General features: G+C 39.9%; 1 protein-coding gene across 1 annotated transcript; it reads right to left on the bottom strand.

The window, feature by feature from the left end:
* Window positions 1-26,547: 26,547 nt before the first annotated feature.
* LOC124358466 lies at window positions 26,548-47,647 on the bottom strand. The gene is given in 7 exon segments (XM_046810762.1): window positions 26,548-26,722; window positions 31,645-31,923; window positions 40,167-40,377; window positions 40,745-40,991; window positions 45,675-45,763; window positions 45,951-46,910; window positions 47,341-47,647. Coding segments are annotated over 7 exon segments (2,268 nt in total).
* Window positions 47,648-72,089: the final 24,442 nt, after the last annotated feature.

The raw sequence follows: 72,089 nt of genomic DNA, 5'->3' as shown, positions 1-72,089 counted from the left end.
TCCAAAGCTTACAATAAAACGTACCTCTCTACTGTCCTAAAAATGTTACAGTTTTTAACAAATGACTGCGTATTCTGCTTTTGTGTAATGAGGCACTGACATTTTTGCAGTGGTGATGTCGTACTTTGAAGTATTGTTTACAAATAGCTTTTTTAACTAATATAAGGCGATTTACCCCAGGATCTTGTTCAAAACAATGCCCTCCTGGGAACAGATTTACACCGATACACTTTCGTAACTCTGAACTTACCATTCTGTCCTCTACTTTTTTCACAGTTGTCACGTCGCCTTTATTAATACGCAACTTTACTTCTGTTTCGCATAACAAACAAAGTTTCACAACACCTTCAGAAGGCTGTAAAAGTCCTCCTCGGTTTTTACAACTTATCAAACTGTTGCGGTATTGCGTTTCCTCATTAGGCTGTAACAGCTGTAGGCACCCGCTACAGGCTATTTTATTTCTTAACGTTCTTAGTATAAAACCAGAAAGGTACTCCACAATATGCGTCGTTACATTTGAAGTGTTTCCTACAATATCATAGAAATAGTCGAGATCTTCATCTTCCTTCTCATGTTCTAAAACCTGCCAGACATCAGCGAACACAGTCTGAGCGCTCGCCACTAGGGTGAATCATCCCAAGGTCGCCGCCATTGTTGTAGCGTCGCGCGCCAGAGTCGACTTCAACGGCCAACCCCACTGCTCCATCTATTGGTCTTATGTGATCGCTGGCTGTACGCTACACACAGATAAAAGTTTTTAATTTGCCTTTTTAGGCTGAATATTGTTGATCAACAAAAAACAATCTTGTTGTCATTTAATTTATTAATGAGCATCTTAACATGAGCCTTTCGAAATTTGTATTTTGGTTTAAAGTAAAATACCATAACAAGTAAATTTTCCAATTTATGTGTTTATCAACGCCTAATAACATACGAAATGTTTTAACAAACAATTAAAAACAGGAGTGTGTATATTGAAATACTCTATGCGTGCACCCACAAACAGTTTAATAATAGGTACAATACGGTACAATCAGAGGAATATATAAAGAATTAGGTAATGTCTTGTAATAATATGGATAGCATAAAAATCAGGAGTTTTGAAAAATAACAGAATTATTATGTAAAAATAATTTACATATAAACATGAAAAAGATCATTTACGCCTTTTCTAGAGCCTGCTAAGCAAATGTTAGTAAATATATTAAGTTAACAGAAAATGTTTAATCCAATATTCACATTATGTAAAATTTGAATGGCAATGCAATTTAGCTTGCAGCCAGTAATGTTGTGGTTGCAAATAAAACCCTCGATGTGTCAGAAACATATTGTTTATTAAAATACAATGTTACAATTACAAAAATATGAACACTTGGCCAAATTATGAACAATTCAGCACTTGACTTCCATCCTGAACCTCGCCATTGCCTTGAAAACGGAAAACATTTTCTTTATATTGAAAATCAAATTTCAATTTTTAGTAATTCTTTTAAAACGGCCTCGAAGAGTGTTTCTATATACAAAACACAATTTACATTATTCGTTGAGCGCTAGCTTCGAAATCTAAACGGAACTAATTCATTCTCGAATGTCAAAACATACCTTTTAAAGATTCTTCAGTTTCTTCAATTTGTCATTCATTTTATCCCCATCTGTGTGTAGTCTCTTTAAAAGAGTTTTATCCCGTAAATAATTTGTTTTCCACTTGACGCACTTAAACAGTTTGCATTTTATCAGTAAATCCATCATAAACATTTTATGTGGCTTACATTCTTCCCACCAGTTGGGATAAGCCTTCTCAGTTTCATTGAATAAACAATCTGTCAACCGGGCTCTAATGTTTTCTAAAGAGCATATGTTTGGGAAGAACTTGACGAAGACATGAATTTGGGTTTTGACTACATTATAAAAGGTATTTGACGGTTTCGTTAATTTGGCCAGTTCTCCATCATGCCTCGTAAAACTCTTAAAAATATATTAATTGCTCTCTGTCCAGCTCACAAGTTTCCGATTTGTCAAGCAATAATTCACAAGTAGTGCAAGAATATTTATCTAGGCACCTTTTTCCTAACCATCCAGCTACATAACAAATTACGTTGTCCTCTAATGCCGTTAACTTGAGGGAAGTGATTGAGTCCTCATCTGACATAACTGCTGAGTTGTTTCCTGTTGATATATTTGTGTTATTTGTAGTACTGTTGTCTTGGTGGGATTCAATTGTCATTGTGCTGGTTTCATCAGAGTTGACATTTTCGGTAATGTTAAGTGTGTTTTCTCCATGAGGCTCACAATTTGCGGAAGAAGGTGGGTCCATTAATCGCACTGATAATGAATGCTGAAGATTCCTCCTGAATTCTTTGGCCGAAGGGTTGGAATAGTAGCACGACCGTCTTCTCAAAACACCAAACAGATTTTCTAACGAGTCTTGATTCAATCTCCCAGTCAAGAGAAAACTCTCCTCGTCAGCAAATTGTTCTTTGTACAGGGATAACACTCCTTGTATGGTTTGTCTCAAGCCGTCAAAACACGGCGGTTTTGTTCTTCCAACAACCGACCATGATGAAATATATGTTATTGTTATCTTCTAGACATTTAATAACATTCGTATTTTCTTTCTTCAAAGGCCGTTTTAAAGGTGTTTTATCATACAAATTGTTACTATTCAAGCAATCTGTGATGTCATTGACTTTTCCCAAAAAATCAGCTGTGTTCACACATGTTTCATTTTTTAGTAGACCAAGATGATGGGCAGCTTTCATTCCCCTTGACACCGACGCACTAAATACTTGTGGAGCAAGCTTGACGTTCATTTTTTTGGAAAGGTTGCGGATTTAGGTGTCTTTCTGTGATTTTAGGAGCTGCTCTACAGTCAGACATAGAGTGTTTGTCAACTTCGTGGAACTCACGAATAGCCTTCCACGATATAACCTGTTCATTTACGACGAAATCGTGCTTTAAAAGGTTGTTCCTGACACATTTCAATAAGTGAGGAAAATCAAACAAACAAAATATCTTTTCGTTGCCAAAATGGTAAAATGGAGTGTCTTTGGAAACTCCCAACAGTTTCATTGCAGCAGCATTCGTTGAACCAAGATCTGATACAATTACCTTTAACGATAAAGATGCATTGATGATTCTTTCTACGGCAACATCAAGCAGCAAGGCCAATGAAGATGCTTTTATCGAGTTGTGAGTTATTACATACGCCACTGGGCATTTCCATGAATATTTGAGCCCTCTAATCATGAAAACAAGAGCATGAGTGGCAATTTTGTCACTTCTGCCAAGGGGACCAAGGTCTTCAAATCCCTCGACGATATCAAATTTCGAATTATACTCCAAAGACCTCTTAATGCTTATCTCGTCACACATAAGTACACATTGTTTTTCTTCCGCATTCATGAGAGATGCCTTCAGTTTCAGTTTATCAAAAACTTCCCTGGTAAACCCCTGGCTTTATATTGTGAATATTTACCCAATATTGAATGAGTCGAATACATGGAAGTTTAAATCCTCGGTCAAGCATAAACCTATACAAAGTTGGGGATTTGTAATACATCGACAGAGACCAATTTCTCTCCTCTTCGCTCCATTTTTGCCTCTTCTGGTGTCTAATTTGCATTTCAACAAATGTCAAAGGGTCTCCACTTAACAGTTTTGGCAAATACAGCAAAACAGCATCTTCATCTACTCTACAGGATTCCTTTGATTTTCTCTTCTTTTTTATGAAAAACGATAGCCTACTTCTGTTTCTTTTTAGCTTTGTATTTTTTCTGCGCACAGTGTACATGAGCCTTTTTTTCTTGGAGTTGGGCTTAATTGGATATTGGTGGTTCCTTCGTCTTTATCCTGTGATATTTCGACATCTTGTAGTGGTTGGAAATCTCTCAAAAAGTCGCTGAAGGTTTCCTCTGAAGTGATTTTCTTGCTGGGTGATCGAGCATAAGAGTTGCTTTCCTACTCAGAGCTGATTGAATTTGGTTCCCTTTCCCAGTGTTTTTCAGGGATAGCCAAAGCCAAAGGGTTATTATGCAATAACCTTTTTCTTGTTGAATTTGTGAAGGCTGAATGTCGAAAATGGTTGGAACATAAATATCTGGACCTTAATTGATTGTCATCAAGGTCAGAAAACCCATCTCTTCCGCTGTTCAAAATCCATGTAAGGCATCTAAAAAAGAAACGAGGTGAAAAGCTAGTGCCAAATTATGATCTCAATATACCTAAATGTTGTGCAATATTTGATAGCATGTGTTCCTAAAAGAGCAATAAGCTTATTATCACACTTTCAAATAATCAACACAGTTTGTTTATTAAGTGTGCGTATACATGTTATACACATTACTGTTTTAAAAAAAAATCCAGACATATTTCTAACAATAAAAAATCCAGTAACAAAAATATAATTTGAGAAACCAAACAAAATGCAGCTGGTATAACACTACATTTTTTAGAACCTTACAATGCATGTAAGTAGTAACGTACTATTTACAATGCAATGCAGTTTTACGACAAAATTACCAAAAAGTTTAAAAAACAAGACAATTTGAATTAATTTAAAAGAAAACTTAGATACATTCTTTAAGATAAATATAATTACAGTGTTTAAGAATTTTTGGGAGGTAAAATAATACGTTAATGCAATCATTTAGTTTATTACCTACTTATTAGTATTAAAAACGGAATGAATGAGATATCAAAAAAACACCTAAAAGCAACTGTTAATATAAATTACATGAGAATTCTAAAATACTTTTTTGTTTTGCTCTAGAGTACATGGTAACTGAGATATAAACAATTCTTATAGTTTTTTTGTTTATAAACAACACTTTTTGTTAAACACAAATCTTAATGTATCTACAATATAGTATCATAGATAAGCAGGCGTACTTCAGGCTTAACAAAAGTTTTAACTATAGATAAGTTAAGGGAGCTTATATACATTTATTAACGAAATACTCCTAACGAATTAAGAGAAATCTAAGATTTATGAATTTCCGGTTATTCACCGTTGTGAAGCTCGAATACCTGCTAGTATTGTATAAGACCATACAGATTTGTATGGAATCTACCTAATATTAATATAGTCTATAGACCTGACATACCTTTCTTTATCTTTTGTTGGGAATCTGAAAAATGACAGGTTCTTATTCGTAGTGGAGTTGTTGTTACAACCGATATACGAACACTTGTTACTGTTCCTCGTTGACATTGCCACAGGAATGAAGAAAATTATTTCCCAATGTTCATATTAACACATAACTAGTTTTTTAAAGAACGCACTAAACAGTCCACACACTATTTTACTTATACATTAATACAATATAATTAATTCATAAAAAGATTCAACGAATTAAGTGAAGTATTAAAACTATGCAAAGGAATAAGCGCTGGATTTCAGTAATAGATCACGTGTCACTCACAAGCTGCTCTAGAACGGGGGTGGAGGGAGGGCGTGTTTGTCGCTATAGGGCAGACATTGAAACAAGCGCTCCTAGCGGCGGACGCGCTAAGCTCGTTTTGGCGGGAAACCAACTTGGCAAACTATTCTCCATAAGCTTTGCGCTTCTTATAAGGTTTGTATTCATTGCTAATTGTTCATGTTGTATATGGTTTTATAAAACAACTTATACCTTTATCAAATTTAAGCAAATTACAAATTATTCTATTTTTCAAACAACACTCTTAAAATTATGATCAGTCCGTCAAAGGCTACCACGCCTCAGGACTACCCGGCGCCTCCACCAAAACTTGTCACGCACCCCTCAGTAGAATGGTGACTCGGGGGGGGGGGGTAGCAAGGGATGCTAAATAAAAGAATATATACATGATTACTTTTCACTTACCCATTTATTTAGTTGTACGATGCCCTCTCCGTAACTTCTCTAACCAAAACATAACTTTACAAACTTTCGAACACATTAATATAGTCACTCCCGGCTGACCGACATCGCTATCCAAACCATGGCCGTTGGTGTCCCGCCGCGCCGCCTCCTGGGTGGCGTCGTCGTCACCTCCGTCTCGTCCCGTCGCCGCTCTCGGTCCGTCTGCGTCTCCTGTCCCACGAGCTCCTCCCGTTTGTGTTCAATGTAGAGGTGTGCCAAGTAGCTCCGAGAGCGGAAGAAGCCAAACTAGCTCCGGCTCCGTTTGCGGAGCTAGCTCTTTAAACAGCTCCAGCTCCGGCAACCGCTCCGGCGCGATGTGCGGCATCTGTCTGCTCCCTTGTAGATTGGAGCTTATTGCTTGGTTATGTTATAAACAGCAAATACTACTGTAAACAAATATGCTAAGGTGCTGACAGTTTTAATTACTACTTACTTTTTTATAATACGTATTATGAAAATCTAATTTTTGGGTAAGAAGACTACACGTACATTTTATTTATATTTATTTTCACACTGTAGTAATAAAACATAAAAAATAGTACGGTAACAGAAAATATAAAATAATATACAAATTATTTACACAAGTATTCATGATTTGCATTTAGATACACAAGTTGAGTCACTTTCATGGATTTGATACGTGATCTTCGGTCACTTATTATTATTCCCGTTCGGGAAAAAATTTCTTTCACAAGGTACTGACGTACCCACAAACCCCATGTTTATTTTAACGAGTCTGCTGAGATTTATTTGGGTAGACTGCCTCGTGAATCCTCCACCAGGACCAGAGGATCGCCTTCTCTGGGAAGTGGTGGTTCAGCGATGTACCTGTCGATTTCGGCGGTAGCACAATCGTTGGGAGTTCCGGGAGTCTGCCTTTGTACAGATTTTATTACAGAATCAAACATAGAAAATACTGAACATTCTTCTTCTTCAAATTGTGATGGACCAGATTGGTTGGTCAAAGTCAAAGATGGTGTACCAGGAGGGGATTGTTCCATTGCGGTGGCAGAAGTGAGTGCGGAAATCATAGCTGCAACGACCGTAATCACATGATTCTTAGCAAACTGTTGACATTTGTCGTCAGAAAATGCATACAATTTGAACCTTGGGTCCAAAAAAGGTATTAAGTACTACTAACTTGTTGTACTCAATGTCATGGTATCTGGCTGATAAACCCCATGAGCAGGTTCTGTACTACCTGTATTGCATCAGGGTGCAAATTTAGTGTACATAGTTTGCTGCAAACATTTTGCAGCCCAAGCGTCAAAACAATTATTTGACTTCCAGTGAAGTAGGATTCCCCACTCATCTTTGCTGTGACCTCTTCAAATGGTTTTAGGACTTTGCAAAGGTCACTGCAAAGTTTCCATTCATTAGAAATTAAAGATGGCAAGTCTTTGTCCAGCAATGCCAAAGTGCTTATTACAGCCTCTTTTAACTGAACAAATCTACAAAGCATGTAATATGTGCTGTTCCATCTCGTACTTACATCTTGAAGTAAGCGTTTAGGGTCTTTAACGCCATTGTTGATTTGGTATTTTAATAGTTTTTTCAGTGGCTGCGTTGCTTCTCTTAAAAAATGAGACAATCTTTTTGCATTTGGTGATTACTGTATCTACCTTTGATATGGCATCTTGAACCACTAGGTTAAGAGTATGTGCATAGCACGGCCAATGACTCCACATTAAAACATTTTTTTATGGCTCCAACGACATTGGAGGCATTGTCTGTTACAACAACTAAGATTTTGTCTGAGATTTTATAGAAATTCGTTATTTTCTTGATTTCTTCGGCTAAATGGCTAGAAGTATGTGAGCCCTCCATTAAAATACAGTCTAAGAGAACTGATTTCAACACAAAATCATTGGTAATGAAATGCCCTGTAACAGCTATATACGATTCATTGATCGTAGATGTCCATGCATCTGTCGTTAAACAGATGTTTTCCACATTTTTCATTAAACTCAGCTACTTGAAGCTTACATTTGTCGTACGTGGTGGGTATTAGGTTTTTTGAAACCACTTTTCCTTGATGGAATTTCAAAAGAAGGGTTTAAAGCTGTAACGAATTTCCCGAAAACCAGAGTCCTCCACAATAGAAAACGGTTGGAAATTCTTTGTAAAATAGCTTTAGAAACGCAGCTTCTACCTTTTTCTTTTGGTTGTTATTCATTTTTTTTTGTATAAAACTCGATAGAGTGGTTTGTTTAGCACTTCCCTTTGGCTTATCTAATTGATTAGAAGGCAACTCACCAGGTTGAGGTTCATTTTCAGTTGCAAAGTTACTAAATGAAGCGGCTGAATCGGTAGGTCCAGTGTTGGTTGTAACATTCACATCACGATCACTTACACTTGTTGATTTTGAACTTATAACACTCAAAGTAATTCCGACATGTTTTCTCTCAAATATGCCTCTTCAATTGTACGTTGATGTACGGTAGCACATAACCAAGCCACAATGTTCACATCTACAGTTTTTAAGGTTAGCATCAATAACTGTAAAAATGAGACCAAATTGAACTTGTCTTAGATTTCTGTACTTTTGATGCCATGTTAATTAACTGCACAAAAACCAATCAATACTAGTCATACTCGTTAAACCGCACAAAAATATCACTTTTTCACTGTATGTCTACGTTAGAACTCCTACTGAAACTGAAAACTGGTTTGTTTTGGTTTGTCAACAAGTTGTAGGCCACAGCTGATAGCTCCACAGACGCTCCGAGAGAGTAATTATATGAATATATAAGGTTAGAGCTGGAGCTGTTTTCGAGAGTCACGGAGCGCTGCTCCGCTCCGCTCCAGCAGCGGAGCGCTGATTTGAAACAGCTCCAGCTCCAAAGGCACACCTCTAGTTCAATGGGGTGATCGTGACAGGCGGAGAGAAAGAGTGGGGGCAGAGCCGAGCAGTACCGATAAATCCCGAACATTCCTGACAAACCCTGTACATGCGGCTGATAGCGACCTCAGTTCGGAACGGTTCTGATTTCTATTATCTTACGAATTAATGAGTTGTTTTATATCCGAACATATCTGCAAAACATAGAAATTATATCGAATTAATTATATTAATATTGAACTTTCTTTATAACTCCAAAGATACTTTACAAAATGTGAGATGGTGCACAACGAATAAAATGTCATAATCTAGAATAGAATAGAAAAATTATTTATTTTCTTGAAAATATGTACAATAGTAAAATTATATAAACATCATTTATACCTTAAGCACAAACACAAACATTGCTCCTTAGTTGTAGACACAATTGACATGAGAATAAAAATAAAACAATGTTACTTTTTATTAAAGAAATATGAACATGTCTTTTTTTATTTTAATACAGCTAGGGTACATCAATAAACAAAATTCAAGAAAACAAAATAGGACCTCAAAAGGCAAGGAACTGCCTGTGTAGAGGCTCCAACTTTCTTAGAAAAACAAAAGAAAACAACACTCAAGCAAATGAAATTAACAAATAAATTCAAATACGATAAATCTACCCATTTAAACTAAGCTTTAATAAAACAAATTTGAATAAAAAACACATTATATAATTTTCAAAGTCTAAAGCTAATTCAGTATACATAAAATGCCATAAATATAAATTATAACCATATCCAGTTATCTTTTTGTGATATTGGAATATATTCAAATTAATAGGACAAAAGCAACATATTATAATGTGGAGTCCTTAATTTGTAGTAAATAAATTAATAATTACTTAACCAAAAACATAATTATAGAAATATGACAAAATCAATGACAACTACCTGACTTAAATACCTAACATAGCACGTGACATAATTAATAAATACAAAATTATCCTAATTATATTATATTACTGTACAGATTTATGATACAATTATACAAATTTATACAATTTATTGAAGTCTGCCATTGTCACTCAGAAGGCTTAAGTCCAGGCAAATCTCCAACTTTTTCTCCTCTGTGAGGCTTCTCTGCGAGGATAAAACAGACCAGTTTAGTTCATATATTTACTCTTAAATAACGAATGATCGACTTGCTTACCTACATTGTAGTCACTAATGACTACTAGACCACTTTAGGTGGTCAACTATAAAAACACGTTTTGATTAACATTTAATTTTTTGTATGCCATGCACTCTTAGATTTTTGGTAGAATTGTCTACCATAGTTAGACAATCTTTGTAGAAACTTATCGAAAAGTTTAACAATAAAAGCGAATGATACAAAATATTTTTAATAGTATAATCGGCAAACTAAATTGGCATTATTCGCCCGTCTCTGTCGCTCGAAGCCTTGATTAAGAAGTATCTATAATCGAGGCTCGAAGCAAGGGGAGTGTGCGAAAGGGCTTTTATTGTATTTCTCAAGCCTTACTTGTTTGTGCATTGACTCTTCATACCAGGCGCAAGCTTTGTGTTGTCTGTCTGTCAGCTGCTGTAGATAAAATATAAAATCAAATAAACACGAAATTGAACTAAGAGCTTGCGTCGACAACGAATATGATTTCAGCTTAACACATTCAAGTTGAAATTTGCCCCGAATGTTTTTACCACTGTGGGTGTTACAAGCCCCAACACCCCTTTATTTGGACTAAATTTAAGATAATTTTGTTAGTAATTTTTGTAGATTCAAAATTTGTCTATAGATTATTAATATCATTCCATAATTTACTAAAATCAACTATTCCACAAACATGATATACATTTCTCTGTAAAATGTTTTCGCTCCCTGAAATTTGCTGAAATTGGCTATAGCCATTTAAGCCTATATGTCCATCCAGCTATATGCCTAAACTACAAAATAAACCAGCTAAATGAAAATGTGGTTCCTGTTATTGTAACTCTAGTGGTTACTCTGTGGTTATTTAAAACTCTGGTATTTATACGTTTTAATCTGAAAGCAATTTCATCTTTACAGTACCCATTACAAAATCAATTTCTCCAACTTACCTTTGGAAGTTATTGGCCGTAGATTAACATTACATTTAATGAGAAACACTTCAAATTATTTAGTTTAAATATATATATATATATATATATAAATATATGATAAACTAGTGATAAGTCAAGCCAGCGTTTCTACGCCAGGTGCAGGGTTGCAGTATTGGTTGACTCATATCTCCTTTCTGTGGCATGTCCTTTGATATCTTATCGTATTTTCTTTTGAGAACTTTAGTATTTGAAACACTTTGTTAAGTATTCATATTTTAATAACCTCAAATTATTACTATCAAGTTTTAACTTATAGCAATAGCAATATATTTCTCTGTCTGTTTGTTGGATATATCGAGAATGAGAAATAAGCTATAGACTTGAAATTGTGCATGCAACTTCGACCAAGCCTGATAAGTGTCATTTTGTGTCGTCTGGCGTACGCGATTATAATGCTGATCTGATCTATAGTACATGGAAATTATCGAATAATTTCTAACTAATAGTAATGTAACCTACAAATTATAGTTATTTGATTAAGGCAGTTGGAAAATGCAATGAACCAAATATAATGTTACGAAACAATTTTATTGGTTTACATTTTAATACGAAAGATGCAATTAAAAAACTCAACATAATTGTTGATTTTGTGTTTGGAGACCCTGAAGATAAATTCTTTAACTACTATGCTAAGTAGGGCTCTTTTTAATCCTCCTGGATGTTTAATCCACCCTCGAATGTTTTATAGCTACGCCACTGAATGTAACGAAGTTACTTTGTTACATTAGACTTCCTTACGTCTTTTTTGGTATTTCGATACTCCGTTGTATTGGTTTATTTGTATGTAGACAAGAGTAATTGCCTGCCATTAATTACGTTGTAAAATCACGGTTCAATGAAATAAATTTAATTGCGCTGCATCCTGCAGCATCCAGCTTTGAAAATGTAATATATATATTACATTTATACATATACATACATTTACATATTACACCACCAGGCTCTATTAAATTCAGAGGAGTACAGAGCGAGAACGCGCGGACTGCTTATTCCACTATTCTAATACGCGGGCTATCTCTAGTTGGCAGGAGGGGCCCCTCCATCCCCACTTTTTCTCTCCGCCTGTCACGATCACCCCATTGAACACAAACGGGAGGAGCTCGTCTCCTGTCCCCTGTCCACTCAGTCTCCTCCCCACTCCATACCATCGACCCTTTAAGATAATGAAATATGTACTAATAAAATGTGATCGTAGCGGTGGAGTATCATGTTCCCGATGCTACACGGAAAACTTCAAACTTCAGATTTTGGAAACAAGGAGTTCATGAGTTCCAAACCATCTGTACAGCAAAATGTCCTAGACTGGAAGTCAATCAGAAGAAAGTTGATGATGTAACGAGTCTTTTCAAATTTTTCAAAGAAGAAGATGTAGATTACATCAAATATCAATTGCTGACTTTGCAGGAAACTGATTAATAGGATATTTGTAGATAAAAGTGTATTTTTACTATTATTTTCTGTTTTTAGACTAATGTAAATATTAAATAATCCTGTAACAATAAAAACTCTTTTTGGTTTTAATATCCAATGAGTTTTATTCACAAAAACCTGTTCTATTCAACAACTCATATAAAGCTTTTATATCAAGCAATGTATTGTCAAAATAAAGTAAGTTACTCTTGGATTTGCAGTAACGACTTTCGTCATGATGGATACTAGCCAAGTGTTCACCCATCAAACCAACGACGTCGTCTGAAATATTTCTTGGCCTATTTAAGTGTTTGCCTCTTTTTTTCTTCAAAAGATTGTCCAAGTAACACCTTTTGCTTGATCGCACGTAGCCGTTTAATTGAAATTTTAAATAAATCTCAAATCAACTTTCGACACACTTTACATGTGTTACCTCTTATAGACCCCAATGTGGTCTCCTGACTTTTTTTGGGTTAACCCAGATATGCCTGAATTAATCTTTTTTAGTTTTTGTTTGTTTGACTGTTTATTTAGGTTTGTTATAAGCTATAATAACTAGTTATGACATTTAACTCGTAATAATTGGCACTAACATTTAAAAAAGTGGTGTCCTACATATAGGTCAGTAGGCAAATGTACCATGGTTACGAGCATTGATAAAAACACATACACACTTTCGATATTTATTGTTACATTATCTAGAAATTGTACAATTAAACATTTTTAGGCATTAAGAAAGTTCTAGACTTTAGTATGATACACAATAAAACATTTTACATGAAGTCCAACATCACATTTATGGCATCGAGTTGTGCATTTTGCATGACAGTGTCCACACCGTGGTTGCTTGTCCTGGGGGATAACATAATGGTCCAGACGATCAAATATTGAGTCGACTTTACTTTGTTTTGATGGTCTGCCTGATTTTGAACTAGTTCCCTTTCCGTAACTTTCAAGGATATTGCAAGTAATTCTGCGTCTAAATGCCAAGTGGTCAAGTTTACCTCCACAATTTCGATGAAGTTGCCATGCTTTCTGTTCGGCACTATCAATACAATCAGAAATCAAGGGAAAGTACCACTTTTCCCCCCTAATTTGAATTCTGTATAGACTCATATTTTGATCACTTCTGTCAACACCTCCCATTTTCTTATTATACTGGTTGATTAGAAATGGCTGTGGGATGTTGACATGTTTTTTTCTTTTCGAGAAAATCGTTTTACCTGAACTTTTGGTTCTATGCCGGAAACATTTGAACCAACAGTTACGACACTGTTATCATTCCATCGAGCAACAATGAGTTTTTTGTTAGGTTCAGTTTTGTATTGTAGTGTGCCCCTTTCTTTCTTTTTAATTGTTTTAGCATCTTCTAAAGGACAGTCACCTATTCTGTCTTCTCTCATTGTCCCTGTTGCTCTAATGTTTCTTTTTTTCAACTCTTGTAACAAAGGCAAATTTGTAAAGAAATTGTCAAAGAATAAAAAGTAAGAGAAATCACCATTCTTTCGAAGTACATCACAATAGTTTAGCACAACAGAAGCACCTAATCCAAACTGTTTGTATGCAGGGTCAATTGTTTGAGACTTGCCTTGATAAGGATCTTTCCAAACCACATACCCCTGTGTGGATGCACCAACCCATATTTTATAGCCATAATGTATAGGCTTTCCTCGAATAAACTGTTTTAGGCTATGCCTACCAAAGTATGGTACCATTGACTCGTCAATAGAGTGGTGCTCAACATGAGGAGCGTTTTCAAAAAATGACTCGTTTAGCATATCAAATAATGGCCTAACTTTGGCATACTTATCTACCTTATCAAGGTTGTCATTGTCACAAACATGTAAATTGGTCAAAATAAATTCAAACCTATCTCTAGAAATAGATTTAGCAACTAGTTTATTGTTGTGAGTGTCATTACAGCTTTCCCAATACATTCTCCTTCGGGGTAGTTGAACGTAATGACTCAACCAAAGTACCCCGATAAAAGTTTTCAGTTCATCCTCAAGACACATTCCCAAGTCTGTTACGTAATGCAGCATACCTGTTGGTTTTATCGACAAGAAGAGATATAATTTCTTCATTGAATAGTAAAAAAAAACTGTTCCATAGGACTCAAGTCATTGTAAACGTCATATCTTTTAGACCAGGAAGTCTCATCAGGCTTCAAATCGACATCACACCAATCATAGGTGGTTTTAGTTATTTTTTTTTGGCGTTTGTTTTCCCTCGAGTACTAGCGTGCACATTTTTTGTGATGGGCCTGGATCAAGTCTAGTCTGTTTTTCAGGGGGCTCGTCTACTTCGCAATCGATGTCAGTAGGCCTACTACTGTGTGGTTCGTCCGATATCGAATCTAGGCCTATGCTAGTCTGAGATACTTCTGCTGGTGCAATTAGTTGTTTACCTGGGAGATTGTGAATAGTAGTTATATCCTCCTCACCAGAATCCTCATCTGTAAAGGCGGGTTTACACGCTACGATAAATTGCTGTGATGTGGTTGCACACCGCATTTATTAATTAAATTACACCGATTTATTGTGTCGATATATTCATTGTAGATCTCGGTTTCGGACATGGAGGAAGTATTGTTGTGGTCAGTGTATGCAGTGTGTATAGCGATTAAATTTCGAAAGACGCGAAACCCTAGAAGAAAGTGGAGCCGCCAGTGGTTATTGCAGAAAAGGACATTTTTCCTTGCCACCGGAAGAAGCTTGAATGATATGGAATTTTCTACTGCAATATCGAAACCTGCTCTCTGCAACATTATACCTGAAACCTTGTGAGGCTGCAAAGTATTGAAAAAACACATACAGGTACGTCATTTATCAATTTTTATTTACCTTCAAAAATTTAATACAATAGATAGACTATAAACATGTGTAATACAATGTCAAGTGAATAGTTAAGTAATAGAATAGATTATTGAACACATGATATTGTATTGCTACTCCAAAAAAATTGTAAAAAATGTTGAAGCATTGTTTTCCATTGATTGGTTAGGATATACTGTTGGACTAATAGTGTTCATCGAGTAAGTGGGTTGTTGAGTTTCGAACTGTGGTGATTGTGGTTGTTGAGTATTGGGTTGTAGGGAGTTGGCTTGTTCAGGTTTGTTTTGAGACTTCGGCATTATTATGTTAGTAGGTTGGCAGCATCAGGTTTCAGAGTTTCGGGGTATCGTGTATGACAGTTTTGGAGTGGAGTGTTAGGCCGTTGAGTCTTAGAAGGACGAGAACTGTGGTGTTGAGGGTAGGGGGTCTGAGAATAAAATATTTGATCTGACTGTTGAGGGAAGTATGGTGGGTTTGGGAGTGGTGGGTACAATTGTTGAGGATTAAATTGTTGTGATGGACTAATCATTACTTTGTAATCTTTTGTGAGTGTTTCTAGCTCTCCCTCATAAATCACGTCATTCATGAGTTTTCGTGCGGATACCGACTGGTTTCCTTTAAGCGAACGTAGCTTATGGGCTACATACTTTCCAAAAGCATCAAATTCATCATCAGGACGAATCGCTTTCAGCTGCTGCCCCGCTAGTTGAAGCACCTCATCAGTAGAAGTTAGGTTCTTTTTCCGTTTTTGGCGTGGTACATTTGGTGCTGGTGTCACACTTCTCGATGATGCACTTGCTCTATCATCACCTGACGTTGCCAAAGCCGATGTTGCAATGACTTCCCGTTGATGGTTGAAGTTGTCTAGATTAATATACACAGGATCATCCTGAAATGTAAAACATATTTTTATAAAAATTTTCTTGATACATAAATAATGGAAGACTATTAATAAATTAGTGAAACAAAATCAAATAAACATATTTTTATTTCCAATCTCTATCCATTAAAATTTGTATCCAATAAAATCTAAAAACTGTAGCAGATTTAGACATAATTAATAGTCTATTTATACAAAAAAAGTTTTTTACAGATTCCAAAAACAACAAATGAGTGGTTAAAAATTGCTTCAGCTTTTGAAGAAATGTGGCAATTTTCTCATTGTTTGGGTGCGATAGACGGGAAACATGTACAGATCGTTCCACCACAAGATAGCGGATCTCATTATTACAACTACAAAGAGACACACAGCATAGTTTTGATGGCTGTAGCAAATGCTAATTGTGAATTTATATATTGTGATGTAGGAACAAACTGTAGAATATCTGATGGAGGTACGCTAAATAACACTATTTTCTACGAAAAACTAATAAATAAGCAATTGAATATACCGGAGCCGGTTTCTTTTGATCTTAATTTGGAATATGTTTTTGTTGGGGATGATGCCTTTGCACTACGTCCTGATCTTACTAAGCCTTACAATCGGGATTCACTTAATAATGGGAGAAGAGTATGCAACTATGGCATATCGAGGGTACGACGAGTTATTGAGAACACTTTTGGAATTTTAACATCACGCTTTCGAATATTTAACACTGCAATTAATTTAAAGATTGAAACGATTGTATCAATAGTTCTTGCGTGCTGTGCTTTGTAGAACCTTTTGCGTAAAAACTCAGTCACGTACACTCGTTTTGAATGTTTTGATAAAGAATATATTATCAATGGTACTGTTCAGATAGGTGCCAGGTGTAATCCTGATGTATTACACGACCTCGAACGACGTTCTGGAGGTCGAGTTTACAAGAAGCAAAGATAGTCCGAGAATAGTTCTGTACGTATTTTAACGGGGAGGGATCAGTTCCTTAGCAAGAAAAAGGTGCATTGAATGTTTGAAATTAACAGTTAATAGTAAAATGCATTATGTTGTAGTAGTTATAACAATTATTTACTTTACTAGGCAACATACTGTTAATTTGAATAATGTATATGAATAATTCATTGATACTTGTTGTATTTATTAACAAACTATTAATTTATTTATGAAATTTGAATGTTTATGCAATAATTTGGTAACATAACTAGTATTTCTGCTGTTAATAAAAATTAAGTCAACTTACTTCTTGTTGTGTTTCTTCCTCATCATCCTCATGATCATCCATTGTACTCCTGGTGGGTCTTGCAGAGTCCTGGTCGTCCAAAAATTGCAGAAGGTCAAAGTACCACAAACTAGGTTTGTATATATCATCTGCACCCGCCCCGGATTTCGACGATCTTTTATCTTTTGCCAATTCTTTTTTATACACCGTACGTAATCCACCTATTTTTTTCACAACAATGTTCGTCTGCCAATGGACCAAACTCCTTGTATTTTTTTACGAGTTCTACGTATGCAAGGTCTGTTTTATTTCTGTCGGAGTATTCTTTGCTCTTAACGAGCGACAAGAAGGGAAAACTCCGATATAGTTCGATATAAATTCACTAAGGAACTGTCGAGGGGCTTGAACTGCCTTTTGTTATAGTATTTGTCTACAAACAAAACAAAAACACCTAGCTCCGTGATTAATCAGACTCAAACTGAGTCACATTGCAGCGATGAATTGGTGCTACCCGTTTACACGTCTCAACTTGTCGCTACGGATCTCAGAAATTTATGCCGGCTGGCACCAACCAACCAATCCAACACCGATCCCGATAAATCGCTGCGATGTACCGTTTACACGCACTGATAAGTTGCAGCAATTAGATAGCTACAGTAAATTTCAGCTATTTATCGTAGCGTGTAAACGACCCTTAAGATCTTCGTTAGCGTTTGTTGGTGGCTGAATATATATATTGATATCGTTGTCCTCTCCCACAGGAATTTCATCATTTTCTTCTTCTAGTAGAGTTAAAATATCATCCAATGACAAACTGACCACCAACAAAAGAATTAGTTTTATGCATTATGATAACAAAAAATATAAGCAAAACATAAATAAAAAATTAAAATTCACCACCATAAGTAATATGTTATATTTGCCTACTGTCCTACATTTAGGACACCATAAATTTCAGCTATCCTATAAGTCTGATATGAAAGAAAATACTCATAACTTTGTACCAATGTAATGAAGTGTTTATTTTCTATCATTCTTAATAGTTTTCATTACAAAAAGCTGATAAATAGATAGTAAATTACTTTACGTTTCATTTTGGTGCAAGCTGAAGACTCCATAACTTATTTTGAGGTTAACTTAACTCCATCTACAGACAAACACAGTGCTCAACTAAAATGGCTGGTAGGACTATAACCTCAAATGGAACCTGTTGGAGACCTGTACGGTGCTGCACTCTAGCAGAGAGTCAACAAACTAAATGAAAAAATTTACAAAGTAAACAGCTGTCATGTGGACTACATGTAGGACGCTAGGCACATCTGGGTTAAGAGTTTTCCATTCCCTGTCTGAACTTTTAGCCAGTGCCATAAAACTAGCCAATTGGCTATCTTGCAGACTTTCATTCTGGCAGTCAGAAGGTAGATTTCTGTGACAGTTGTTATTGCAACAGTTTTCGATCAAAGTATGTCTTTGAGAACTAACCTTTTGTCCCGATGCAGAAACGTAATCCAGACCTCGATCACGCCTTATTTTATTATGTTCCTGGTTCTTGTTTTTCTGCTTATTAACAATTTCCCTTTTCCTCTTCCCACTGGAATTATTTCCTTCTTCAACATCCTCACTAGCACTACTTTCTTCATTGTCAATCATCTATATATATATATATATATATATATATATATATATATATATATGTGTGTGTATATATAAATGAATGTTTGTGTGTTTGTCCTTTATAGACTCAGAAACTATTTGACCGATCATTATGAAAATTTGTATGTATATGTATTTTCCCACGTAGAAGGTTTATATGCTATGCCCATTGATGTATCTCACCACCAGGAGGCGCTGTAAAATATATAAGTTATCAAAGCGCCTGCACATCGTAAACTACAATTACGAGATAGTTGTGTATAATAACCACACACTGTGTGAAGGCGCTAAGTTTTTATGGATATTTGTCTTTCAAATGAATATCTGTTTGGCCTTATAGCTTGAATGTTAGACCACTTTATAATTAAGTACATGTACGTGTACAATGGCTATAAACATACACTTTTGGCAGATTTTCTTGATAGTGTCAACAAGGTCTACATCGGCGTTGACAATATAATTCACTTGAACCAGAAGTGCTCATACACGAGCAAAGCTTACAAAAAGCGTGCGAAGCCGCGGGGAACAGCTAGTATTTTTTAAATAATAAAACAACAACACTAGCTTACATTTAATTATATATTAACTTCAAAAGCAGACCACGTATCACAATCACAGCAACAACCTGACTGAAAAAATCGGCTGCATTCTAGTTTTCAAACAGTTGTACCAACCTCATTTGAAAAGATACAAAAATCATACATTTACTACTGAGGATTCTTAAATGACGAATTCGTAAAAGCAACGGTTGAAAAGTATTTGTTGAACTCGTTTGCCACTTTTAATTTATCTTCAACAATTTCATTATTATTTGGATTGCAATAGATTTGGAACACTTGTTGGAACCTCCATCTCGAGAAAAGTTATTAATTATTTTCCAAGCCGTTTTGGAAAAAATTTTCACAGGTACCCAAGGCTCTATTGATGTCATAGGCTTTTGCAGCTCTTATGACCTTCTTATAGATTCTCCGATACCTTCTGAAAAACATTTTGAAATCATAATTTTGAGTATTGGTGAGGATTTTATAGAAGAATTGGAGCCTTTCTCGAGATATAAGAATTCCTTTAGTTATCCATGAATTTTGCAGCTTTTTACTGTTTTTTTGTTTTCCCTGAACGGGCATGCAACATCCAGATAGTGACTGAAGGTGTCACTAAATGACTGATACATGTCATCGACATTTCCACACCCACTTAAAGGACTCCCAAGACTCGGTTTTTAAAACATCTATTCAGGTGGCAAATGTTTTGGGAAGTAATTGCCCTAGTAATTTTGAATTTAGGATTTTGATTTTCTAGTTTGCATCCATGAATCACGACTTCCTCCAAAGTGATCAGAGATCGCAGAACTTAATACAGAGACTGTTGTGTTAGGAATATTGGTGATAACATTGTCGATGGCAGTACGCGTCGTGGGTATCACTAGTGTTTTGGCAAATTCACGGACCAATTTAGATTGAAAGAATTTAGAAGATCGCGAAAGCCGGCTGGGTAAGGGGGTCGGTGTGATCCAAAACATTAATGTTGAAATCGCCAATTATTAAAAACCTTGTTGATTTAAAGGAGAGACCACTCAGAAGGTGTTCCAAGCTCTCGAAAAAAGAATCTCTAGAGCCATTGGGGGATCTATAAAGCCCAATGATAGTTATTCTTGCGGAAGAGTTGGACAAGATTGTGATGCCTTCAGACTTCAAAATTCATGTCCGAACTGTTTTTAATTCTGAAATCTTCAAATTTTGAGGAATTTTTCATAAAAAATTGCCACACCACCCCCTTTACAGCTGGTTCGACAAAAATGTTTAGCCAATTCAAAATTTTGAATCTTAAAAAGATGTATTGAATCGGATTTGAAAACCGTGTTCTGAGACTATAAAACACATCAGATTTAAGGCTCTTCACACATGATCTCTAGCTCTTCAACCTTGTTGGTTGCAATTTGGGCGTTTTGGTGAATCAATTTTATTGTTTCAGTTGCCAATTTTAAATTTTGGATATTTTTTTAAATGTTGATTTTGAATTTTGTTGCGTTTTGGAGCTGGATCTGAAGTCATCCCTAGGTCGGCTTCACACATGTCTGACCAGAACAGTTTTTTTTGACATAGGAGAGCCTTCTTTTCGAGAGTCTCTGTCAGGTGTAGTTGACGCCCTAGCTGCCTCCGCATATGAGACAAGCTGGAGCCTTGGAGACCGTTGAGAGACAGCAGCCGGCTCCCAGGGGGTTGCAGCAGGTGGCGGCACGACGGCAGGAGGGACGGCGGTCACTAGGAGTGGCTTCTCGGGTTCCCGGAGGGACAGGTCTCAGCAGAGCGAGGCTCTCCACAATCATTCCAGCCAGTATCCGCTTTCCCCGCATTGAGAGGTGCATACCGTGTCTTGTGAAATGCCTGCGACCGATCCTATTGAAGTTTAGGACCTTGATGTTGTGTCGGATTGCAAGCTCTTCAATGTAGGCATTTACAAGTGCGGTCTCATCGTGAATAGAGTGGTCTGGCTCCAGATCGTGTCGGTGTGGAAGGGTGACAAGAACGATGTCAGTGTTGATTGGTCTGGCCGTGATGTAGGTCTCCAGGGTGACTGTAGATATTGTTCTGTTTTCCCACCGCCAGGTCGTTTGTGCCAGCCATCAGCACCTCGCAGCGGGTTCCGGACTCAGTTGACATCTGCCTTGGACCCACGACATCAAGCAGCCCGGCGCCAGGGCAAGCACACACACCGCCAACCGAGATCGTAGGGCCAGTTATGCTTCGTACAAGGCCCGCGATGTGACGGGCATGGCTGTCACCTCTAATAAAAATACTGTTGAAGTGGGCATTTTGAGGATATTGCTGGTTTTTAGGGAACTTCGATTTTTTTCTTTTTTGTTTGGGGAAAGCTATTTCCTTTAGTTTTACGTGCAGTCGGTGTTTTGGGATTAACCGACAGAGTCTGGAACCTATTTTTTGTAGATACTGGAGATGGGTGTTTTTTATTTTTAACTTCGGTCCATGGCTGACCAGAGTTCAAACTCGCGCTCTCACACGTATTTTGCTGCTTCAAACACTTATTTTCAGCCTCAAGAACCTCTATTGTAGTTTTGAAGCATCGAAGAAGCTCAGTGTTTTCCACACACAACTTACACTCCGAAGATTGGTCCCGCAGGTCACACTGCACACCAGAGTCTACAGTAGCGGGCGCGGGGTCCCCTGGTGGGCTGGGGTTAGGCTCGCACTGAACGCCGCAGTCCACTGTCCACGGATGCGCGGGCGATCTGGTTGACGCGGGATTTGTTTACTGGGAAGACTTGATCAGTGTACTCAAGTAAGCGTGTGTCCGACTCGATGGTATGGTCCAGCAGCTTCTAAAACTCGTTTTCCAAACGCTTGATCTCTTGTTTGAGTCTAGAGATCTGCTGAAGTAAATATATAAGGTTATTAATTTTTTGGAGTTACAACAAGTTTTTGGCTGCCATTTTGATATGGTGAGATATATGGCAAAATGTTAAATATAAAAGTTGTTCAGTTTCAAATTATCAGTGATTTAAGGTGTAATACAACATACTCGTACATTTGTATTTGAATTTTGTTGATATCAAATTATAATTTTCAAAATTTGTAGGATTGTTTTCAAAAGTCCGCGTAGGGGGACATCTTAAGGTCGGTGAAGACGACTAAAGTTTGACGACCTTTCGTACCCCGAGCTAGTCCCAGACACTTCTTCAATCCTGGCACCCCCCCTGTCACAATCACAAATCCTACCTATTCCTAATTCCTTCCTCTCCCGACTGGATCGTGCTGTTTGCGGAGAGTGCTCGAACTGCTGCACTCTGAGAAGGTGTAGCAGAAGATAGCTGATGTGAGCTTCCTCTTCTGAAGTCAACGGTAGAATGTATCCTGGTGCCAGCCATTTCGGTCCCTTGTCAGGAAGTGATTATTTGACAGAAATGTCGGAGATTTCAGTTGCCACGTGCGAGCCCGAGTCGTGCGTGAATTCCCGACTCCACTCGGTTCAACGAGATAACACCGGGCCCCGGGGAACTGAGGAAGGGTGTCCTGCCAAGCTACGGCTGACAGGTACCCGAGGGTATATAAGTTTACGGTGCCTGCACCTTTAATCACGATGCACTGGTTCTAACATTGAATGGCTGTAGCAACACATTCTCAGTTGTATAAAAATATAGTTGTAGAAAGAGATTCTAGTATGGATCTGTAAAAGAAGCGTGCTCCCTCTTCAGAATCTGAAGAAGATTGGAGCAATCAAAGAAAGAAAAATTGTAGATACGAACAAGAATGTCCAAAATCTTTCCACCCATCTTTTTCTCGTGTTTAAGCACAAGGACGAGAATCAGAACTTGTTAAAGGTGAGTCCCTTCCTTGGTCAACAAGACTCTAGTCGGAGTGGGCGGCTCGCCGTCTTCTGTTAAGAAACCTCGGAATGAAAGAATTCTGGTTGAGGCTTGCCAACGCTCTACAGGCTCAGAAATATTTCTCCACGAGATCTTTTTACGACAAAATATAATTTGTTGTCCATCCTCACGAGACATTAAATTTCTGCAAAGAAAGTGTGCTCTGCCGTGATATACTATGTTGCATAATAGAGGAACCCAAAGAAGAACTGAAAGATAGTATTGTAACCGATGTGATGAAAATAATGAAGTTTGAAAATGGTGTACTGACACCCACACCAGGTCATATTGTACTTACGCTCTTCCTCACCCACCATCCACTATTAGATCAGGGTATATATCGCTACAAATCCGTGCACACTTTAGAAATCCTCAGAGGTGTTATAGTTGTTTGGACATTCAAGTTTATGTTGCAATAACTCTGAGACCTGTAGTCTTTGTGGCAAAAGTGGCCACAACCACAAAGACTGCAATAGGTGTTGAATAACATTGCGTCAACTGCAAGGGCAAGCATCCTTCAAGCTGTCGCAGCTGTAAAGCATATTTGGAAGAAAAGGAAGTTCTTAAAATTGTCTTTCGGCGATGCTCGTAAGGAGTTTTGGAGACGCCTTGGGCAAACCCCGAAGAAGGACGTATACTGTTCTCCTCTGCAACCGAAACAATGTTCCTCCTGCTCTATTCTGAAGGGCACGGTTAGAGAACTAACCAACCGGTCAACCAAACTTATAATCAATGAATCGATGCTAGGTATGAATAATGACCGCCGATAATATTCCTCAAGAGTAGTCTAAAGGGGTTGTCTCTTTTGGTTTGCTTCCCCTTTTGCCAGGGCACAACATTATCTTGAGACATTATTTCAGCCTTTTCAAATAAAGATGTAAATTCTTCGATTTCACTGCTACCTTCAATTTAGCCCGTTAAAGCACAAGTGGTGTAAATCACATTTTCCATGTTTTAAGATATTTAAAGTTTACTAGCATTGTTGTACAAAAGTCAGGTTTATCCATTTCTTTTCATTTTTTCTTTAAAACCTTACAAAATATCACCTTGTGTCACATTCACTGCTGAAAAATAACGTAAAACTCATGCACCATGCTAAAATATTTTTTTACAAATTATCTTACCGAGTTGTCATTAGAATCCAGAAAAAGCATGGACACAATTCTCCGGTAACAAAATGGCGGTGCTAGTGACGTCAAAGTTTTTTCCTCCTATCGGAGGCGCTCGCACATCGCACTATTCTTCATGTGCCTGCGATCGGAGGCGTTACGCACCTGACACATAAATCCATATGCCTCCTATCGGAGGCGGACTCCCATAACAAGTGAAGCAAGCTATATTTCACTATTGTTCTAGTAATAGGACAATAAAATGTCACTAACCTAAATACAAAGATACTATTTACATATGTACATGTTCTTGAACGAGTTTAGCTCTTTACGGGGAGTGCCACTTGTCAAAGCATGCCAAGGCACACAATCTCGGCTCTCCTGGACACTGAGCGCAGATATACACTGTCATGGTTGTTTTTCTTATCCTTTGCACATTGCCTGCACCTCTTTCTCAAGAACCTAGTTCCTTGTGTGTCTCTTTTTTCTGTTTTGGATAAAACGTGTCTGACAGTAAGTGCTTGTCGGAGGCGAAGTGGTGGTATTGTAACATTTTTTGTCAACATCTTTTCAATTAGAGGAGGGGGTGCAAATGTGGAAACCCTGTTTGTTTTTAATTAGTAAAAAATCAGAGGATTGTTATTTCAACCTGAAAAATTACCTTTTAATACGTTGTAATGTTGATAATAGATAATCATCAACCATAATTGCAAAATCCATGTACTTAAAAACTATAAAAATATTTAGCAAACTTACAACAAAATCAGATTGTTAAAAAAAGTGCAGTAAATAATGTCTTAAACAAGTAGGAATATTGAAATTTGCACATTATATTCTTTTTTAGTTGTTTTTATTTGGTAGAAAAAAATTTTTAGATAAGAAAAACTAAATAAAACATATTTTAATTTATTACAAAGTTGGATGAGTTTAAATTAAAAGTCTTTAATTTATCTAAAATTTTATTTAACATAGTCTCAATATGTTCACATAGTCAACATAGTCTTACTTGCAGAAATCGCAAACATAAATGTCTTTTTCCACACCGGCACATTCAGATTGGCTTCATTCATCACATAACTGACATTGGATCCATAGTTCACCACGCACATCTTTTGAAAATGGATCGCCACAAAATATGCACAGGGCATCTTCATCAGAAGGTTTTTCTACACCAACTGGAAGTTCTAGATTGGACTCTCCTGAAGATGTGGATTCGTTGTGTTCTTTAGCATCCGACTCTTTATCAAAATGCAGGCGTTTGTTACATGTTTTTGCAGAAGAAGGAGCTTTTTATCTTTTTCCAGTTTTCTTTCCAGTTGGAGGCAGCTTGTGTTTAGTTTTTGATAAGGATTCTTCAAGTTGTTGCTTGTACGGGGATGATGCGAAAACAGCACAAGAACTTGGCTTTCGACCTTTATTGGAAGTCTTCCTCTTCATCGGAGGTAATGGCATTATGTCATGTGGTGACACACAAATATTTGAACAGGTGTTTGCCAAGTTGGGAAGTTCTGAAGAGGTTCCCGGTATGGCGTGATCCTCTGAAGAGGTATTCGGCAAGGCTGGATTCTTTGTAGAGGTGCTTGGCAAGGCGAGATTTTCGTGTGGCTCCTCTCTAATAGCAGATGTCGAGGGAAGGAAATCGACATCACTGAAAACAGTTGGGTTACATGGGAATATTCCAGTCTCGGAAAATCCTTTGACAGCGATAGAGGCCGTCTGGCATTGTAAGTAAGCCTTACCAAACCATTCGGTTATATCGTAAGGCCCTAAGGGTCGATTGCTTTGACGCAGCCATTGGCGGATGTACTCACTGTAGTATGTCTTGATCGAGCCCATGAATGTCTTATCAAGTGGCTGAGTCTTGTGCGAGGTGTGAGGGGGGATGCTCACAATTGTTACATGGTTCATTCTTGCACGTTCAATAACATCAAGGTTTCTTGCGTGGTTGTTATGCCCGTCTAAGACAAGCAGAATCGGTGACTCTGCTGTGGGATGCGTCATAGGAAGAAAATGATCAAACCACTCGGTAAAAATCTCTGTTTGAATCCATCCAGATGGATGACATTTTCCTATCGCCCCAAGTGGCGCTCCTTTCATTAGAGTATCTGTCCAATTCTTCCTGGGAAAGATCATCATCGGTGGAATGAAGCTTCCACCGGCACTCATGCAGCATATCACAGTCACCAGCGAACCTCGTTAAGCTGCTGTAATTGCCCCCACTTGACGTTTACCTCTAAGCCCTACTACATGAGGTATCTTGCTCTGGACTACAGTTAGTCCGGTTTCGTCCACGTTGTAGACACGATCAGCTGTGAAATTGTGCTTGTCGTACTCAGCTTCCAGAATGTCAAAGAACTTGCCTATTGCTTCCCTATTGAACCCATTGGCACGTGAAAATGAGGTTACCATAGGCTTGTGAATTGTGATTTTGTTTTTGTGTCGCCTAATAAAAAGATCAAACCAAGCCCTACCAGCTGCATTTGAAGTAAATGGGTGCTTGATATTATTCTTTAGGGCTAGTTGATAAGCCATCTTTTTGACATCCAATCTAGTAAGGCCATAAAAACGATGATCCATTTCGACCAAAAACTCCACCAACTGCTGTTCCATAGTATCAGGTAGGACAGGTTTACGTCCTACTTTTAAACCAACACATTCTTCAGGTGATAGGCCACTCTTGACGAATCGCTGAAGTGTCGTCTGGGGCACTTTAAACTCCTTTACACACTTTCTTAATCCCATCTTATTTTCCCTGTATGCTGTTATAGCTTTAATCATATTTACAGGATCCCACTTCTTCAAAAGAGACTTTCGCCTCGGCCCGATGTGCTTCCTTGGCATCTAAAACAGAAGCACATCGCATATTAGAAACAATGCATATGATGTGAGTAATGTGGAAACGTTTCCTTGGCATTGCCCCCATATACATGTTTCCAGGTTACCCGCACTTTAGCCATATTGGATTTTACGAGTTAATTCAAGAAAAAGTTAGCTTACATATTCATTGAAACCCAACAATAACTTCCATCCAGCTCCCTTTTCCAATACGATGATACGCACTACGCTATCTCTATGATAAGATAGACTAACTAATATCTAAAACTTATCTTCCAAAACTTTTGGAAATTCACGAAACAGGGGCCGATGCACCACCATCAACTACAATGCCCGACTATCTCCTAGCGTTGTACCGTTTAAAATAGGAACTAGAGTGACTGTTTACGGCAATCGACACTAGAGCGAAGCTCCCTGTAGTCGAGATACTTGACGCTTCCACATTACCCTCATGTCTCCACATTTGCACCCCCTCCTCTACTGCAATTCTAAAGCTATACAAACTTGTTTTTTTTTCTGGGATTTGCTACAAGATACAACTTAAAACTATTTATCATGAGCATTTGTAGAAAATGAATAAACATCTTCTTGTACCATCATCGTAAGCTTTTGTGCTCACAATAGCTCATTAGCTGGTCGTTTCCATCAACTCCCTTCATGTGAGAATTGTAATAAAGTATTGGCAATGGTTTTGTCGTGGTTCACCATGTCTGTTATTTGACATTGCCCAATCATTTTCAAACCTGGTAGAAATGTACAATACATTGCGTTTATCACGCCATTTTCCTACCATTACTCCATCTGCATAACACTCTATTTTTTTCTCCCTTTTTTAGTTTTGCTCCTACTACTTCTGGAGGGAGATGTTTTCTATTTGACAATAATGTTCCTATTCCAATAATATGCAGTAGTTATCTTGAAAAAGAAGCTCAGAAGCCACTGGAAAACTATTATTGTAATAGTTGTCCATATACAAAATATGGCCAGTCTCTAATTTTCCCTCCATAAGATGCCTTACCACCTTTCTGGCATGACCTTTGCCACTAAGCTCTCCCCCTTTCCCAGAATAGACTGTAAAGGCTAGACAAAGTCCATCAGGCTCACATAAAGAGTACACTTTTATACCGTACTTATGGCGCTTTCCAGAAATATACTGTCTGAAAAGCAGACGGCCATTGTATACTCCATAGTACAGTACCTTCGTCGAGGGAAAGTTCACAGCCAGGATAATAACACTTCTTTAATTTTATTGTTGAAATAATCTATCAGAACACGGATTTTTGATAATCGGTCATCAGTTGGTTGTTGATTGTCTGAGAAGTGGAGACATCTAAAAATTAACAAAAATCGGCCCCTGTGAATTTGTTCTCTTACAAACTGAAAATTGAACATTTTATCAGTCTTCCAATAATCATTTATTCTATTTAGTCGGACAGTTCCCATGTGGAAAACCAAACCTATAAATATTTTTAACTCGGCCACAGTAAGGTCTGACCACTTGTTTATCCTAGAATTAGGTTGTAAACTGTCTGAAAGAAATACTTCCCAAGCATATGCATTAGTTTTGTCAACAATTGTTTGTAAAAATGCATCATCTAATAAATACTCCCACCAACCAAAAGGTGTGTTGTCTTCAGGAAATGGTACCAGTATTTTATTTTCCTTTGTAAAAGGTATACCTCTCAAGCCTGCAGTTAGGGGTTGCCACTATGGGTTATAGATTATATCGTTATCAACGTCATTGACGGTGTCGTCGTCCTGGTCAGACGCGTCATTGGGATCTACGTCATTGGTGGTGTTGTTATCCTGGTCAGACTGTGCATATTATTGTGCTTCGTCAAGGTCTAAAAACATTAAGTCTACAGTTACAGTTAGGCCCATGTTTTCTAGGAGATTTTTGTGGTCCTGTGCCTCTATAAGTCAAATAACTTTTACCTTCATTCTTGGCTTTCTTACTCCTCTCTTGCCTACTGAGACCCTTTTGTCTTCGTCTACCCTTCTTTGGAGAGACCTTGTTCACAACACGTCTTTTATTAGTTAGTCCTTCATTATCTGTAGAGCTCCCTTGACGAGTTGAACAAATCTCTTCATCCGCAAAGTTGTCTGATGTAACAAGACGACTGTGAAGACGTACTTGGAACAGCCAACCACGTCATATTATCAGTACCAGTAGAATCCTCGACCTGAAACAAAAGTTTTTTTAGATTCATAGTAATAAAATTCATTTATGTATTTAGTCAGTTTATCAAGTTGACCTTTTATCTTTTGGGGGTTATTATGTTTTACTATATTCATATATCTAATGTTTTGACATTATATAATTACTTTAAAAATTTAAATTATGGAAACACTTACTATACTATTATGTAATATTCTTTAATCAATTTTGATGCAATCATATGCAGTGTAACAATTAGTGCCACAAAGAATTTTGAGTTTAATTTTCTTCTGTTAAACAAAATATAAGGTGAAATTTTCTTGGTCCACGTAAAATAGGTTACTTAAGAAATTATCAATAAAGTAAGACATTTAAATACTTTTATTAAAATATTGTTCTATATTGTCTGGATACAAAATTTAAATAGTTCGGTGGATTTTTACAGTAGGCTATTTTCACTAGTGCCTGGACCTATTATGGTGTAAAGTATGGTAACTACCGCAGACACCAAGTTTTACTTCACTTTATTTTGAGTACCTTTACGATTGGATTAATATCAGATATTGCTAAATATGTGATTTTTCATGCCATTGATACCACAGTCGAGTAAGAAAGCAGTTCCTAATTCATATTTCTAGTCTAAAGCAACAAAATGTAAAAAGAATACGCTTAGACAAATTTACAAGCCATTTCATAAAGAGTATGGTAACTGCATCTCATACCATGTTTTACACCCTAATAGGCCCAAAAATATGGAGATTAGTTCTTACCTGTTTAAATGTTATTTTCAGACTTTCTTGTGTAGATGCTGCACGAGGAACGTAGCTTGGATCTCTTTCTTTATTGTCACTCAAAGAAACATTCGAAACTTCTTCTAAAACATTAAGTTCATTCGAAATATCGGTGCCACTAACAGAGTAAATTCCTTTGAACCGCCATCTTTGTTAGATACCTTGTTTTACAGTCAACCAGCTTACAAATACCAGAAAATAGAATCGAAATTCCCCCGCTTAAAACTATTTCCCCTCCATAACAGCTGTTTTAGTGTCACTTGAATGAATTGAAAAATGTAATAGATACAAAATGCCAGTGTGACAAAGAATGTCAGATACCATGTTTTACTTCCCGTGAAAAATGTAGATACCATATTTTACTTCCCAGTGCCTCAATTGGTCAACTAGGTCTTGGTTGGAGAAGCTCTGAACCTTCTATATTAACAGTAGGACAAACTTCTAAATCTAAAGCAACATCAAAAACATCAGCAGATTCTTCTATGCCTAATTCTTTATATGAAACCAAAATATCAGATAAGTTCAGGATCTCCCCAACAGAAGACTTCTCAGCGTGTTCAGTATCTTCAACTGATTTTGTATCATTTCCAACGAATTGTTCTTCCATTTCCACTTCTATTGTTCCTAAAGGCTCTGTTCTCACTAATTCTGCTTGGACTTTGTAATTCATCTGTAGATTTCACAGCTTCATTTATTCCTAGGCTTTTTTCTTCCTGACTTTCCATACACTCCATATTTTCTGTTAACAAGGATGTTGGTGGAGAACGCTTTTTAAAAGTTTTACTCTTAATGGTTTTCCAAATATCATACAACCCCTTTTGTTCTAAATCAGCAGGCTCTCCTCTTTTCTCTAGAATATTACAGAAGAAGTCAGTAAGACCATCAGGTAGTTCATTTACAAAAACTTTAAGTGCAATTTCGTAATCAGTTTGAGAGAACCTGTTGGGCCGTATTTCACTTGTTAATCTTAGTTGTTCACGCCTAGTGGAGATACATTTAGAATAATCCACAGCATTAGGATCATACGGATACAAACCACAAATTTTAAATCCATTACTCACTGTATCTACTGTTATCTCTTTAAAGGCTGCTTGGAAAACTGGAGCAAAATTAGTCTTTGTTACAGGTTTGTTGGTTTGTTGCTTATGTCTTCGTATTTCCTTCCTCCATGCAACTTTAAGGAGTCTAAAGATTGTAACATCACATGGTTGTATAATATGTGTTGCGTTGGGCAGGAGGCATATGATTAAAATTTGATGAGCAACACAGAAGTTTTAGAGTTTCATATTTATGTGGGATTTGTGCCCATCTAACAACAAAAGTGCTGGTAGTGGAACATTTGACTGAACAATTTTAGGATGGAATACATTCGCAATGTATTCATAAAATGTAATGCTGATCATCCATCCAGTGTCACTTCGCCCAATGGCAAAGCCAGAAGGTACAGAGTCTGCAACATCCCTTGGAATCCGTTTTAATGGATATACTATCATGGGATCGACTGTTTACCCAGCAGCGGAGAAGGTGCATAACACTGTGATGCATTCCTTTTCAGGCCCAGGTGCGATGTCATAAAAGTTTCTGTTTGCTTTTGGACCCAAAACCTTGCCAGTTTTGGGGCATGTTGACATTCCGGTCTCATCAAGGTTAAATATTCTTCTAGGATCTTCTAGCATATCTTGAGCATTAATTTCTTTTAAATAATCTTCTAGCTCTCTAAACCAGTTCCTGATCTTTTCTTCTGTCACCGAGGCTCTTGCTTTTGAGATGATTTCTGTATTCATTTTTAAGGGGAGTCCAACGTCCCTATACCGCCCATGTTAAATTGACATATTTTCGGTACCATTATCTCCTGTTCTACTAATAGTACACTTTTGAAATTTTTTGCAGTTACTTATGTATGGTTGCTGAGGCATTGGACGAAAAATCTATGTTCAAAAATACATAAAAGTGTTAACAATTATTATTTAAAAAACATGTTTTTTACAATTAATTTATTTATAAAAATATTTTTTCCTTGTTAAGTTTTCTACCAATTTAAAATCTTTTAGGTCCAAAGCTTACTTATAGAATAAAGGAAGTGCAGAAAAAATTTCATCAAAATATCTGGAACGGTACTTAAGATATGTGTACCTAAGTATGAAAACAAACTTATTTTCGGAAATCAACGATAAACAAAAAATTCTTTGAATATTGTACTTTAATTTGACAATTTACTGATAATCTTTGATCACTCACTTTTAAAATCCTCCAGGGCAGTACTCAGTATCATCCACTTCTTCTTCTCTCAATCTTTTCCTTCTTCTCTTGACCCTGGATTCCTTGGATGCCAACCCCGCTGCGTACTTCGATTTTCTGATTCGAGCTTTGTCAGCAACCTTCAAAGCGTCTATTGTGTTACTGCCGATATCTGAGATTCCCAAATGCTTAAAAACTTCTAATCTACCCAGGTTTCCATTATTGAAAGTTATTATAGCATCGTACACCCCTAGTTCGAGTGTTTTACGGCCAACAAAAACATTTTTCGGCAACCTGGTCCACACAACGTTGTTGAAACCCTCGTTGACATTCTGGGTCTTTCCATGCAGGCAACGTCTAAGAAGAGTAGGGTGAACTAGGTCTTTGAATACTGGTCTTATGGCCTCCATCACTGCCTTTGGCACTAGGTTTGCTTGTGTAACTTACCCTCAGCAATAGCTTTGTTATACTTGCACCACGTATCGGGAGCAACTGGGCAAAGTATATGATTTGGTTCTTCATCCGTGGACATTCTATGGCAATAAATTGCCCAAACAGCTTTCCTCATTTTTTCCAAGTCATTCACATTTCCTCTTATAGCATTGCCATAATACTGCTGAAACTTGTCGATGACGGTGTCCGTCAGCCTACCAAGCCCTTTTATGGATTTCCCATCGGACAACTTCTTACCGCCCAACTTTTGCTTTAGTTTGCGAAGCCGACAGCCCATCCGTTTGGAAACGTGTCCTATGCATTCCAACTTCTCTACAGTAACATCACTGTAAGGATTACTTTCTAGGACAGCATTAAAAGATTTACTGTCTCCGTCACCCAAAAATTTTATGTAGCGAACACCTCTATCCTGTTCCGATCGCTGGCAGACAGCTACAGCAGCCGTCGTCTCCTTACCTCCACTGGTCCCTTCATAGTTTTTTTGACAGTGTTTTTCATGTTTATTTTCTTTTTCAACAGAGCCTTCATTTCTTTTGCACCCACTACAGTATTTACTGAGAACTTCAATGTCTAAGACCTTCCCAGTATCTACACTTGTAACCGTGCATAAGCCATTTTTTGAAATGAAACCTCGCTTCTGCCATGAGCCATCAAAAGCTATGGTAATATCAGTCGGTATTGTCGCCTCAGAGTTTTCTTCAATCGCCTCTAGGGTAGCCTTTTTCATGGAATCTTTTGCTACACAATGTAGAGAGTCCCTGACATAAGAAGTATACTTCCTAACATTAGTGTTAGGGCTGGGGAGATTCATCATGCCGCAAAGCATCTTTGCTGCTTCCGGACCTTTTCCGATACAACGGAGTCCATAAAACAATCTGCAGTTCACCTGAAAAATATTCTTGTCTTTAGTTGTATTTGATGTCCAGAACTCTGTAATGAATTTACAATCCTTATTGCAACATTTCAGTATAAACTTGCAGGCTAGTCCATTGCGACTATTGATTTCCTCGTCGAGTATCAAGTCGGAACCGCACTGTTTACATGATGCAAATTGACTAAAAACTGAGGACAAAATTTCAAAACTTACAATAAAATTACTAGAAAATGAATTATACTGTTCACTTTGTTCCAAACTAGAAGAAAGTTTCTTCTTTGAAGCACTAGGACCACCGGTTTGCTTTGGTTGACCTAAGATTCTTGAGCTTGTAGATTGTAAAGAGCTAGAACTAGATAAATCTACACTATTTTTTCTAGTATATTTGTTTCCTGTAAACTTTCTTTTAGAGCACCAACTTTTCTGTCTATGCATTGTTTCTAAAGCAACCAAAAGAAATATCCAAAATTACAGTCACCAACCTCAAATGAAGTCACATAATAACATAACCAAAAGATATGGACAAGTCGTCAGCTGATTCAACACAGATTTCTGGGTAATTGAAACAATAACTATTGCCAACCTGATAAACAAAAACTACAAACTAAAACCACTCAAATAATACATGTTAGTAGCTATTGTATGGAAACCCACTGATGTGAGGCAATTGGTGACCCACCCACCACACCCCACCCCCCCCACCCCACCCCACCCCCCCCACCACCCACCCCCACACCCAACCCACACCACCCCCACCCACCACAACCACCACACCCAACCCCCCACACCCCCCCCCAACCCCACCACCCCAACCCACCCCCCACCCCACCACAACACCCACCACCCCCCCCCCACCACACACCCCACCCCAACCCCCCCACCACCCCCCACCCCCCCCCACCACCCAACCCCCCCACCCCCCCCACACCCACCCCCCCACCCCACCCCCCCACCCCCACCCCCCCCCACACCCCCCCCCACCCACACCCACCACCCCCCCCCCCAACCCACCCCAACACCCACCCCCACAACCACCCCACCCACCCACCCCACCCCCCACCCCCCCACCCCAACCACCCCACCACACCCCCACCCACACCCCCCCCCACCCACACCACCCACCCCCCCACCCCCACAACACCACACCCCCAACCACCCCCCCCCACCCCCCCCACACCCCACACCCCACCACCACCCACCCCACACCCCACACACCACCCCCCCCACCCACACACCCCCCACCCCACCCACACACCCCCCCCCACCCCACCCCCACACCCCCACCCCCACACCCCCCCCCCCCACCACACCCCAACCCACCCACCCACCACCCCCCCCACACCCACCCCCCCCCACCAACCCCCCCACACCCCCCCCCCACCCCCACCCCCCACCCCCCCACACCCACCCCCCACCCCCCAACCCCACCACCACCCCCCCCCCCCACAACCCCACCCCCCCCCCCCACCACCCCCCCACCCACCCACCCCCCACCCACCCCCCCAACCCCCCACCCACCCCCACCCCACCCCCCCCACCCCACCCCCCCCCAACCCACCCCCCCACACCCCCACCCCCCCACACACCCCCCCACCCCCCACCCCCCCACCCAACCCCAACCCCCCACACCCCCCCACCCCACCACCCCACCCCCACCCCACCCACCCCCCCACCCCCACCCACCACCCCCCCCCACCCCACCCCAACCCCCCCCACCCACCCCCCCCCCACCCCCCCCCCCCCCACCCCCACCCCCCCCCACCCCACCCCCCCCCACCCCCCACCCCCAACCACCCACCCCCACCCCACCCACCACCCCCCCCCCCCACCCCCCCACCCCCCCCCACCCCACCCACCCCACCCCCCCACCCCCCCCAACCCCACAAACCCCCCACACCCCCCCCCCAAAAAACACAAACCCCACCCACCCCCCCCACACACCACCCCCCCACCCCCCCCCCCCCCCCCCCCCCCCCACCACACCCCCCACCCCCCAAAACCCCCCCACACCCCCCCCCCACAAAACCCAACCCCCCCCCAACCCCCAAAAACCCCACAAAACAACACACCCCACACCCCCCCCAACACAACAACCCCCCACCCCCCCCAACCCCCCCCCCCAACCCCACCCCCACCCCCCCCCCACCACCCCCCCCAACCACAACCCCCCCCCACACAACCCCCCCCCCCCACCACCCACACCAAACCCCCCAACCCACCCCACCACCCCCCACAACCCCCCACCCCAAAAACCAACCCCACCCCCAACCAAAACCCCACACCCCCACCCAACCACCCCCAAACCCCCCCAAACACAAAACCCCAACCACCCAAAACCCCACACCCACCAAAACCCAACCCACCCACAAACACCACCCACCCCACACACCACACCAACCAAACCCCCCAACCAAACCCCACCCCCCACCCCCCCCCAAACCAAACACCCCCCACCCCCCAAAAACAACCCCAACCACCCCCCCCCCAACCCCCCCCCCCCCCCCCCCCCCCCCCCCACCCACCCCCACAACCCCCCCCCCCCCCCCCACCCCACCCCCCACCACCACCCACCCACCCCCCCACCACCCCCCCCCCCCCCCCCCCCCACCCACACCCCCCCCCCCCCCACCCCCAAAACACACCCCAAAAACACACAAACCCCCACACCCCCACACAAACCCCACCCACAAACACACCCCCACACCCCCCCCCCCCCACCACCAACCCCCCCCCCAACCCCCCCCCCCCCACCCCCCCCCCCACCCCCCCCCAACACCCCCCCCACCCCCCCCCCACCCCAACCAACCAAAACCCCCCCAAACACCCCCCCCCCACAACACAACACCCAAACCACCCAACACCCCCCACCAAACCACCCCCCCCCCCAACCCCCCCCACCCCCCCAACACCCACAACCCCACAAAACCCCACCCCCCAAACACACCCAACCCCACCAAAAACCCCACCAAACCACAACCCCCCCCCCACCCACCCCAACACAACACCCCCCCCCCCAACCCCCAAAACCCCAAACCACAAACAAAACACCAAACCCCACCCCCCCCCCCCCCCCCCCAAACAAAAACCCCCCCCACAACCCCCCCCCCACACCACCCCCCCACCCCCACACAACCCCACCCCAAACCAACAACACACCCCCACCCCCCCCCCCCCAACAACCCCAACACCCCCCCCCAAACCCCCCCCACCCCCCCCCACCCACACCCCCCACCCCCCCCACCAACCACCCCCCCCAAAACAACCACACCCAACCCCACAAAACCCACAAACCCCCCCCACCCCCCCCACACCCCACCAAACCCCACCCCCCCCACCCAACCCCCCCAAAACCCCCCCCAACCACAAACCCACCCCAAACCAAAAACCCACCCCCCCCCCCCCACCCCCCCCCACCCCCCAACCCCACCCACCCACCCCCCCCAACCCCCCAACAAACCACCCACACAACCCCCCAACCAAACCCCCACCACCCAACACCCCACCACACCCCCCCCAAACCCCCCCCAACCCCCACCCCCACAACCCCCCAAAACCCCCAAACCCAAACACCAAACCCACCACCCCCCCCCAACCAACACCCCCCCCCCCCCAAACCAAACCACCACACCCCCCCCCAACACCCCCCCCCCCCCCCCCCCCCCCCCCCCCCCCCCCCCCCCCCCCCCCCCAAAAAACCCCCCCCCAAAACACACCACAACCCCCACAACCAAAACAACACCCCCCCAAACCACAAACACCCACCCCCACCCCCCACCCCACAAACCCCCCCACCACCCCCCCCCCCAACAACAAACCCCCCCCCCCCCACCCCCACCAAACACCCCCCCCACCCCAACCCCACCCAACCCCCAACCCCCCAACCCACAACCCCCCCCCCCCCCCACCCCCAACCAACCCCACCACCCACCAAACACCCCCCCCACACCACCCCCCCCCCACCCAACCCAACCCCACCCCACCCACACCACAACCACCACACCAAACCCCCCCCCCCCACCCCACCCCCAACCCCCCCCCACCACCCCCCCCCCCCCCCAACCACACACACCCCACCACCACCAAAACCCCCCCCCCAAACCACCACCACCCCCACCACCCCACCCCCCCCCACACCCACCCCACCCCCCCCCACCCCCAACACCCACCCCCCCCAACACAACCCACCCCCCCAAACACCACCCCAAACCCCCCCAAACACCAAAAACCACCCCCCCCCCCCCCCCCACCACACCCCCCACACCCCACACCACACCCACCCCCACCCCCCCCACCCAAACCCCACACCCCCCACACCACCCACACCCCCCCCCCCCCCCCCACCCCCCCCCCCCCCCCCCCCCCCCCCAAACCCCCCCCACCACCCACCCCCCACCCCCCCCCCCAAACCCCCCCCCCCCCCCCACCCCCCCCCACACACAACCCCCCAACCCCCCCCCCCCCCCACCCACCCAACCAAACCCCCCCCCCCCCCCCACCAACCACCCCCCCCCCACCACCCCCCCCAAACCCCCCCCCACAACCACCCCACCACACCAAACACCCCAACCCCCCACCCCCCCAACCCCCAACCCCCCCCCCCCCCCCCCCCAACCCCCCAACCCACCCCAAACCCCCCCCCCCCCCCCCCCACCCCCCCCAACCACCCCCCCACCCACCCAAACACCCCAAACCCCCACCCCCCACCCCAACCCCCCCCCCCCCACCCACAACCCCCCCCCAACCCCCCCCCCCCACCCCCCCCCCCCCCCCCACCCCCCCCCCCCCCCCACCCCCCCCCCCCCCCCCCCCCACCCCACCCCCCCCCCCCCACCCCCCCCCACCCCCCACCCCCCACCACCCAACACCCCCCCCCACCACCCCCCCACCCCCACCCACCAAACCCCCCAACCCCCCCCCCCCACCCCCCCCACCCACCCCCCCCACCAACCACCACCCCACCACCCCCCCCCACCAAACCCAACCCCACAACCCCCCCCCCCCCCCCCCCCCCCCAACCCCACCCCAACCCAACCACAAACCCCAACCCCCCACCCCAACCCCACACACAAACACCCCCCCCAACCCCCCCCCCCCCCCCCCCCCCCCAAACCCAACCACACACCCCCACCCCCCCCCCCCACCCCCCCCCACCCCCCCCCACACCAACACCCACCCACACACACCCCCCACCCCCCCCACCCCCCCCCACAACACCACACCCCCCCCCCCACACCCCCCCACCCCCCCCCCCCACCCCCCCACACCCCCCCCCCAACCCCCCCCCCCACCCCCCAACACCCCCCCCCCCCCCCCCACCCCACCCCCCCCACCCCCCCCCACCCCCCCCCACCCACCCCCCCCCCCCCCACCCCACCCCACCCCACCCCCACACCCCCCCCCCCACCCCCCAACCCCCCCACAACCCCACCACCCCCCCACACCCCCCCCCCCCCCCACCCCCACAAACACCCCCCCCACCCCCCCCCAACCCCCCCCCCACCCCCCCCACCACACACCCCACCCCCACCCACCCCCCCCCCCCCACACCCCACCCCCCCCAACCCCCACCCCCCACCAACAACCCCCCACCCCCCCAACACCCCCCCCCCCCCCCCCACACCCCCACCCCCCCCCCACCCCCCCACCCCCCCCACCACCCCCCCACCCCCCCCACCCCACACCCCCCCCCCACCCCCCCCCCCCCACCCCCCCCACAAACCACCCCCCCCCCCCAACCCCCCACCCCCCCCCCACCCCACACCCCACCCCCCACCCCCCCCCCACCACCCCCACACCCCAACCCCCCCCAACAACCCCCCCCCCCCCCCCCCCCCCCCCCCCCCCCACCCCCACCCCCCCCCCACACCCCACCCCCCCCCCACCACCCACCCCCCCACACCCCAACAACCAACCCAACACCCCCCCCACCCCCACACCCACCACCCACCCCAACCACCCCCCAACCCCCCCACCCCCCCACCCCCACCCCCCACCCCCACCCCCCCACCCCCCACACCCCCCCCCCCCCCCCCACCCACCCACCCCCCCACCCCCCCCCCCACCCCCCCCCCCCCCCCCCACCCCCCCCCCCACCACCCCCCCCCCCCCCCCCACCCAACCCCCACACCACACCCCCCCCACCCCCAAACCCCACCCCCCCCCCCACCCCCACCCCCCCCCCCCCCCCCCCCCCCCCCCCCCCCCCCCCCCCCCCAACACCACCCCACCCAACCCCCCCACCACACCAACCCCAACCCACCCCCCCCCCCCCCCCCCCCCCCCCCCCCCCCCCCCCCAAGTTCTAGCAATCAAAATGTGCGACGGCATGTTTTCAAAAATTATTTAAAAATATTTAAAATCAAGTTGACACCATGTTTTTGGTATTAAAATGTTCAGAAAATACTAAATTTGTTAATAAAACAAAAAAACTAAATTTGAAATTTTTAAATTTCAAATGTGTTTTGTTTTTAATGTTTTGTGACAATTTCAGGATGTCGGTTTTAAAAACAGATCGAGCCATTTCCTTCCAGGTCGGTTATTAACAAAGGGATTTTCCCGAGTCGACTCTATCATTACATTTTGTACACTATCTTTTACTTCATCGGGATGCATAGGAAACCCTAGTTTTGCTTTAGCTAATATCCATTTCTCCACACGGTATCCATTTGAGACCCACAACAAAAATATAGGAAAATTGTTTAAATAATACAAAGTTATAGTTTATTAGCAACCAAAATAAGACTAAAATATTATTTTTTTTTAATTTTTTTCATGGGTGGAGGGGTGTTACAATTGTGACACCTGGGTCTGAGTGGATCCTACCAAAAAAAGTGTAACAATTGTGAATCTTTTTTAAAACATGTATTTAAAAATAGAAAAAAAACTACAGTCACGCTTAATACTGGTTAATAGTAATTTAAAAAGAGAAAAATTTAAACACAAAACTTTATGTCACCTCACATTGTTAAAATTACTCATTTGTATGAAATTTTACAAAGCAGTCAGCGTCTTTGTTCAAGCAAAGGTAAACGTTGCACTTCTTACATCTGGTCCTGGATCTGGACTTGCAACCTTCTAGTCGACATGTGTGGGGATTCTTGAGATTGTCAACACATGGCCAATGGTTGTAGCCATCATATCGCTTGTCTTGAGATGGTTTCGCCACTGGAGCGACTATTTTGTTCACACGCCGCATTGGTTGTTCTTCGGCATCTTCTAGATGTTCTGAGGTCCGTTTCCGAGTTGGTCCACCTACAAGATACTCAGCAATCGATAGCCTCAAATCCATCAGCTGCAATTGATCTTTTTTCTTGATTTTAGATAGTTCACAGGCCAAGCGGTACTCGAACCATGAGTTCACAATTGCTAGGTCGAAAAAGTGGATGATCACCTTCAAGGGCTATTTTTTGGTACGAAGCCAGGACCTCCAATACTTCATCATCTGATCAAGTACGTCTACACCCCCCATACATTCATTATACTTTCTTACAATGGCGGGGCACTGAACATCAATATAAGTCTTTGTTTGCTTGTTCCATCGTTTGACAGTTGCGACTGGCTCTGATCCTGTACTAGTCGAGCCCATGATTATGGCTTTAATGTCCTTCCACATTAGTAGACACAATTTTTTGTCATCCCTGGTGTATTCATCATATTCCCCTCTTTTTAGTTGGCGTTGCCTACTTTTGCTCAAGTCAAGATTTTTGAACTGATTATCCTTCTTTGAAATTCTGTTTGTTTGTAACGTACCCGTGCCATCAATTTACATCTGAGTTAGTTTTTCAAGCAAAGGAATGGTGGTAAAATACCTATCAAAATAAACAGAACTTCTTGGAGGAAGTGTTTGAACAAGGCGCAGAATCACAGCGGGTCCATGTCCTAGAGTAGTATCCGGAAAAGGTGTAGTAGGGCCTTGTTGAACCTCAAAATCAAGCATGAGACCATTACTAGTGGTCATAACATAGTTTTTCAGACCCACAGGCCTTGGTTTATTTTTTACAACTTGTCGCACTGGACAACTACCTAAAAAGGGGATGATTTTCTCATCAATTGAGTATGTACCACTGCCTCGTTCTAGCTCTAGACAGCATTTGCGAACTGCATCGATGATGGGCTGAACTTTCCACAATCTGTTGGATTTTTGTTGATCTTCAGTCATTGATAAGTTGTCAATACAATGTAAATGGACTCTTAGCTGAAAGAACCTGTTCCTAGACATCGATTCAATTATTTCTTTGAATGGGTGTTTCAGTGACCAATACATGCGTATTTTAGGACATTTAAAAATCCCCATTAGCCCATGAATGCCAAAAAAACTTTTTTATTTCAGCTGCTGTGCATGGAATAGTCATGGGCGCACCATTTTGTTGTTGAAAATTCTGATTTGTATGGAATGCAAATAAATCAAATATTTCTTGGGTGAAGCATTTCTCAAAGTACTGGGCTGGACTGTAAATAATGCGGTCTGTAGTAACATAATTTTTATCAACATCTAGCTTGGATGAAAACTCTGCTTTTTTCCATGAATTAGGTTTAGGCTTACTTGCTTGGGCTACTGGTGATGTGGGAGTGGGAGTAACATCTCCATCATCATCTGATTAGTTGTCATCATCTTCGGCTTCAGACGAAGGTTTGTAGTTCTGATCCAGGTCTTCATCATCCTCCGAGAATCCTTCGATGTCTGAATTATCTAACTGTTCTATAATTAAGACTTCATCGAAAGCTAAGTTGGCCATTACTAAAAGTTTTTAACTGTTTTGTTCAACACATTCAAGTTTTAGGTTAGGTACTACCTAGACCTAGGTATCACAATCGTGATAGTTCACAAAAAACACAGATTTTAAAACTGAAAACTAAAAAAAAATAACACTAATACATATAGTATGTCGATCTACACACTTTATAACACATAAACACAAACTTTCATGTGGATACGATTTAAAACGTGTTTTCAAGAAGTATAAACAGACGACAGTGCATCAGACTGTCTCAAAACAACAAAAACAACGGAAGCAGGCAAACAGGGTGACCAACAGCTGCGCGGTAAAAATCCCCAAATATTTACAGCAGTGTTTCAGAACTGTCACGACCATGTGAGGTGGGTCTAGCCGCTTCCTAGCGATATTTGTCCATTGAAATATCATTGAAAAGAAAGTGTAACAATTGTGACACCAGGGTCTTTAAGGGGTATTCTTCTTCAGGTGTAAGCACTGAGGAGGTCCCATTTTACTGGTTATAGGCTCATCTGAATGTATTTTTAAATCAAAGTACCTTTTGGAATACCATATACCTTAGCTGCTTTATTGGCAGATATTTTGCCATATTTAACTTCTTTTACTGCCTTTTTCAACACATCGTATATTTAAATCTTCTGTAGGGCCTCTTATCTGTAACAACTTTTCCAACAGGCTCTAGTTCATCATCGGCAGGATTGTTTACGTTTTCCATGGCTCTGAAACAAATCAATAGAATTAGTTATCAAACAAAAAATAGCACACTGTGAATGAGGGTAAAGGTAAGTTTAATCCAACCATGGCTTTAAACTTACAGCCCATGAACTTACAAATTTTTATGTGGATTCAAACGAAAGATTCAGGATAGGCTATTATCTATTTAAATGCACATTAATTTTGAAATGAAGAAACTAGAAAGCATACTAGGTTGTTTTGAAATAAAAACCAGTGATTGACCATTCTTGTACCAGTAAATGACCGAGATTTTTTACCCCCCGGTCATTTACTGGTTATGCTCATTTTACGTGAGTTCGTTCGTGTTTGGCACATATTTTATTGTAGAAACACTATTGGCTGCACTGGGAAAAACATTGGTAGTGAATGACCGAAATGGTCATTTACTGGTTATAGCCATTCTTAGGTTCCAATATGTGACAGGCGTTATTAAATAATTATAGGTTATGTTAACAATGCAAAATTAATTTAGAATTGTTTACTAATATGTATATTATTATACAAGAACGACACATTTAAAAATACTTATCAATTAGAGAAGAAAATAAGGCTACAACTTACCTCTGTTTGGCGAATCACTATTGTGGAACTTGAGCCTCGCTTGGCCTATGTTGAATCTGAAATAAGCACTATCAAGGATAAACAGGTAGCGGGTTGTGATCAGCTTTTTGAAGATGTTTTATCCGAATGCAACGATCGTAATCGACGTGCCAAAAATGTTATTGTACATAACATCCCCGATTCAAACACAATCTCAAAAACTGCGGATGCCGTTTTTGTCCAGGATTTTCTAGCTCATTTGAAATCTAATGTTCAGTATTCAGATGTTCGTCATTTTAGATTGGTGAAAAAAAGGACAAATCGTCCTCTCATGCTTTGTATGCCGTCTGAAGGCACTGCTATTCACATTTTGAAAAACTTCAAGGATAATGATGTTCCTAATAGCATGCGTGGAATATCAATCTCTCATGACCGCACTCCTCGAGAGAAAAGACATCTGGAGACTCTTCGTGCCACCTTAAAGTCCAAACAGGATGCTGGTGATACTTCCCTAACGATTAGATATAAGAATGGAACGCCTTCTATTGTGCCAAAAAACGAATAAATTCCAACGGTAAGCAGCAGCATGTTTCTCTGAATGTTTACTGCCAAAATGTAAATGGTCTTCGTTCGAAGCTTATTGAGTTAAAAAATAGTTTATCTGCATGCCTTGATGATGTTATTCTACTATGTGAAACAAATCTCTCTCCTGATATCCCCGACTCTGAAGTTGTTGGTGATACTGACTTCATTGTTCATAGATGTGATAGGTCTGCTGCTACAAGTCACAAAAGTTCTGGTGGAGGAACCCTACTTGCAGTTCGTAAGAAGCTTTTGTCTAAGCGACTATACTCTGGATTCAACATCGAAAGCGTCTTTGCCCTTGTGAAATTAGGATTTGGTTTTGATCTTCTTCTGGCCTGTGTCTACATTCCCCCTTCAAGTCCTCTTTCTGTTTACCGTGAATTCTGTGATGTGGTTACTGAGACAGTCGAATTGGCAAATTTCCCAAAGAAGACACTCATTTTTGGAGACTTCAACTTGCCTCACTTCGATGTCAATTTACCTGTATCTGGCCCCCTCAACATTGCAGCGAATACCTCCGTGACATGTCTTCTCTGCACTCTCTCTTCCAGATAAATCATGTTCAAAACCATAGAGGAGTAACATTGGACTTGGTGTTTCATTCTGATAGTGAGGTGCAAGTTAGAAGGGCTAATGATAGGTTGGTTGATTAAACCTGAAATTCATCATCCTCCTCTGTCCCTTACTCTTGAGTGCTATATGCCCTCTACTTGTGACAACAGCTACAGCGGCTACAACTTGGGGAAATGTGACCTCCCAGCTGCTTTTACAGCCCTACAGGAGGCAGATATGGGATTTATTCACTAGCCGATCTCAATTGATGAAAAGTTCGACATTCTGGAAAGCTCCTTAGAGAAAATTGTCAAAAATGCAAGTCCGTTGAAGAAATTTGGTATCTCACGCTTCCCTAGGTGGTTTAACCCGTGAGGAGTCCCGTATATTCCACTTACGTAGTAGGTCACCTGTATAGCTGCCATCTAACATTGCGTTTTTTATTGCTATTTGCTCTCTATTGCTTTTAAATCTTAACTTGCACTTATAATGCAATTTGTACCTGTTTCCTGATAAGTTAATTTGTATTTTACAAGTGTCAGGCAATTTAAAAAAATTAATAACAAAAATAATTACTAACTATTGGATTTTTTTAAATTTTATTAATTTATCCCCATTTACTTACACATGCAGAAGGTTGAAATAATTTTTTTCAGTTACTAAGGAAATGTTTTTTATTACTTAAGACATTCTAAATTAAATTGATAATGTAAAAATAATGCATGTGAAGTGGAAACTAATACAAGAAACAAAAACTTAGATCTAGTTCCCTTCTGCTGCACAGTTGTGTGGCACCAATAGCTTGTTTTGGCAGTGTGCTCCTTGCATACGGATCTTTCACAAGCTGAGCATTTGTTTGGAGTAAACCTGTTTTTCCTGACAGGGCAGTAGTGACACCTTGGTTTTCGTCCCTCGACAACTGAAAAAAAATACAAACAGATATATATATACATATATATATATTTTTATATGTAGGATCGGATCAAAGAATTTATTGTGTTCACAATCAAGAAGTATTAGAGTTTTTTGTAAGACCAAGGTGTTTTTATCGGTAAAATATTAAATGTATACAGTTTTAGTTACTGGTAAAAAAGATCAATCCCTACCTGGTGGGGGGTTTGGCTCAGGAAGTTCTACACCGGCGACAGCCCTGATGCTGGTCCTCAACGGGAGTGAGAGGGTCTGAATAGAAGCTCTATGTAGAATATGCGGCTTTACTAGGTCCCTCGCAAGGCTCGTTATGAAAGTCCTCCTCTGCATGGTGTCTTTTGTATTCAGGTTGTAGATAATCTGACCATTTATAGTTGCCAGATTCAGGAGTCCACAAAAAATCGTCAAAGGCCACCTGTTACTAATACGTTTTACAGAGTAGTCCTTTTTCTTTCTGTCTACAACATCGATCCCACCTTTGGTCATGTTATAAAAAGTAATGACCTCTGGTTTGTTAGCCTCAGAATCGGGATCAATAGAGTCATCATCATGAAATGTCGACAACATCAAAACATTTTTCCCTTTTTTCGGGACATAAGAGACTAATGTGGCTCTATTCGGGTCACAGCCAAAAGCAAACATGCTGCTGCCTACTGGTCTACCGTTGACATCTTTAAATGAATCTGGGATCTCTCGCTTATTTTTTTTTATAGTCCCTACTATAGTGGTTCTATGATGCATGAACAATTCATTGGCAAGGGGAACAGAGGTATAGTAATTATCCATCGTAATGTTCCTTCCTGTTCTGTCGATAGGTTCCATTAGTCTCAAAACCACGCTACTTGCTGAGTTGTCATACGCATAAGGGCCCGGGGGCTGTTTGCCCGGATAAATTTCCATGTTCAACACATAGAATGTTCGAGCGTCCGACATTGCATAAATTTTTATACCATACTTGTCTGGTTTATTGCTCAGGTATTGTATGAACTTACATCTTCCCCGAAATGCCTCCAGCATCTCATCAATAGTAACGTACTCTCCTGGAGTGTAGTGTTCCTTACACAAACTGACAAAAGTTTCGAATACATCCCTAAATGCAGCCAAGTTGTCAATTTTTTTTACGTTCCTCCCTGGTTCTATTGTCATCAAATCTGATTGCTCTTATAAGCTGATGGAATCTTTTTTGAGACATGACTGCTTTGAAAAAGTCAGGGGCAGTTCCATCATTGACCCACATTTCGCTAGTGTTTAGGTGGTTTCCTTTTTTTACTCCTAACAAATAAAGAACCCCAAAAAATGATAGCAATTCATCAACATTAGTATTAGGACAATCTTGTTTGTCACGAGCATAGTTTGAGGAGATATCATCCAACTCGTCATTGGTAAAGTTGACAATGTTCTGAATCATTTGATCTGGGAAGAAAAGTTTCCATGAATCAAAGATAGTTCTACTGTTCTTAGCAGCGCCTTTTACACCTGGCAATTTTTTTATAATATTCTGTTGAGAAGTTTTCGTTCTTCTAGCATCAGATTTATGAATGTACCATTTTGTGAAAGTATCCTTACCTACATACACTGGACCGGGATGTTGTCTCCTACTCTGCACTTGGATAGGTCCAGGCTCCCTTACTGGCTGAGCTACAGGTTCGTGCACCGCTATGTCCATAGCAGACGTTGATGGAGCATACAGATTTGTAAAGCTTACATTTGCATCCTCTAGATCCCCGTCACTTTCACCAGACTGTTCAGTGTTCGAATCGTGGAGTGAATGCTCTGAAGGAGCATCTTGTTCACTATCACTACCAAGATTAGGAAAAGTCTCTTCATCCTCTTCAATCCAACTAAGAATAAGATGATCTTGAATCTTAGACATCTTGAAGTTTTCCAATGCTAAACTGCATAACACCACACTAAGTGACACTTGAAATTAATTCTAAGCTAAAATGTTTCACTTAGACACTCAAATAACAATAAAAGACTAAAAACTTTGTTCATAAGAAACGCGAACTAAGCATACAAAACGCTAACGCGATCAGTCCCGTGTATAGATGTCGCCTAACTAATGCGCCAACGTGAATGGTCCCGTGTCGAGATGGCAACTAACAGAGTATGCGGCGCGCGCTTCCACCCCTCCCCCCTCCACTGCCTACGCATAAATCATATCACAACCACAGTGAAAACACGTTTTATATAGCCTATGAGGCACTTGCTAAGATTCAGGAGGCTAAATTAGAAAATAAAAAAAATTTCTTCAGAGCTACTATTTTGTTAGATGGCATCTAACAAGGGGACCCCTCACGGGTTAATAATGACCTAAAAAAATGCATTATCGAAAAGAAAGCTGCGCATGCACGTTTCAAGAGAAGTTTCAATCTTGCCCATTATTATGAGTTCTCGAGGCTGAGAGATACTTGTAGGTCGCTGTCTCGTGAATGCCACATTCGATATTTGTCCAATGTTCAATCACGAGCTTTCTGGGGACTAGTTAAAGCTCAAAGAAATACTCCTGATATGCCATCTAGTCTGCATTTAGATGATGAAGTAGCCAGTGACACAACAAGCATTTGTCAGCTGTTCTCCAGTTATTTCAACTCAGTCTACTCTCCCTCGTTACGAGTTTCACCTAGCTTTAGCTATCCCGTCTTCGATTCTCTTTGTGTCATAACAACCTCAACAGAAGAAGTTCTCAGCAAGCTTAAGAATCTGGACACTACAAAGGGAGCTGGAATTGACAATATACCGCCATCTATGCTTCATCACTGCCGATCTCTCTTAGCTGAACCCCTCACAGTGTTGTTCAATGAATCACTTAACAAAGGAATCTTCCCTAGCTCTTTAAAGTTGGGCTTCATCATTCCTTTACATAAAGCAAATGATCCCAGCGACATACGGAACTACCGTCCAATCACTATTCTGCCGGCAATTGGCAAAGTTTTTGAAAGTATCGTGGTAGATAGACTGAGTCCTTTTCTATCCAAAATAATCCATCCTTCCCAACATGGTTTTATGAAGGGCAAGTCTACTGTCTCCAACCTCCTGCTCTTTCAAGAATATGTTTTGTCTGCTTTTCGCAAGAACTACCAAGTTGATACAGCCTACATCGATATGGCAAAAGCCTTCGACAAGGTCGACCACACAATTCTTGTGTCTAAGTTGCTGGGTTACGGAGTGGCTGAACCTCTTTTGTCATGGATTTCTAGTTATCTTCAAAAACGTTCTCTGGTCGTGAGGATTGGTTCCGCCACTTCCACTCAGTTCTCACCTTCTTCAGGAGTTCCACAAGGTTCTTTGCTGGGACCTTGCCTCTTCAATGTCTTTGTCAATGACCTACTAGACAAATTAACTGTAAAGGCCTTACAATTTGCTGACGACCTGAAGATTTTCATCGCTGTGTCTACACCAGAAGACTCTCAAGAAATTCAAAATAGCCTTTCCGGAATTGAGGATTGGTGTGTGTCAGGAATAACATGTCTGTAAATCCCAGTAAGTGCTCTTGTATAACTTATCACCGCATCAAATCCCTAGTCATATACGCGTACTCCATTTTTGGTACATCCATTCCACGGTCCCAGTGTATAAAAGACCTAGGCGTTATATTTGCCAGCGACATGGGATTTTCTGGACATATAGACCACATCAGTAGCAAAGCAAACAAGATGCTTGGTTTCATAGCAAGATTCTCCAGAGGCATCGACAACCCTTCTGCTCTTCGCTCTCTGTATTGTTCCCTTGTGAGACAGCTTGTGGAATATGCAAGTCCCGTGTGGTCGCCTTACACTGTTGGTAATAGGACGAGACTGGAGGCTCTACAAAGGCGTTTTCTTCGCTTGATTGGTGTCCGGCTGGGTTTTGCCTATCTTGATGTGCCTGTGGAGGAACTGTCCAGCAATCTGAACTTGCCACCTCTTGCCCTGCGACGTGACGTGGCTGATGTTGTCCTTCTCTGGAAGATAGTGAATGGTCGCATGAACTGTCCAGATCTCCTAGCTGAAATCGACCTCAGAGTTCCGGCAAACACAAGATCTCGAGATCTGCTGGGGCGATGATACCACTCAACCAACTTCGAATTCAACAGTCCTTTCGCAAGGTTTATTCGCCTGGGAAATCAGGTTGCGTCTGGGTGTGACCTGTTCTTCGATGGACTTCACCAGGTTCGCCGGCAGGCCTTCTCTCTTCTTTCTGTGAGGGACTAGTGATTAAGACCTACAGTAGTTAGCTTTAATCTGTGTTAAGTGCATGTTCATTGTATTATATGTTGTATTTATTTAATTTCACTGTTATTTGTTAAATGTTATATATTATATTTTAATTTATTAGCATAATTTATTTATGTTCGCTCCATACTTGAACAATTATTGTTGTTGTTAATCTTTATTTTTATTTTTTGTTATGTTTTGGATATTTATAACTTGTTACATCTTTGAATACTAATTATTTATTATCAAATTTTGTATGATACCTATTTTGTTACTTTATGTAGATTTTTCATCTGTTCGTATTAATTTTATTTTCCGCTGTATCTACTATCTATGTTTGTATTTGTAAATTGGCTGCTGCCGTTGGAAAATAAATAATAGAACTGCATGAAGTGGTAGAGAGGAAACACTTGTTCTTTGAAGAGCTAACACCAGCTGTTTAGTCCCGCCATTTTGAACCAATAAGATGTGAGATTTAAAACAAGTTTCAAGGTGGATTTTAAGCGAGTTTGTGATTGGCTAGCAGAAAGGACAAGCTTAATATGATTTTCTTTGTACAAAACGGTCATTCACTGGTGTGTTGTCATTCACTGGTATATTCACCCTATTTCACTGCTCCGATCTACACGTTCCATGATCAGAAATACCAAAAACAAAAACATTATATACACTAAACATCATGGGTTATCTCAACCAGCCTAAACACAGTTTAGCACGTATGTAAACTACAATCTAATAACAAAACAACAGGATAACTCAACCTATTAGCGTTCACTGACCTATTTTCATACGCCATTCCCGAAAGCCTCCGATCGGAGGCAGACGCACCCGACGAAAGAATGCCAGGCCTCCAATCGGAGGCGCCTGCAGTGAATGTGTTCCATATTTTAGGTTTTTGTAAAAATATCTTGACTTTTTCTTTTCTTTTGAGCATTAAAACGTCGTTGCACTACTTGTGTTAATGGGATGTGTTGGTATTCATAACAAACAACACTATAAGTAGTAAAAAATTACTTTATTACAGGAAATGACTGACTAATTACATACTTTTTACTCAACATCACTGTCTTTAGGCCCCTGCAGACGGCCAATGAACCTGGCCGTTTGTGGCCGCCACTGTACTGTCCGGACAGTAACCTTGCACACGGGGACAGCACTGGCTGCCACCAAAACTGTTCTAGTGGCGGCCAGTGTGGCATCACGGTGTGTTGTGTTCTGCCTTTCAAAATGGATGAATTTGACGAGGAATATGAAAATGAAGTGGATGAAGCTATTGAAGAAGTTGTTGTTGAAGTAGTTCATTGTTTGAGTGAAGAATTGCAAGAGTTACTAAAAAGTAATAGGTCTTGTTGGGTCAAGGATTGGGTGGGACGTCGCTGTAACCTAGGAGCTTCATCAACGATTTTAAGAGAACTTGCCGATGAAGATCCTCAAGAATATATAAAAATTATGAGGATGAGTGTAGACCAATTGAAGTATCTTTTATCATTAGTTGAAGGTCAAATATCAAAAGCTGATACGGTAATGAGGAACACAATCCCTGCCCGTATAAAACTTGAGATTGCTTTAAGATTTTTAGCAACTAGTGATTCTTATCAATCCCTCTCAATTTTTTTTTTCGAGTACCAGCAAACACAATTTTAAGTTTTATGTCAGATGTCCTCAAAGAAATAACAACAGCATTAAATGACTTCATGAAGGTAAGTCCAGTGTCTTTAATTAAGTTAGGCCTACCAACTGCATAATCTCATCGCTTCCAACTGCATTTGATTTAATTTCTTTCATCACTTCTATCACTTCGTTTTCTGACACAACTCTAAAATTGAAGGTGCTCTCAGATGTGTTGAAGGTATTGTTTCTGAAAAAACTTATGTTGTCATCAAAGGCATTTGTATCATCACCCATTTTCTGAAAGTAGCTGTTTATCTCATCTGGGGTAATTTCAGATGGTAAATCGTTGTTCTTGCTTTTCCCCAAAACATCCCACTGCTTGAGGCACGACCAGAAATCTTTTGGATTCTTACTATTAGAAAGCTTATCTGAGAAATACTTTTTCTTCTCAATCCATATCAACCTATTTAACTCCTTTCTTACAGTTTTGTATGTTTGCCATTCACCATTGCCCCTGGTCTTCCAGTATTTATTCCTTAGCTTATTTTTAATCTTAGTTAGTCTTTTGATCTCATTTTGTAGTCCAGGGTGCTTTTTTCTTAGTCACTTTCTTACATACAACTGGTGCATGCTCATCATATATTTTTCTTATGCTTGAGGTGATAAAGTGTTCTACGTTTTCAGCCCCTTGTATCGCTAGTGCGTCATTCCAACCGAATTCCGAAATTTGAGTAACCACACGATCCGGCTTAAAACTGGAAAAATCTCTTTAAGTTATAAACTTAGATTTACTTTTATCCTTCTGACAGGCTAACTCACAATACACAAGCTTATGATCAGTTATTTTAATTCCTCTGTGATCTTTAATACTTGCTGTATCTATTACACCTGTTCTATCAATTTTTGCCCTCTTGTCCACTATAATTTGGTCTAATAAGGTAGCAGAGTTTGTTATTACTCTTGTTGGTTCACTAACTAATTGCATCGTATTAGTTTCCTTCAAAATTCGGTTCAGGTACTTGGTCTCATTAGCCACACAATTATTCATAGTGTCAATATTTGTATCACCTAGATATATCACTGAGTTTACTTCAGCTGCCAGATCAACAAAGAGGGAGTGAAACAAGGTTGAAAGATGGGTATACCTTACATAAGACGGCCTGTAAACCACACAGACGCCAAGCCTAACGCCTTTAGCTTTCAAAACGATACAAAGAGATTCCAAACCCGGGGGAAGATCCTCAGAAAGAGTATGCTCGTCGTAAAATATGCCATCTTTAACATAAACGACCACACCACCACCTACCTCCTGCGCAGAAGGAGTCATTGAGGACTGATGGCGATCACAACGGAGCATTGAATAGCCCGGTATTTGAAAGCTGTCTGATGGAGTGCCAGGAAGAAGCCAAGTCTCAGTTACTCCTATAATATCAAAGTCGCAATCGCTCAAAAGTGAACACATTTCATCGAACCCAGTGTTCAATGAGCGGATGTTCAAATGAGCAATTTTGAGACTCCTTGTGGCCTCCCGCTCAACTAGTTTCCCGAGACAGAGGATGACAAACTCCTTCGAGGTGGATCCCCGTCCATAGGACTCAGGTCAAGACGGGAGGTTGATTCCTCCTCCTGCACACTCGGCGAGGCTGTTTCCAAAGTTTGCAGCACACTGCTGATGGTCTCTAGAATCAGTGATCCTAAGCGTGAGACACCTCTCGGGTTTAGATGGACGCCATCTCGAGCAAGATTCCGCCGCGAAAGCACCCGGTTGACATCAACAAAAGTCACTCCGAAGTTCTGGCACATGAGCTCCAGCTGTAAGTTAAAATTGTTCAAGGCTTTGTTAAGCACAAAGTCAAAATACCCCGGATCAAAATACTGTTAAGCACAACATTCGCCGAGGGAAACCTGATACGAACAGTGTAGAGCAAACCCGCCATGCTATGGAGGGCCTAGCGCTTTCCCTGTCCGCCATTGTACCCTGGACCCCCACTGTAGCCTCTCCTTAGGTTATATGTACCTACGTGAATATAAATTAAGTTAAACTCTACACCTACATGCTCTTAATAAATAATCTTGATTTAATATCGTCTATTTTGCCACCCGGACAAAACTCAACAACAGCTCCCTCCCTACAACAGTGTCCACCAGCATGCCTCAACAATGAGTCCCCAATCACAAGCATGGCCTGAGGTGTGGAGGCGACGCAAACAGTAGGGATAGTTTGCTGCTGCCGTGAGGTAGGCGACTCTGGCGGTGTCGAAGGGTTGGGCAGTTCAGGCTGTGGAGACGGTGGGGGTGTGTGGCTGCTGCTCGAACCAGACCGGAGATCCACGTTCTCGGCGCTCTGCTCGCTGTTGGTAGCATCAAGTGTCACCTCAGTCATTGTCAGCTCCGCCATGAGGTCCACCGACACAGAGGACTGTCGCCGCTTGGCCCTCTTCTCCATTTGACGCACCTCAGCTCTTACACTACGTCAGCCTCCAACACCTCAATAGTGGTCAAAAGACACTTACGATCAGCTGTGAGTGCTTTGATCTTTTCGTTGCTTTCAGCAACCAGTCTGTCAGAGTCATTGTTTCTAGTTTTATCAACTAAGTCTTTAAGGCACACATTCTGCTCCGTAACTTTATTTAGCTGTTCAGTTATACAATGTATTTTACTTTCGTAATCATCCTCTGTTTCCAAACATGCAACAGTTTTATCTTTGAAGCTATTATTTAAATCTAAGCATTTATTTTCAGCAGCTATCAAATTTGCACTTAACAATTTCATTTCCTGTTTCAACTCACAGTTTACTTTACATGAATCGTTAAGCTTTGACAAAAGAGAAGTCACATGAGGTACAAGTTTAACAATGGCTTCCTCTCCAAAGGTTGCTACAATGCTTTTTAATTCATTATAAAAAGCTAAAGCTAGGTCAATGACCTCGTCATCAATATAGAATAGACCATCAGTTAGATTGAGCAAATTGCTTGACCTTGTAATTCTAGGCATTCTAAAATAATTTAATTTAATTTAAAAAATAATCAATAATTTATACAATAATTACAATAATTAGTTAGTAACAAATAATTTAATAATTTAACTTGTAATAAATATTCTTCAATCAATAAAAATAAATAATAATTTAAAATAGTTTAAAACGATAGCCTATAATAAATAACTAACAACAATAAAAAAAAACAATAATACAATGACAACACAATAACAATGATTTATTTACATTAACAAAAACATCAATAAAATATCTCAATCTGAAAAAAAGTCCTTCGTCGTAGATTAAAGATGGTAGGCAACCGCTTTGAAGTAGTGTGCTGAGGTTGCGTCGAGAGAATTGAAGGCGCCGAGAAAAAACCAGCGTGGACGTAGAGCAGCAAGCAACCAGATTGACAGATGTTAGTCACAGTGTCGGCAGTTGGCTCTCCTGGATCGGCTGCGCTGCAAGCCGTGACTAACTTTGAGGTTTGTCCGCACACGCCCGTGATCCTTTCTAGGTAATAATGATAATCAGCAATAATCTAGTGACGACCGATCTAGAGTTCCCTGAAGAATACTTCATTTTGGGAGATGATGCGTTTTCATTGTGTGAAAACCTAATGAAGCCCTTTTCAAAAAAGAGTTTGACATTAGTGGAACGAATATTTAACTATCGTTTGTCACGTGCACGCCGAGTGGTAGAAAATGCCTTTGGTATAATTGCAGCAAGATTCCGCATTTTTTGAAGTGAAATTGAAGTAGATTTGGAAACAGTAGATATAATTGTGGTGTGTGCATGTACCATCCATAACTTTTTAGGAACAACGTCTCCAGCTACATACACTGAGGTGCAAAAAAGTGGAACACTCTATTTTCGTTTAATATCTTTTTTTATTTTCTTAGTTTAAACCAACTTGAACACAATATTACTCTCAAGAAATAACCTAAAACACAAAAAATCAAATCAGTTACTTAAAATGTATTATGTTTAAATATAAAAAAAGAAAAATAATGTTTTCATACTGTAACGTGTCTATAGTAAGGTTATCTTCCATAAACAAATCACAACTATTTTTGTTTTAGTATAAGAGCGAATAATTGTGTTTCTGAACTAATAACCCCTTTATTTAAGAATGCACAAGTTCCAATGGAATTCAATAATTAAACTCAGTATAAAATAATAGTAATTTTAATAAAATTTAAAATCAATAATACAGCAACGCCAAGCTATCTTTTTTACTTAGAATTTATTCTCAATTATTTCATGTTTTTAACCCATCAAAAGTTCACAAGTCCAGTCTTAAAACTAACAATCAATCAATCATTCAATAATTGTGTCCTTCAAGTTCTCAGTGCTAATGTTTCAACACAAACTCAAAATAAAAATCTTCATTAAACTTCAAAATAAAATAATCTTCTTATAATATAAAATACAACAAATAATAAAATACGACTTCTTCTCAAAATAAAAATCAAACAAATTAAGATAATATTAATATTTAATTTATGAACAAAGACAATGTCCAACCAGTTAAAGTCAAAATTGTATCAATTTCAAACTAGTTATTTTCTGTAAATTTCCAATTTACAAATTATTGAATTATCTAGAATTATCCGCTTGGCTTTGAATGTTAAATTTAGGAACTTGTTAAAATATATAGAAATCTCAGAAGATTAAATAAATTTTCTTTTGCAGTAGATTATTCCTGATTAAACCAAATTGAACAGGAAAAGATCATCAAGTAATTTTCTATTTCAATATTAAATTCTAACTTTCACAGTACCTCGCACATCTGCTGAAGACTTCTCCAAGTAACTAAAATGACTATTATAGATTAATTAATTCAAACTTGAGACTTTAAATTTTGAAAATAAATTTTAATCTTACAACTCAACAAACTCAACCTTCTTCCCGAAAAAATCAAAACGGCAAGAGTAGGCTAAACCTTAAATACGTCTACACTCTCTGAGCACACAGCAAAGAATCCTGAAAACGGGTTGAAGCCACCGGAAGGATCTAGAAGTCCCTCCCACCAACTAATCAAGCTAACATTGGCCAATCAAAATTGAGCAAAACAATGTCTGAGTTGAATGGTAACCTATCCAAACCAGACATGTAACCTGTGCTCAATACCTACATACAAAAGGAAGCTTCTAGCATTCCTTGAACCCGAAATTGACAAAAATTCAGCACTGCTGGAAGTTTCACAATCTTACAATTCAATTACTATATAAGTTTACAATTCTCTTAATTAAAAATAAAAATATTCCTATAAATAATTCAATAATATAGGAAGCATCCTATATCCTCCCTACCTTCAATGCTAGAAGCAAGGCTTCTAGTAATAATACGGGCAAACTACTAACATCAATTAGCAAGGGCTTTATTAATAATGAGGACAAACTACTAACATCAATTAGCAAGAGGCTTTAGTAATAATGAGGACAAACTACTAACATCAATTAGCAAGAGGCTTTAGACCTCACCTACCTTTTACCAGAAATAAAAAAAAATTTTTTATACAACATTCACCTTACAAAGTTCAACCTTGAATATCCCTTAAACCAAGCAGATCAAAGAATAATTTCTCCTACAATATGTTTATACTTACAATTACTTACAATATGTTTACCTAATCACCTACAATAAAAACAAGTTAAATTCAATTTAAGTTCAGAATATTTTAAATTAGTACATCATCAATTAAGTTTACAGTTTAAAACACTAAGTTACTTCTCTAAAACATTATTCTATTGAAAACCATAATTTATTCTGTAATTTAATTACACTACATCAAAACAATCAATATTTTTAGAATCACTATAATCTTGTTACCTAACAGACTCAGCTATATATAAATCAAATATTTACATTTAATGTTTGGTTAAGTCCAAAACTGATGAACATATGTTTACAAACAATTTTAAAATGTAAACAAACAAGAATGATTAATAAATCTCAACTATCCATACAATCTTCTTAACATCAATATTAGAGTACTAAAATATTAATTTGTTGTTACAAATCTTTGAATTTTAAAACCTTAATTCTCTAAGTTTGTTTTGTACCTTAAAAGTACATAAAGTATAATAAACTATTTTGAATTTATGAACATTAAGTCAAAAGTTTTAAAGATCCTTAAAACTAATTATTTAATTATAACAAGTTTACTTTTACAATCAATAAGATACTAGTCAGTGTATAAACAATTGATTAATTTTTAAAATGAATTTAAGCAAATACAATGATCTAATATACAAATGATGCAAATACAATGATATTTTAATATTTATTATCATTAAATCAAAAATTTTAAAAGATCTTTGAAAGTAATTATTTAATTATTACAACTTTAGTTTAACAATCAATAAAATATTAGTCTGTACATAAACAATTGATTAATTTTGAAATAAATCAGAGCAAATACAAAGATCCATATTTTTACATAATTCATTTATTTAAAAGTAAAGTTAAGTATTCTAAGACTAACTGTTTTGATGAATTCAGAATGGAAAGTCTGTAGATAACGGTCCTGGTTATTGATCGAGAGTAGTTAACAATCTTATCTCGGTCCTTTGTTTGCGATGCCCACTGATAATCGACAGTCGCTTCCGAGACAGCTTGGACGGTAACGACGGTATACAGCTCCTGGCCAGGTCGCTCATCTCCTGCACCTCGTACATAACCAATGACTTCGTTCCCTGAATGTTGGATTTGTCTCGTTCTCAGCAATCGTTCCATATGAAACATTTATTTAGAACCCTTTAAAAGTATATCTGTAAAGGTTAAATTATCAAACGTCCCTTTTTATTCACTCAGTACAATTCTTTGTATACCCCCAAAACGTTTAAGTTATTTCATAAATACATTTATTTCGTCAGTCTACAACTTCATCAATCCACAGCACAAATCTTTACCATAAGGAGCTTTCTACAAGATCATCTCTTCTCATCTTTAACTGTGCAGTGCAGTGCTGTTTAAATAATGTTCTTTCTTTTAAAATTTTTGGTAATCATTGTGGTGCAAAATTAATACAAGTTAAATTCTTTTTATTTTAATTTTAATCAGTGCTAGTTACTTGTTAAGTTATTATGGATAACCAATCCAGGTAACAATTATATATAAGCTGTATCCTTTTTCACTAATTATTTTAATCTTAGTTTAGTGCTTATAATGAGGTAATATCATGTTGTTCTTTCTCACTTTCACTGTGTAAACATTTACTCAGGGTTGTTGGAACATTTCATGTTATAGACCACAACCTGGGGTTTTCAAAACAAATACAGATTATTTTTCCATCCAAATTTGTTATTACAACAGGAAGGGTAGGACTCACATTCACCAAATATATATAGTGTGTCTGTATGCGTGAAGTAAACACATGTCTCATTGTACTTTTCACTCATATGGTAACATGTAAATAGATTTCATAAAACATTAGTAATATCTATAACTAATTGGTTTTGTTTATAAAATCGCACATTATTACATACTCATTAATCGTACAAGTTTCATGTATTAAACACTCACAGTCCATGTCCAACCCAATCCCACACATGTCTCATTGTACTTTCATTCATATGGTAACATGTACGTAGATTTAATAAAACATTAGTAATATCTATAACTAATTGGTTTGTTTATCAAATCTCACATTATCACATATTCATTAATAGTACAAGTTTTCATGTATTAAAGACTCACAGTCCATGTCCTACCCTGAAATTTACACCATACACTTTCTACACCTATATTCATTTTACCATCATTGTTTTACCAGCTTCATGTTCATGCTGTGAACTCGCTTATATATATTTGCATCTCTCATATCTTGCACCACAAAAACTGACATCTTAAATTACTGCAATAATTTTTGTAGGGTCCTTCGTAAATGGCATCCAACTTCTTTCTCTGAAAATTAACTTTACAAAACACAATATCACCCTTCTTAAATTCTAACATTGTTACCAAGTTTACTTAGTTCTGATTTTCAAACATTGTTGCTTTAAATTTCTGACTGCATTGATTAATTTATTTTTATTCTTTCCCCTTAATTCATTATCTATTAAGTCCTTCAGATTCCACCTCAAACTTAAACTATTATTTGGTTTATAATTAAACATCAGTTCAAACGGGGTCGATTTCACACTTTCATTGAATGTAAAATTTACTGATAATTGAATTTTTCCCACATATTTAGCCCATCCTCTTTTTATTTTCAGAATAATAACCAATTACAACTTGATTTAAACTTCGTAGGTAGACACTCCCCTTTTAATTAAAAATAATGTGTATTCTTCAGTAGTTAAACAAGTTGCATTGTCATCCACTATACATTCAGGTAATGAGTAATTATTAAGTAATACTATTTTCTAAGGCTCTTATCACATTACCTGATCTTATTTCACGCAGTGGAAGGAACAAAGCGAATATTTTCATATCTTCCATAACAATCATTATATATTGATATCCCTCTAAGATGTTCCACATTGAATACTAGCTCTAATTTAATAAGTTGTCATAATCTTTTTCTTGACTTTACTGCCACAGACCGTTTAGGATAACACCCCTAAATTTAATTTCAAACAACAGTTCGTCTTTACTAAGTAGGTCCACTTTTAGCGACATCGTTCACTAATTAAAGTTCAGTACCGTTCACAAAAGTCACTTTATATTACAGTTTATTCCTCACAGAAACATTTTTATTAAAACAATTTATTAATTAATTATCAATTAATTTAATGTCTTCCTTTAAAAGTTCACACAAATACCAATCACTGTTCAAAACTTCTTCACATCAATCGCTCAATTATACATAGCAGAGTTGCGCAATTATGTAACGTGTCTATAGTAAGGTTATCTTCCATAAACAAATCACAACTATTTTTGTTTTAGTATAAGAGCGATTAATTGTGTTCTGAACTAATAACCCTTTATTTTAAGAATGCACAAGTTCCAATGGAATTCAATAATTTAAACTCAGTATAAAATAATAGTAATTTTAAATAAAATTTAAAATCAATAATACACAGCAACGCCAAGCTATCTTTTTTACTTAGAATTTATTCTCAATTATTTCATGTTTTTAACCCATCAAAAGTTCACAAGTCCAGTCTTAAAACTAACAATCAATCAATCATTCAATAATTGTGTCCTTCAAGTTCTCAGTGCTAATGTTTCAACACAAACTCAAAATAAAAATCTTCATTAAACTTCAAAATAAAATAATCTTCTTATAATATAAAATACAACAAATAATAAAATACGACTTCTTCTCAAAATAAAAATCAAACAAATTAAGATAATATTAATATTTAATTTATGAACAAAGACAATGTCCAACCAGTTAAAGTCAAAATTGTATCAATTTCAAACTAGTTATTTTCTGTAAATTTCCAATTTACAAATTATTGAATTATCTAGAATTATCCGCTTGGCTTTGAATGTTAAATTTAGGAACTTGTTAAAATATATATAGAATCTCAGAAGATTAAATAAATTTTCTTTTGCAGTAGATTATTCCTGATTAAACCAAATTGAACAGGAAAAGATCATCAAGTAATTTTCTATTTCAATATTAAATCTAACTTTCACAGTACCTTCGCACATCTGCTGAAGACTTCTCCAAGTAACTAAAAATGACTATTATAGATTAATTAATTCAAACTTGAGACTTTAAATTTTGAAAATAAATTTTAATCTTACAACTCAACAAACTCAACCTTCTTCCCGAAAAATCAAAACGGCAAGAGTAGGCTAAACCTTAATACGTCTACACTCTCTGAGCACACAGCAAAGAATCCTGAAAACGTGGTTGAAGCCACCGGAAGGATCTAGAAGTCCCTCCCACCAACTAAATCAAGCTAACATTGGCCAATCAAAATTGAGCAAAACAATGTCTGAGTTGAATGGTACCTATCCAAACCAGACATGTAACCTGTGCTCAATACCTACATACAAAAGGAAGCTTCTAGCATTCCTTGAACCCGAATTGACAAAGAAATTCAGCACTGCTGGAAGGTTCACAATCTTACAATTCAATTTACTATAAGTTTACAATTCTCTTAATTAAAAATAAAAATATTCCTATAAATAATTCAATAATATAGGAAGCATCCTATACATACCCAACAAAAATCCACACAATTGAGTAATAGTGTTCTTTTCAAGGAGTTCTTTTAAAACACTTGGTGGGTTTTATGTTTTCCATTTCAGAAAGTTCAGTACCTCGTATTTCCTCCCCGAGATCTGATGACAGCTTCCAGCCGCCTAGGCATGCTGTCAATCACGTTCTGTATGTTCTGTTGACCAATATTGTTCCATTCTGCCTGTACAGCCTGTCGAAGTTGATCCAAAGTTAGCAGCTCGCCACGTTGACTTCTAATTGCTCACTCAATCTGGTCCCAGATATTTTCTATTGGATTTAGATCTGGGCTACGTGCTGGCCACTCCATCGTACTAATTTGCACATCCTGAAGGTAGTCTTGCACCACTCTAGCGGTATGGGGTCGAGCATTGTCATGCACGAAAACAAAATCTGGCCCAACAAATCCTGCATAAACTGTAACATGTTCTGCTAGAACCTCTTCGACATACCTCTGACCATTTAAAGTTCCTCTATCAAAAACAACTAAGTCAGTTCGAGCTTCCCTTGATATTCTACCCCACAACATGATAGAGCCACCATTGAAACTGTCCCTTAGTGATATGTTACATTGCGCATATCGCTCACCTCGCCTTCTCCATACCCTTTGCCGACCATCAGGTGATCTGAGAGAGAATCTGGACTCATCAGAGAATAATACTCGACTCCACTGGTCAATAGTCCAGTTTAAGTGGTTTCTTGCAAATCGCAAACGAGCTTGCCGATGACGTGCGGTCAGTCTTGGGCCAGTGGCAGGCCGACAAGCATTTAATTTTCTTTCCTGCAACCTTCTTCTTACAGTCCATCTGCTAATATTCACTTCCCGAACCCTCCGAAGTTCATTTGCCAGTTTAACAGAAGTTGAAAACCGATTTCGTAGACTCAATGAAACAATAAACCAATCATCCCTAGCACTAGTTGCTCGGCTACGACCGGATCCGGGCCTTTTACCACAACTACCTGTTAACCTGAATCGAATAACAGCTCTATTTATGCTTGAACGTGAAAATCCTGTTATCTCAGCAATCTGACGCACGCTATTACCATTTTCAACTAATGCCACCACTCTACCCGCATTCACTGTATGAAAGACGCATTTTAAAAGTAAAAAATGAACTGCATCTTAACAACTACAACTGTATTAGTTACAATCAGAAACAGGAATGAAGATATGGTGGCCAACAGTGATGTACAAAGGTCAAGATTTGGCTTGATAAGAATAGACAAGTACATTATTACAATAACATACATGCAGAATGAGACTGATGAACAGGCTTGTCAAATTTTTATAGGGTAATTAGCGGTTTTCATTTAGAACTGGAACTCATACACTATATTTATTTACGTAAACACGATTCATGCCCAACAAGTTGATTTAAGCTAAAGGCATTTAAGAAAAACAGTGCGTCCCACTTTTTTTGCACCTCAGTGTACTTTGAAATGGGTTGGATTGACCAAGAAGATACTGAAAGTGGTAGTTTCCTCCCTGGTCTATGGCGCTTAACAGGAACAGCACTGCTGTTATTGAGAACAGTTCGCTCAACCAACTCACATTCCAAGAGAGCTTTAGATACCAGAAGGAAATTAGCAGAGTTTTTTAACAGAGAGGGAGTGTATCTTGGCAGATGAAGGCCATTGGCATGTAATCAACAGAGAAAGTATTAAGTTACTGTGTACAAAAATGTAAAATAAATGACTGATCATAAAAAATTACTGTCGTTCATTTGATATTATTTAATAACCAAACAGCCGTTTTAGTTTTAAAATCCTTACTACATTAAACACAACATATAATGACTAGTTTTTATATCAATGTATTTCTGAGAAGCTTTTTAAACATGTCGAATGTGTGTTTGTGTTTTTTTTAACACTGCACACCACTATACTCTTCCGTTTTTTCGTTACTAGATAAGACTGTAATAGTAGGTGCTTATTTTAGATAAATGGTAATAGGCTATAATTCGGAATTTTATATCTTTTAATCGGTGATTTATATCTTATTCCATGTTGCAATCTGATCATAACTCGCCTTGGGTCTTTGGTATACTCGCCTAGGGGTGTGCGAGTAACACCTTTTCAAATCGATTTACTCAAATAAATGTTTCATACTTATACTTTTTTCATACTTTTCATATCTCATAAGCCTAGTATGGATTTAAAAATAGTGTGAAATTAAAATTAATTTGATAGTTAAACATTCGTTTAATTAAAATAAAAAAAGTCATATAGGGCCTAATACCAATGTGCCTGAAATCATTAAAATCTTACATTTATGACAGGAACAAAATAAAAATTAATATGAGCCAAACTTACCAAGTTGGTTTTTGGTTTCCTTGTGATGACTACATCCCCCATAAAAAGGTCTGCTGCAGCAAACCAGGGCAGTTTTGGTTTGTACACATCTTCGGCTCCTGCTCCACTAGTTTTAGATTCCCTTACTTTTAGCACTTCTACTCTGTAAATGGACTTGATGGCTTTGATTCTAGCTCTAAGAAATGTCATGTCAGGTACTTGTAGGCCCCAAAGAGCCAATTCATTCTTCAATTTTAACATTGAACTCTCTCTCTCTCTTAGCCTTGTTAACATAGTCTGGGTGACGAATATTCCACAGCATTAGAATAGCACTCCAAAAACACTGTTATGTTATCCGAACTCCACTTAACACTCGGTGTTTTCTTCTGTTCAGCATCTTTAACAGAACTCATTGCTTAAATTGCACTCAACCGCAGATCGACAACAGTTTCCTATAGCGTCCAGTGCTCTACTGGCGGCTAGAACCTTTTAGACACGGACAGTAATGGCCGACAGTAGGTCACGTGACCACGCTACTATCCTCTGAGCGGCCACTAATCTCAAAGTATTTTGTCTTTACTGGCGGTCAGTAGCTACTGGCCGTCAGTGTTGCCAGATTTTAAAAACCGACTATCGTACCAACTTCGAAAAATTATCGTACTTTTGAGTAAAAATATCGTACCATGCATATTATATAGAAAAATAAATTATGTTACATAATAAATTACACTTACCTTTTAGTTTGTTTTATTCCGGATTAGGAATGCACCAATATCAGTTTGTTTATTTCTTTAAAGGGGAAACACACATCTCAAAAAAGTTTATTTATATGCAGGGTAAATACGATAACATTAACATTCTAAATAAATAACATAAATAAAATAAGGGTGGTAAATCTAAAAAAATATTTCACTGTCATCTATATCGACTCCTTCCGTCACCGCTCATCCCACTGGTTCCAGCAGCGTCTCTGTCTCGCTCTTTGTATAAATTGGAAGCGGTCATTTTTGAAAGCATTTCCTTAGATGGATTAAATGAAGGATATCCTCCTTGAAACTTGATTCCTTCACTTGCCAACAATGTTTTCTCAATTGTTTCTGTTAGAAGTTTATTCCTAGATTTAGTTTTAACGTTGCTGATCTTGCTGAACACCCTTTCACAGTCAGCGTTGGAATGTGGCAAAGACAATGCTTCTAAAGCAAACTTAGGCAGGATTTTGAATTCCAATTCTCCTAAGTTATTCTTGTAGACTAATAGTTTAGACCAGAATGTATCATCATTTGATTGCGGCGTGACTTCAAAATCCTTTGGCAAAAAAAAAACGGGAATTTCCTCAATTCGTCATCTAGATCTTGAAAATTATTTCTGTAAGATGATGATACTCGTGTTAGAGAAAGAATTAAATGCATGATACTTGGATTAGTTTTTTCTGTATTCAGACGACAAAGCATTTCTTTGACTTAATTATTTAATTTAGTATATACTTATTTTCATATAAATACAAGAAATTAATGAGAATTTATAGTATTTTCCTCTCAACTGTGGTTGTGTTTCTCTCAACCGTGTGGCCATTTCTCTCCACTGTGGAAATTATTCTCTCTACTGTGTGTAGAAATAAAAAAAAAAATTAATATCTTATAAATGAGTGGTGATTTGTGCTTCCTGTTTCACTGACATCTTAAGCAAGGTACCTTAAACCAAATTAGTGAAAAATTCTGTTTTATTTTATAGTTTATAAATTGGAATTTTCAACTCTGAAATTTGATACTTAGTGGAGAATGACCCATTTAATTCCACTAAATGACAGTTACTAATTAAATTAAATGATAAGCGAATGCCTTATAAATGGGGTTTAAAAATGTTTAACATATTAAAAATAATTAATTACATTTAAATGAATTTTAATTTAACGATATGTTGAGTTTTAATTTAAGAGCCGAGAGCGGCCTGGAGTGTAGGCGATCTGTTTTAGGTCAGGCGATGCGGTCAGGGTTTTCGCCTATATTCTGCCGATAATATCAGGAAAACGACTGGTCTTAGAAAAAAAGTTTCGAATGAAAAAAATAATTCAACTCTTTATCTCAAACTTTTCCGCTTACAAAACTTGCCTGTCCTAAAAACAAAAAAATCCTCGCAGACCGACTTTTTCATGTTACGATTTCAAATGTTACGATTTTTAAAGTTTTTTGCTCATTAAAATTATATAGAGATCAAAACTGGTAATTTGAGTTGCACCATTGGAATCGGTGTTTTATGAGATATACGTACACCAAATTTGAACATTTAACTTAATCCTACGTGGGCTAGGTGGCGATTTATTTATGCGCGCGCACTGCAATTTTTAAGCTTCTCTGGACGGGGTTTGGCGTTTCTATACGCTCCCGAGATGGCCCCCACTGGCTTCAACACCACTAATGTTGTAGGAATAGGAGTGCTCTATGTAAACACATGCTTACTCTATGTAAATACAAAATAAACGTGTTCAAAACCTTGATGTTACGGTTCGGTTCGCGTAGTCTGGGAACTACCACTAAGCCGGTGTCGGTAGTCAATTTGAACATCAGTCTCTCAAGTCTCTACGTCTATCCCGTACATTACACGGTTGTGATTGTTACAGTGGTCTTCGTGTACGTTGTTAGTGCTGTTAGTGTTTATGAGCAAGTGTTATTTTGATTAGACCTCGTTATCTTCATCTGTAGCAAGGTATCTGATAGGATTTAGTGAACTTTACATGCAGCCTAGACTGTTATAAATAGCATAATATACCTAATACTCAAATAAAAATACAAATTATAGAACAAAATTTTCTATTTTGATTGATGAATCGACTGATATTAGTACGATTAAGACAATATGCATTGTAGTTAGGTTTTTTGACAAGTTACAAGGAAAAGTGTCAGCAATTTTTTTGAACTCAAATCAGTATTTGACAGTTCTACGCCTGCCGCAGCTGAAGGAGGTGCAACAGCTGAACATCTGTACAGCATTCTGGAAGATACACTTAAAAGTCATAATATTCCAAAAGACAATGTAATTGGATTTGCATCAGATGGATGCAATACCATGATGGGTGTAAACAACTCTGTTGCTAGTCGGCTAAAGGAAACTTTTCCAGGAATTTTTATTCTTAAATGCGTGTGCCATTCACTGAATTTATGCGCTAGTGAAGCTTGCAAGAAACTCCCTAAAGAATTGGAAGACTTAATTAGGGGCGTTTTTAACTTTATGCACGGCAGTGCCAAAATACTGTCACTCTTTCAGCAATTTCAAAAGTTTCTCGACCTTGATCTGCACAGAATATTGCACCCATCACAGACAAGATGGCTTTCTGTCATGGCAGCAGTCGAACGCGTTTTAGAGCAATGGAATGCTCTTGAATTATTTTTTATTGACATCTTGGCCAATGATAATTCCAGACATGCGGAAGAGATCTGTACATGGCTTCATGATCCTTTCATGAAAATGTATTTTCATTTCTTGAAATGGACATTGCCTAAGTTTACTCTTTTGAATACATACTTTCAGAGTGACAGAGTTGTTGTCACGATGCTACATGACAAGTTCAAAGAAACTTACACTGAGCTTCTTTTGTGTTTTTTGAAAAGAGATTATGTAATGAAAACGATTCATTCTGATCGCTCCATTGAAATTTAAAACCCAAAATATTGGTTGTCTGACACTGAAATGTACCTAGGTGTTGATATTCTGTTTGAAATGCAAAAGAAAGAAATATTTTCTCAGACGGATAAAGTAAAGGACTTTATTACCAACTGCAGAGCATTTTTTGACATTTTAGAGCTGATCACTTGACATCTTTAAGTTTGATGTGTTCATTTTAGTTTTCAGTTCTTTATTTTCTGCTTCAAACAGTCTTAAGGTACTTATTATTTTCTTGGTTTCTTCTTCATATATTTTACATTTGCTACATGGTAACTCAACCCTTACTGACAAGATTTGTTTTTTCAATTCTTCATTGTTATCCCTTTCTAGTTTTAATAAATGTTCCAGAGATTGAGAGGAGTTCTCAGCTGGTATAGTTTCATTCCCAGCAGAAACTGCCGGGGTCGCTGTACCTGATGAACCGGCAACGCGTGTCGATGGCTCGTGGATGCGCGCGGAGTCCTCGTCAGCCTCATTGTCCTCGAACCGTGCTCCGAGCTGTTGATCGACTACTCCTGTAGTTATAGAAGGACATATATTTCCAGCAGAACCATTTGGCAATTCAAACACTTCACTAGTGTACTGTAAAAGTCGTGTGTCTGAGGCTATTGCGTGATCAGTTACGTCTCTTAATTGTTTTTTCAGGTCAGTAATTGTATTTTTAAGAGAAGAATTTTCTAATTCTAATTCGTCTATATTTATTGATCTATTATTTTTAATAAAAATATTTGGAGTAGAGTGGGTCAAAATGTCAGGTGTTTTTATTATAGAGTTTTGTGCGGTATCTTGAATGTCTGGTGGAGAGGCGGTATTTCGACTGGGTGGTGTAGTGGAGGCGAGGCTCGTCTTGGTCTCAACTACAGCAGCAGCAGATGGTGTCGTGCAGCCAGCCTTGGGCGAGGCAAGGCTCCGCATAGTGACCGGGTGATGGCCCGAGTGCTGAGGTTTACAGCTGATCACTGCAGTCATGTCAGGGTTGGTTGTAACAGTGGCACCGCAGGTTTTTCCAAGGCATCTCCAGACCTTTTCTCCATTTTTTCTACAATAACTTTCTCTAAATTTATGTCCATTAAAAACAATATGTGGTTTGCCGTTCGTAGTTGACTGTATTTCAGTTGTCATTTTCGTAAATAAAAATAACTGCACAAGTATAAATAAATAGGTACAATAAATAAATAAATAGGTATAATAAATAAGTAAATAGGTCACTAATATATAAATATAGTCCACATAAATAAATAATTTCTTAGTGACACGACGAGAATAACAAACACAATAAAAATAAAAATTTAAAAACAACTATTTAAAAACAACGATCTAAAAACAACGATCTAAAAACAACGATTTAAAAACAAAGTCCAGATTGTGGTCAGGTACGTAACAGTAAAATCAATAGCGCCTGCGAGTGACGGACGCAGTCAGTACAATCAGGGATGTTGCGGGTTGACGGACAGCTATCTGTGGCGCCAGACAAGAACAACCAGTTGCCCGACCTGTGTTGCCCTCTGTCGGTGACTTTGTGAAAACCAAGCGGGAACTCCTGGTAATTCTTGTTGCAGATTGTTGGCAGCAATAGTTCAAAGTGCGCATGCGCGAGAACGTTATAAATGCAATAACCGGCCAGGTAGCTGTGATAAATATGGAATTCTCAGAAGGTTATATTGGTTATCAGTAAAGACAGTTCAGAGTTCACAGATTACATTCAAGCTTACCCGAGATTTTACATCAAATAGTAATAACTGGATATCGCGCACATATGCCACACTTAAAATAGAATGAGGAACACTAGCATTTAACTACTATAATTGATAAAATATTGGAAAGAGAACATTTATGTGTTTGCAATTAGGCTCCAGGCTTGCCAACCTTGTATTTATAATGATCTGTTAAAAAGAAGGAGAAAACCACGTCGTCATTGGGTGACGCCCATACTGAGACGTCGGGAATCGTATGGAGGGGAATCCATGCTTAATGATCTCCGTATTGGTGGGCAGTTCAAAAATTTTTGCCGCATGTCGTCTGAAGATTTTGAGTATCTTCTAAATTTGATTGGGCCAGAAATCACTCGACGGGATACTAATTATAGAAAAGCTATAAGTGCTAAGGACAGACTGGCGATAACTGTTCGCTTTTTAGCAACTGGAGACTCTTTCACAAGCTTGATGTACCTTTTTAAAGTGTCTAAACAGAGTATTTCATACATTGTGATGGAAGTTTGCAGGGCTCTGAATAATGCACTGAGAGACTAAATACAAGTAAGTAATACAGTTTATTAAGCAGTAAATATAAATTTACAACACTTTCATAAAAAAACTGTACTTTGGGAACATGATTGTTTTAGAATGAACAATATTAATATGCTTGTAACATTTTCAAAAATGGTTTAAAACAAACTAACGAAAGTGAATTAAACAAACTAAAAATAATCTACATAATGATTTCCCCAAAAGATAACTTGTAACAAGCCCTATTTTATAAACTATTGTTCATTGTCATTTTAAATACTAGCCATTACAGAGTAGTTAAAACTTCTGAATTGTTATCCACAAAGCCATTTATAAATGTTTGTATAGGGTTGTTGGCAGGTGGACTGTATACTTGTTGCAATGGAAGTTGAGGTGAAGGACTAGGAGTAGACATTCGGCTTGCGCTGGATTCACCGCTCTGTTGCATAGGAGAACGTGTGTAAACAGTGTCAACCTCGATTTCTGTCTCGTATATCAATGTACTAATCTTGTGCATCAAATAATTACTGTTACGGTCATCAAACTTTCGGAGCTTTGTCGCAATATGCTCTCCAAATGTTGAACATTCATCACGAGTTGTTTTTGTCGCATTATCCATGATTTTGTACGCCTGAGCAAGCCGGGGGTCGTCAATGGCCGTTCTCCTTCGCTTTTTGGGTTGCGGTGGTACAAATCTGTTTTGAATTGATGTTAACCCTCCGTGAGTCGCATGAATTTCAAAACGCGAGAGGTCGCACACGGAGGTTACTTCCAGGTGACTAAATTAAATGTTATTTTCACGAAACTTAATACTTTTATTTACAGTAATTTCAAAACAGTATGTAGAATCATATAAAAAAGGTAAAACTTATTTTAGTACCAAAATTATAGTAAAAAAAATATGTATGTGAGTGTTGAAATTACAATACATTTTAAATCAAATAAATTAACAAATGTAACCCTGATACTGTATATACAAAAAATGTCGTTTGTTAACGAAGTTTCTGATAACATACTAATCATGAAAAGAATACAATAAAAAAGAAAAGTACAAAAAATTATATAATAAAAACAAAGAAGATTGATACACTTTTTCTGACTACTAAATCAGAGCTTATTCTGAGTCTGTGTGAACTTCTTCCTCACTTACTGCGCAGTTGACACACATCACTGGTGCAGAGTGCTCACGACAGATGAAGTTTTTGCAGCTGTTACATCTTGTTTTGGACAAACGGTTTTTCCTCCAGTTGCATGAGTAGCATCTACCTGAAGTGTCCTCATCAGCGGGTGCGGGTCGTGCCTCTTCTTCATTCAAGTCCAACATCTGTCGAAGCCTTTTCTTGGTTGCAGTTGGAGTACTTATTACAGTTATTCTTGTTGCCATGTGTTCTCTGCATAGTTCTTTGGCTAAAGTTCGTAAAAAAAGTCTTCGCTTAGCCACAGGAGAGTTCACATTTTCTTTGTGAATAATGAATGAGTTCAATCCACCTACATTCAGCATTGAATAAAAGATCACCATAGACCATCTGTTTGAGATTCTTGCTACATCGTAATGTGAAACGTATTTATCCACTGTATCAACTCCTCCTTTGCTACAGTTATAGAAGAGTATTACCTCTGGCTTGCCATAGGTAGCTGAAGCTTCATCTCTGTCTACAGCTGCGTCGTCATGCATGGATGATAACAAAACAACCTTTTTATTTTGTTTTGCTTTGTAAGACACTAAAGTCATGTCTTTTTTGAAACCAAATTTAGAGCTTCCTACGTCTCCTTGTTTTTTGTCCACAAAAGCTGGGGGGAGTTCTTTTTTATTTATCCTCAACGTACCAACAAGTGTTAGTTGGTGATTCCTCAAAAGGTCGACACAAAGAGGTATGGAGCAAAACCAGTTGTCGACCGTAACATTACGTTTACTGCCTGATATTGGTGCTACAATACGTTCAACGACAGACTTTCCAGAGTTATTGACCTGGTATGGACCGTCTGGTTGTTTTCCAGGGTAGATTTCTAAATTGTTGGTGTAAAATGATTTGGCACAAACAGATGAAAAAACCTTAACTCCGTACTTTGCAGGCTTGTTTTTTATATATTGCCTGAAAGAACATTTGCCCCTGAATTTTAGTAGCATTTCGTCAACAGTGACAAACTCGCTGACGACATAATTTTCTTGACATTTTTGCACAAACTGTTCGAAAACTCTTCTTACTGGA

Source organism: Homalodisca vitripennis, chromosome 3 (assembly GCF_021130785.1).
Source record: "Homalodisca vitripennis isolate AUS2020 chromosome 3, UT_GWSS_2.1, whole genome shotgun sequence".
Taxonomy (NCBI): Eukaryota; Metazoa; Arthropoda; class Insecta; order Hemiptera; family Cicadellidae; genus Homalodisca; species Homalodisca vitripennis.
This window is presented reverse-complemented; position numbering and strand designations above follow the sequence as displayed.